Below are 72,089 nucleotides of genomic sequence, written 5' to 3' on the forward strand. Positions count from 1 at the left end.
AACGTGATGGCGCACGCCGACCACCTGAGAGGGCGTGTGGCTTCGAGCTTGGGGAGGACTGCATTCACTTCGCGGGCGAACTGCTTGAAGATGCGTTGAGAGGCTGGGGCTTGAGCCCCGCCCAAGATGCAGGCGATCGTGCGCGGCTCCTAGAAGCCCCCAGCCCCCTCGTCTTGATGGCAGTCCTCGTTTCTCCTTGGCTGCGGCGGCAGCGGAGGGAGGCCTGCGTTGCCTTGCGGGCGATCCTCGCGAGGCTGATCCCTCCAGTCTCCCTCGCGAGGCGGGTCTTGCCAGCGATCCTCGCGAGGTCGATCGCGCCACCCTTGGCACGGGCAGCGGTCTTCCCAGCGTCCTGCATTCCTTCCTCCTCCTCGACCGTAGCCCCGGTCACCGTGGTCGGGGCGACGGCTGATCCTTCCTTCTCGCACGGCTCGGAGCTCTTGACATTCGTTGGTGTTGTGGGTGTGGAGGTCGTGGTACACACAGTACCGACTGCCCTTGGAAGATTCGGGCTGATCTCTGCCCCGCTTGGTGTCTGGTTCTGCCGCGAGCACGGCAGCCCCCTTGCGCTTCACATCCTTGGCCTTGGGCTTCTTCTCTTCTGGGTCTGCGGCAGGCATCTCGAGGAGGGAGAGACGCCCTTCCTCAGCCCTGGCGCACTTGGTTTCCAAGTTGAACAACTCCAAGGAAGTGCACAGGTCTTCATGCATCGCCAGCTCCTCCTTCATCTTGACATCGCGCACGCCGTCGGAGAAGGCTGAGATGATGGCCTCCTCGGTCACCTTGGGAATCTTGAGGCGTGCGTTGTTGAAGCGCTGGATGTACTTCTGCAGGGTCTCTCCGGGTTGTTGCTTGATGCGGCGCATGTCGCTCACGGCGGGTGGCCAGTCGCGAGTACCTTGGAAGTTGGCGATGAAGCGGGTGCGCATCTTGTCCCAGGAGGAGATCGTGCCTGGAGCCAGGTTCAGGAGCCAGGTGCAGGCCCCGTCCTTGAGCGCCATGGGAAACCAGTTCGCCATGACCTTCTCGTCTCCGTTGGCAGCTTCGATGCCCAGCTCATAGAGCTGGAGGAACTCCGCAGGGTCGGCCGTGCCGTCGTAACGAGGAGGCAGGTCTGGCTTGAACTTGCCGGGCCACGCGACGCTGCGTAGCTCGGTGGTGAAGGCACGACAGCCTGCTGTGGCCACGGGAGGCCTTGGGTGACGGAGAGCTTGGTCTTGCATGTCCCCACGCGCTGCAGCTGGGAGCAGTGCGGGGTCTTGACGTGCGGGAGCAGGAGCATGGTCGCGACGTGCTGGAGCAGGGAGCGCCCGGGCAGCTTCTTGCGGGCGAGGGACTTCTTGGCAGCTCTGCTCTTGCCGCGCTGGCACCTGACGGAGCGGGTTCCGCCCAGGGGCCACGCGCCTTGGAGCCATGGCGCCTTCTTGAGGAGGAGGCGGCTGGGGCGCCCCCGGAGCTTCGTCGCCCGCGCGGGGCGGGGTGCGGTGCAGCGGAACGGACGGCGCAGGAGAGCCCCCTGCGGCGCGGACGAGCTCGGCGACGCGGTCGAGCCATTCTTCGTAGACATCGTCGACGGGACGGTAGCGCAGGAGCTCGTTTGCCGCGATGAGCGCAGCTCGAGCCTCCATGGGTGCGCGGAGCGCGCAGGGCGAAGAACCAGCTGGGGTGAGCGAGGGAGTAGCGGTGCGGCCGTCTTGCCGCACGGACGGATGCTGAGACGACGCTTGCTGCTCGTTCCCCGCCGGGCCGGTGGCGGTGTTGATGGCAGGTGACGGGGAACAGTGAGGACGCCCGCCGACAGGAGCCGTCTGGGCGACGCGGGAAGCGAGAGCGGCCCGGCACTCGGTGCGGGACCGACGAGCGTCAGACATGGACGCGATGGTCGGAGGAGAACGGGGTGGTGGAAGACGAATTCCGGCGCACCCCTACCTGGCGCGCCAAATGTCGGATTTCGGGTTCCGGCAGACCCTCGAGGTTCGAACACTGGGGTGCGGGCAGAGATTTCTCCTTCTACCTACCTGCACCCCTCCGCCTCGCTAAGATCTAAGCTATGGAAAGAACAGCACAAGAGACACAGGGTTTATACTGGTTCGGGCCACCGTTGTGGTGTAATACCTACTCCAGTGTGTGGTGTGGTGGATTTCCTCTTGGGCTGATGATGATGAGCAATACAAGGAAGAATAGCCTCGCGAGGGTCTGTTCTTGCTGGGGGGATGAACTGCTAGGAGGAGTTCAGTTGCCCTTCTCCCTCTCTCTCTATGTGATGCTACTCGATCCGATCCTAGCTAGTTTCTCTCTTGGCTTCTAGATTCTCCCTTCTTGATTTCCCCTCTACCCTGGGGGTGGCTAGTCCTATTTATAGGCAAAGGCCCTGGGCCTCTTCCCAAATATTGAGCGGGAAGGGCGCCAACAATTGGCCATTTTGAAGGGGAACATCTGGTACACTTATCCTGACTAAAGTTGGTCCTCACCTGCCAAAGGCTCTGGTGGTGATGCTGGCTTGGGCTCCACAATGACTTCCTCCCTGCCGTTGGACTAGTCTTGGTCTTGTTGCACCGAAATGGGTGCCTTTGCTTGATGCTCTCGCCTGCGCTTGCTCCCTTTGCACCAAAGAGGAAAGGAGGACACTTCGCGGCTGGCGCCCGCCTGGCGCCTTTGGTCGTCATGGCTTGCGTCACGGGCACCTCGTGAGGTACCCCGCCTTGATCTCTTCACCTCCTCGCGAGCCAACCTGATGAGGCCGTGCCTGAGGAAGCTCTGTGTCGTCCGCCCCGCGAGGCTTGGCCCCTCGCGAGGGTCTTGGGTCTATGTTGATGAAGATGGGCCGCGCTGGGCCCCCTTTTGAGCCACGCCGCAGGCCGCAGGCAGGCAAGTCTGGGGACCCCCATTCCCAGAACGCCGACAAAAAATAAAGTTGGGTTGCCTCCCAACAAGCGCTATCGTTTAACGCCCCTAACTAGGCATGATGATTTCAATGATGCTCACATAAAAGATAAGAATTGTAACATAAAGAGAGCATTATGAAGAATATGACTAGGACATTTAAGTCTAACCCACATCCGATGCATAGGGATTTTGTGATCAAACAACTTATGGGAACAAGAATCAACTTGCATAGGAAGGTAAAACACGCACAGCTTCAAGATTTTAAGCACAAAGAGATGAAACTTGATATTATTGCAATTCCTACAAGCATATATTCCTCCCTCATAATAATTTTAAGTAGAATCATAAATGAATTCAACAATATAATTATCACATAAAGCATTCTTTTCATGATCTACAAGCATAGGATTTTTATTACTCTCCACATAAGCAAACTTCTTCTCATGAATAGTAGTGGGAGCAAACTCAACAAAATAACTATCATGTGAGGCATAATCCAATTGAAACCTAAAATATGACAAGTTTCATGGATATCATTATTCTTTATAGCATACAAGTCATCACAATAGTCATCATAGATAGCAACTTTGTTCTCATAATCAATTGGAACCTCTTCTAGAATAGTGGAATCATTACTAAATAAAGTCATGACCTCTCTGAAACCACTTTCATCAACATAATCATCATAAATAGGAGGCATGCTCTCATCATAATAAATTTGCACATCAAAATTCGGGGGACTAAAAATATCATATTCATCAAACATAGCATCCCCAAGCTTGTGGCTTTGCATATCATTAGCATCATAGATATTCAAGGAATTCATACTAACAAAATTGCAATCATGCTCATCATTCAAAGATTTAGTGCCAAACATTTTAATGCATTCTTCTTCTAACACTTTGGCACAATTTTCCTTTCCATCATACTCAAGAAAGATATTAAAAAGATGAAGTGTATGAGGCAAACTCAATTCCATTTTTTTGTAGTTTTCTTTTATAAACTAAACTAGTGATAAAACAAGAAACTAAAAGACTCGATTGCAAAATCTGAAGATATACCTTCAAGCGCTAACCTCCCCGGCAACGTCGCCAGAAAAGAGCATGATGTCTACTACACAACCTTCTTCTTGTAGACGTTGTTGGGCCTCCAAGTGTAGAGGTTTGTAGGACAGTAGCAAATTTCCCTCAAGTGGATGACCTAAGTGAGGGAGTCCTAGATTAGGGGGTCTCCGGACAGCCGGATTATATCCTTTGGTCGGACTGTTGGACTATGAAGATACAAGATTGAAGACTTCGTCTCGTGTCCGGATGGGACTCTACTTGGCGTGGAAGGCAAGCTAGGCAATACGGATATGAATATCTCCTCCTTTGTAACCGACCTTGTGTAACCCTAACCCTCTCTGGTGTCTATATAAACCGAAGGGTTTTAGTCCGTAGGACACAACAACTACAACATACAATCATACCATAGGCTAGCTTCTAGGGTTTAGCCTCTCAGATCTCGTGGTAGATCTACTCTTGTACTACCCATATCATCAATATTAATCAAGCAGGACGTAGGGTTTTACCTCCATCAAGAGGGCCCGAACCTGGGTAAAACATTGTGTCCCATGCCTCCTATTACCATCCGGCCTAGACGCATAGTTCGGGACCCCCTACCCGAGATCCGCCGGTTTTGACACCGACATTGGTGCATTCATGAGAGTCCCTCTGTGTTGTCGCCGTTAGGCTTGATGGCTCCTACTATCATCGATGGCGATGCAGTCCAGGGTGAGACTTTTCTCCCTGGATAGATCTTCGTCTTCGGCGGCTTTGCACTACGGGCCAATTCGCTTGGCCATCTGGAGCAGATTGAAAGTTACGCCCCTGGCCACCAGGTCAGGTTTGGAAGCTTAAACTACACGGCCGATATCCGTGGAGACTTGATCTTCAACAGATTTGAGCCTCTGCCTCGTGCGTCACGCGGTCACGATGAGTATGATTTAGCTCTACCATCGGACAGTGTCCAGGAGATCGCACAGGCAGCTGCTCCGACCCTCAATTCGGAGCCAGTTGCGCCATCCATGGACGGGTGGATAGACCCCGCCATGGAGGCCTTACCCTCAGCGGCGATCGAGCCAAACATCGACCTTACCTTGCACGAGAGCCGTGCTATTAAACTGCCTGATCCTTCCCCGGCCACGGACTCCGAACCGCCTGCGCCTATTCTTGTTGAATCCGATTGGGCGCCGATCATGGAGTTCACCTCCGCGGATATTTTTCAGCACTCGCCCTTTGGCGACGTACTGAACTCATTAAGGTCTCTCTCCTTGTCAGGAGGATCCTGGCCGAACTATATCTGGCAGGACTGGGATGCGGACGACGAAGAAATTCGAGGCCCACCCACCACCCACTTAGTAGCCACTGTCGATGACTTAACTGACATGCTCGACTTAGACTCCGAAGACATCAACGGTATGGACAACGATGCGGGAGGCGAAGAGGAACCACTGCCCACAGGGCACTGGACAGCCACCTCATCATACGATATATACATGGTGGATACACCCAAAGAAGGCAATGGCGACGAGATAGCGGCGGATGGCCCCTCCAAGAAGCAACCCAAGCGCCGACGTCAACGGCGCCGGTCTAAGTCCAGCCAAAGCAAAAGTGGTGATACTGGCACAGGAGATAATAATACTCCGGATAGTGCCGAAGACAACGACAACCCCCTCCAGAAAGATTTAGAGCAGGAGGATGGAGGAGCCAGCCCTCCTGAGAGAGCGGCAGATGGAGAAGAGGAGGATGATAATTACATGCCCCCTCCGAAGACGAGGCAAGCCTCGGCAACGACGAATTCACTGTGCCAGAGGATCCCGTCGAATAAGAGCGCTTCAAACGCCGGCTTATAGCCACGCCAAATAGCCTTAAGAAAAAGCAGCAGCAGCTTCAAGCTGATCAGGATCTGCTAGCTGACAGATGGACTGAAGTCCTCACGGTTGAGGAATATAAACTCGAGCGCCCTCCAAGAGTTACCCAAAGTGCAGGTTGCTACCCCGACTGGAGGAAGAAGCGTATGATATGGCTGATCGGCCACCTCGTGGCCGCGATAGAGAGGCATTCCAGCCAAAAACTCAGCCTCCACCCTGACGCCATTCAAATAAAAAGGCATGGGGAGATACGCCAGACCTGCGAGACATATTGGAGGACAAAGCAAAGCATGCAGGATCGATCTACGGATCACGAGGGCGCGCCACTCTGCGAGATGATAAATGTCACGCCGGATACAGTAAAAGCAAATCCGACCAGGCCGAACACAGCGGGCAAGACCCATTCGAGCTGCTCGCGATATAGCCCAATACAGAGGCGCCGCTCACCCCTTATGCTTCACAGACGAAGTAATGGATCATCAAATGCCAGAAGGTTTCAAACCTGTAAATATTGAATCATACGACGGCACAACAGACCCCGTAGTATGGATCGAGGATTTCCTCCTCCACATCCACATGGCCCGCGGTGATGACTTACATGCCATCAAATACCTCCCACTAAAGCTCAAGGGACCAGCGCGGCATTGGTTTAACAGCTTGCCAGCCGAGTCCATCAGCTGTTGGGAAGATCTGGAGGCCGCATTCCTCGACAACTTTCAGAGCACTTATGTGCGGCCACCAGATGCCGATGACTTGAGCCACATAATTCAGCAGCCAAAAGAATCGGCTAGGAAATTCTGGACTCGGTTCCTAACAAAGAAAAATCAAATTGTCGACTGTCCGGATGCAGAGGCCCTAGCGGCTTTCAAACACAACATCTGTGACGAATGGCTAGCCCGGCACCTTGCCCAGGAAAAGCCGAAATCTATGGCAGCCCTCACGACACTCATGACCCGTTTTTGTGCGGGAGAAGACAACTGGCTGGCTCACAGTAATAACATATCAAAGAACCATGGTACTTCAGATACCAAGGACGGCAATAAAAGGTCACGTCGCAACAAACATAAGCGCCGCATTAACAGCGATAATACCGAGGATACGACAGTCAATGCCGGATTCAAAGGCTCTAAACCCAGTCAGCGGAAAAAGCCATTCAAACAAAGTACGCCGGGACCATCCATCTTGGACCGTATACTCAATCGCTCGTGTCAAATACACGGCACCCCAGAAAAGCCAGCCAATCACACCAACAAGAATTGTTGGGTGTTCAAGCAGGCCGGCAAGTTAATTGCCGAAAACAAGGACAAGGGGCCACATAGCGATGACGAGGAGGAGCCCCGGCAGCCACACATCGGAGGACAGAAGACGTTTCCCCCACAAGTGCGGACGGTGAACATGATATACGCAACCCACATCCCCAAAAGGGAGCGGAAGCGTGCACTCAGGGACGCATACGCGTTGGAGCCAGTCGCCCCAAAGTTCAACCCATGGTCCTCCTGCCCGATCACTTTTGATCAAAGGGACCACCCCACTAGCATCCGCCAAGGCGGATTCACCGCATTGGTTCTAGACCCAATCATTGACGGATTTCACCTCACTAGAGTCCTTATGGACGGCGACAGCAGCCTGAACCTGCTTTATCGGGATACAGTGCGGAAAATGGGCATAGGTCCCTCAAGGATTAAACCCACAAAAACAACCTTTAAAGGCATCATACCAGGTGTAGAGGCCAACTAAACAGGCTCAATTACACTGGAAGTGGTCTTCGGATCCCTGGATAACTTCCGAAGCGAAGAGTTAATCTTCGATATAGTCCCGTTCTGCAGTGGTTATCATGCACTGCTCGGGCGAACTGAATTTGCGAGATTCAATGCGGTACCGCATTATGCATACCTCAAGCTCAAGATGCCAGGACCTCGTGGGGTTATTACAGTCAATGGAAACACGGAGCGCTCTCTCCGAACCGAGGAGCAAACTGCGGCCCTTGCAGCAGAAGCGCAAAACAGCCTCCCAAGGCAATCCACTAGTTCGGAGTTTCAAAACCCGGACACCTTCAAGCGCGCTCGGAGCAATCGGCAAATAGACCGCCTGGCGCGATCTGAGCTCGCGTAGCAATGCGGCCCCCACCCCAGTCCCAGCCAAACGGCGAAGCTCGTGCCACGCATACATAATTACGCATTAAAAATACCATGGGCATAGGTGGGGACGGGGGCACACTGCGGCACGCCCCAAGACGCGGCTTAAACCACACTAGGGGCTTCCCGTTTGGTTATTTTTCTCTTTTTTTCAAGACCTTAATCCCTGGAAACCCTGTCCGGTAGCACTATTGCCGAACACATGATGCATCAACCAAGGAGGCAGAAGCTACGTCACACCTACGGAATGGAATCCCAGGTGGATACGATACACGGACGCGTAAATGATTTGCCTTAATGACTAGTTGCTTCATCTTGGCCCTTGGAGGGGAACATAGTCCCACTCTTTGCTTATCGCAACTCCTGTTTCATTCTGCTTTAACGGCATCGCTTTTTGAATTAAACAAGTGCATAACATCACGACTATTATGCATTCTTCTTTCTATATATATGTTCATAACGACACCTTGCAACCGTACACTTTGGTACGGCCAATACACCAGGGGCTTACGTACCCCACAATATGGTGTGAAAAGTCCGAACACTTTCACAAGTGCGGCACCCCAAACTTATAGCATTATATGCATCAGCTCCGAATCATGTCTTTGGTCAAATGTTGGGTTTGCCCGGCTCCTATGTTTTGGTACCTTACGTTTCCGCTCTATCGGCTAAGGTAGCGCTAGGAGAACTACTGCGATTGTGCCCCGGTTCTGCCGGGCTTAGCACCTCAGTAGAGAAAGCTAAAACTGACTATCATGATAAGGCGAGAGACTGGTCGCTGTTCGGCGAGGTTTTCGAGCCCCTAAAGACTTATGCTGCTTAGGGCGAGGGGCCGGCCCTGTCCGGCTTAAAGGCGTGTATCGCGCCCCGAATTCAGCGTTCCAAATACCAGGGGCTTCACCGAAATTTAAAATTATAGAATTCTATGGCTAAGTGAGAGTGATAAAGCATTATTAGTCTGGTTGCCTTGTTTGTTGTGCTGAGCACCTCCCTCGAAGGACCCAAACATGGGAACAAGAGTGCTCAGGTTTATCCCGAACACCCCAGCACTCATGGCATGGGGGCAGAAGCCGAGGACTAGCCATCTCTCAGATTGGATAAACAGCCAAACAAAAGGTAATATTTTAAATTCACACAAGCGTTGCATAGCGCATATGAAACAAGTTTTCATCATACAGGATCACACAAGCAAGTTTACTCAAATATTGCATCCTTTGAACATTCGTCCGCCACAAGACGGGCACCCTTCAGGACACCCTCATAATAAATTTCGGGGGTGCGATGCTCCTTGCCCCGCGGCGGCCCTTCCTTGATCAGCTTCACGGCGTCTAGCTTGGCCCACTGCACACCTTCACACGGGCGAAACCCCGGCGTGCACCTTCGATGAAGACGGACCGCTTGACGACCTCATGCCGTGGGTAGGCATCTACAAGCCGCCTCACCAGGCCGAAGTAGCTGTTCGGAAGGGCGTCGGCAGGCCATAGCCGGACTATAAGGCCCTTCATGGCCTGTTCGGCCGCCTTGTGCAGCTCGACCAGCTGCTTTAGCTGGTCGCTCAGAGGCATCGGGTGTTCGGTCCCAGTATACTGAGACCAGAACAACTTCTCCGTTGAGCTTCCCTCCTCGGCCTGGTAAAACTGTGCGGCATCCGACATGCTGCGGGGCAAATCTGCGAATGCTCCTGGAGAGCTCCGAATTCGGGTAAGTAATCGGTAATTTACTTTTACATGCTTGCTCTGCATATAGAATGCCTTACCCGCCACTATCTTCTTCATTGCATCGATCTCCTGGAGGGCCTTTTGGGCTTCGGCCTTGGCACTCTTCCCGCTCTCGAGGGTCGTGGCAAGCTCAGACTCTCGCGTCTTCGAGTCAAGCTCCAACGGCTCGTGCTTCGTCACAAGAGCCTGGAGCTCTTGCTGCACCTCGCCCACCCGAGCCTCTTGTTTTTCCCACTCGGTGCACTCCTTGGCCGCTTTATCTTCGGCCTTGGTTAGTGCTTGCTTCAGGGTCGCCACCTCGGTCCTGGCCCCTGGCAAATATACGATGATCCTGTCATTTTGCAATCGCATCTTCTTTTGTATATACATACCTATCGACAGGGTATTTCTTACCCTTGTTCTCCTCGAGCTGCCTCTTGGCAAGGCCGAGCTCTTTCTTGGACCCCTCGAGGTCCTGCTTCAGTACGGGGACCTCCGCAGTCAGTGCGGCGGACGCCAGTAGTGAGGCCTGCATACGCATATTGACATACTTATATTAGACTCCTGCGATATTATTTGATCCTCTGTTCGGCTTTTCTTTGTGAACACCGAACAAAGCATCAGGGGCTACTGTCTATGCGGTAATATTTTTACTACATTCTAAAACACTTACCTCAAAGCCTGTTAGAAGGCTGGCACAGGCTTCAGTCAATCCGCTCTTGGCGGACTGAACCTTCTGGACCACCGCACTCATAATAGTACGGTGCTCCTCGTCGATGGAAGCGCTGCGAAGTGCTTCCAGCAGATTGTCCGGCGCCTCTGGATGGACAGAGGTCACCGGCACAGGCGTCTTGCCCCTCTTAGAAGGAGGCCGCCTGCCCGACACCGGAACCACTGGAGGTTCCGGCGCGGTGTTCGGCTGAGGTCCAAACTCGGAGCTCTCAGGGGCCCCGTCCCCTCGGCTCTTGGAGTCCGGAAGGTCGCCTTGAGGCGCCTCTGGGACTGTCTCCCCTTGACCCGGTGCCTCTTGAGACAACACCTCGGGGTCGTCAGCAGGATGAGGGGAGGTGGCGGTCGGGACTGTATCGCTATCCATGTCCAACGAGCCCAGGGAGCCGTCCGATGATACATCGATACTGGCTCATGGCGGCCTGCATAATTATGTTCGGTGTTAGGGAAAGCAGTGCGACAAAGGAATGATATGAGTTACTCTGATATCCGAATAATTACGATCTCCCCAGGGGCTTGGCCCTGGGCAACCACTCGTCTTCGCCTTCGGCGGCGGCGGTGGAATTGTCCGGAAGGAGAGTCCTTCCCTTCTTGGACCCTTCGGCCCCCCCAGTTGGGACGGCCTTCCTTTTCTTATCTCCCCCATTTGGAGGGGGAGCATCTTCTTCTTCCTCCTCGTCTTCGGGGGAGGAGTGTGCCGCAGAGTTATCGGACGATGAGTCCGATAACACCTGGCTCCGGGAACTCTTTCGGGTTCCCTTGGCCTTCTTGGTCTTCTCCGGCACCTTTTAAGGAGCCGGAGTCAGCATCTCTGTCAGGAGAGCGCCCGCAGTGTCTTCGGGCAAAGGGGCCGGACAATTAATCTGCCCCGACGTCTCCACCCAATCATGTCAAAGGAATGGAGATTAGACCCCGCATAGAATTAAGCCAGGGGAAATAAATGTCCTACGGGACGTACTGAACTCACCGAACGCGCTAGGCACTTTGCGCTTAGTCCGCGGTCCTCGGCGAGAGAAGGAGGGACCTCAGCACCCTTGAATAGCACCTTCCAGACGTCCTTGTGCGTCGTATCAAAGAGCTCGCTCAGAGTCTGGTGTCGGGCCGGTCGAACTCCCACAAGTTAAAATCCCGTTGTTGACATGGGAGGATCTGACGGATGAGCATAACCTGGACTATGTTGACAAGCTTGAGCTTCTTACTAGCCATACTCCGGATACATTTCTGGAGTCCATCTAGCTCCACCGATGAACCCCACGACAAACCCTTCTCTTTCCAGGAAGTGAGCCATGTAGGGAATCCGGATCGAAACTCGGGGGCTGCCGCCCATTTGGCGTCGTGCGGCTCGGTGATGTAGAACCACGCCGATTGCCATCCCTTTATTGTCTCCACGAAGGAGCCTTCAAGCCATATAACGTTGGGCATCTTGCCCACCATGGCTCTGCCGCATTCTGCTTGTTGGCCTCGTACCACCTTCGGCTTGATATTGAAGGTCTTTAACCACAGGCCGAAGTGGGGTCGGATGCGGAGGAAAGCTCACACACAACGATGAATGCCGAAATGTTGAGGACGAAGTTCGGGGCTAGATCATGAAAGTCCAGCCCGTAGTAGAACATGAGACCACGGACGAATGGATGAGGGGGGGGGGAAACCCCAGTCCGCGGAGGAAGTGGTGGAGGAAAACTACCCTCTCGTGAGGTTCCAGGGTAGGGACGATCTGCCCCGCGGCGGGCAGCCGATGCGCGATATTCGCGGCTAAGTATCCGGCTCCGCGCAGCTTCTTGATGTCTCCCTCCGTGACGGAGGAGACAATCCATCTGCCTCCCGCTCCGGACATGGTTGGAGAAGGTTGAGGTGGGAAGTGCGGACTTGGGCGCTAGAGCTCGAGTGTGCGAAAACGGATGAGCAAAGGAGGAAGAAGGCGTGGATGGAAAGGTGAATCCTTATCCCTTTATATGGGCGGACGAAACTAAGCATCCCCACTAGCCTGGTAAAACTCGCTTATCCCCCAAGCACCGTAATCGATGGCGCGGTTGGGTTACCCACACCCGTATTGATGAGAATCCCGTGATAAGGGGACACGATCTCTGCTTTGACAAGATGTGTCAAAAAACAGCCTCGCGTTATGTCCGGGGCTAGTTAAGGGAAACGGTTCGAATAATCACCGGGCCGTGACATAACGTCATGCTGCCAAAACATGTCAGCAAATTAGATCTGTGAAAATATTATTCTCTCTACGGTGGTATGTGGAACTTATTTTGCAGGGTCGGACACTATCCTTGTATTCAAATTCTCCTGTGATGTATTCGAAGAAGGAACCCGCCTTGCAATGCCGAAGACAATACTGCGCGCCGGACTCATCGTCATTGAAGCCTGGTTCAGGGGCTACTGAGGGAGTCCTGGATTAGGGGGTCTCCGGACAGCCGGATTATATCCTTTGACCGGACTGTTAGACTATGAAGATACAAGATTGAAGACTTCGTCTCGTGTCCGGATGGGACTCTACTTGGCGTGGAAGGCAAGCTAGGCAATATGGATATGAATATCTCCTCCTTTGTAACCGACCTTGTGTAACCCTAACCCTCTCCAGTGTCTATATAAACCGAAGGGTTTTAGTTCGTAGGACACAACAACTACAACATACAATCATACCATAGGCTAGCTTCTAGGGTTTAGCCTCTCAGATCTCGTGGTAGATCTACTCTTGTACTACCCATATCATCAATATTAATCAAGCAGGACGCAGGGTTTTACCTCCATCAAGAGGGCCCGAAGCTGGGTAAAACATTGTGTCCCCTGCCTCTTGTTACCATCCGGCCTAGACGCACAGTTCGGGACCCCCTACCCGAGATCCGCCGGTTTTGACACTGACACTAAGGTTTATCAATCCGTAGGAGGCATAGGATGAAGATGGTCTCTCTCAAGCAACCCTGCAATCAAATAAAAAAGAGTCTCTTGTGTCCTCAACACACCCAATACAATGGTAAATTGTATAGGTGCACTAGTTCGGCGAAGAGATGGTGATACAAGTGGTATATGGATAGTAGATATAGGTTATTGTAATCTGAAAATATAAAAACAGCAAGGTAACTAATGATAAAAGTGGGCATAATCGGTATTGCAATGCGTTGAAACAAGGCCTAGGATTCATACTTTCACTAGTGCAAGTTCCCTCAACAATAATAACATAATTGGATCATATAACTATCCCTCAACATGCAACAAAGAGTCACTCCAAAGTCACTAATAGCGGAGAACAAATGAAGATATTATGGTAGGGTAAGAAACCACCTCAAAGTTATTCTTTCCAATCAATCCGTTGGGCTATTCCTATAAGTGTCACAAACAGCCCTAGAGTTCGTACTAGAATAACACCTTAAGACACAAATCAACCAAAACCCTAATGTCACCTAGATACTCCAATGTCACCTCAAGTATCCGTGGGTATGATTATACGATATGCATCACACAATCTCAGATTCATCTATTCAACCAACACATAGAACCTCAAAGAGTGCCCCAAAGTTTCTACCGGAGAGTCAAGACGAAAACGTGTGCCAACCCCTATGCATAGATTCCCAAGGTCACGGAACCTGCAAGTTGATCACCAAAACGTACATCAAGTGGATCATAGAATACCTCATTTTCACCACAGGTATCCCACGCAAGACATACATCAAGTGTTCTCAAATCCTTAAAGACTCAATCCGATAAGATAACTTCAAAGGGAAAACTCAATCCATTATAAGAGAGTAGAGTGGGAGAAACATCATAAGATCCAACTATAATAGCAAAGCTCGCGATACATCAAGATCGTACCATCTCAAGAACACGAGAGAGAGAGAGAGAGATCAAACACATAGCTACTGGTACATACCCTCAGCCCCGAGGGAGAACTACTCCCTCCTCATCATGGAGAGCACCGGGATGATGAAGATGGCCACCGGTGAAGGGTTTCCCCCTCCAACAGGGTGCCGGAACAGGTCTAGATTTGTTTTCGGTAGCTACGGAGGCTTTTGGAGGTGGAACTCCCGATCTATTGTGCTCCCCGATGGTTTTAGGGTACCTTGGTATATATAGGAGGAAGAAATATGTCGGTGGACCTCCGGGCTGTCCACGAGGCAGGGGGCGCGCCCAGGGGGGTGGGCGCGCCCCCCACCCTCGTGGGCAGCCCGGGACTCTCCTGGTCCATCTTCGATACTCCGTGGGCTTCTTCTAGTCCAAAAATAAGTTCCGTGAAGTTTCAGGTCAATTGGACTCCGTTTGATTTTCCTTTTCCGCGATACTCTAAAACAAGGAAAAAACAGAAACTGGCACTGGGCTCTGGGTTAATAGGTTAGTACCAAAAATCATATAAAATAGCATATAAATGCATATAAAACATCCAAGGTTGATAATATAATAGCATGGAACAATAAAAAAATTATAGATACGTTGGAGATGTATCATATAGCAATACATAATCACCTACATTAAACTCACGCTTTTGTATTCTTTTGTCATGCCATCTTTAACTTTTTTTTAAAATAATTTGGCATTCTCATAGGCTTGGGTTCTCCATTCATCAAGTGAGCTAATGTCAAATAACCTCTTCTCACCGGCAAGTTTGAAATCATAATTGAGTTCTTTAATAGCCCAATAAGCCTTATGTTCTAGTTCGAGAGGTAAGTGACATGCTTTTCCATAAACCATTTTATATGGAGACATACCCATTGGATTTTTATATGCAGTTCTATAGGCCCATAATGCATCATCAAGTTTCTTGGACCAATTCTTTCTAGATCTATTAACAGTATTTTGCAAAATTAATTTGAGTTCTCTATTGCTCAATTCTACTTGACCACTCGACTGTGGGTGATAAGGAGATGCAATTCTATGATTAACATCATACTTAGCAAGCATTTTATGGAAAGCACCATGAATAAAATGTGAACCACCATCAGTCATTAAATATCTAGGGACTCCAAACCTCGGAAAAATAACTTCTTTAAGCATCTTAATAGAGGTGTTATGATCAGCACTACTAGTTGGAATAGCTTCTACCCACTTAGTAACATAATCAACATCAACTAAAATATGTGTATACCCATTAGAGGCAGGAAAAGGTCCCATATAAACAAAGCCCCAAACATCAAATGATTCAATAACAAGTGAATAATTCATAGGCATTTCTTGACATCTACTAATATTACCAATTCTTTGACATTCATCACAAGATACAACAAACTTACGGGCATCCTTGAAGAGAGTAGGCCAATAAAAACCAGATTGCAATACCTTATGTGCAGTTCTATCTCCAGCGTGGTGTCCTCCATAAGCTTCAGAGTGACACTTGCATAGGATCCATTCCTGTTCATGCTCAGGTACATAATGTCTAATAACACCATCTACTCCTTCTTTATAAAGATGTGGGTCATCCCAAAAGTAATGTCTCAAATCATAGAAGAACTTTTTATTTTGCTGGTATGTAAAGCTAGGTGGTATAAATTGATCATCAGCTGATACAGGTATTTGAGAGAAACCAGAGTAACCATCTAGAAAGCAAAAATGTGTATGTTTGGATAATATTTCTAGCATTTGATCAATAAAAGGTAAGGGGTAATGATCTTTTTTAGTAGCCTTATTTAATTTGCGGAAATCAATTACCATCCTATAACCTCTAATAATTCTTTGCGGAATCAATTCATCTTTATCATTAGGAATGACAGTAATACCTCCCTTTTTAGGGACTCAATGGACAGGGCTTACCCACTGACTATCAGCAATAGGATAAATTATACCTGCCTCAAGGAACTTTAGTATTTCCTTTCTTACCACTTCTTTCATCTTAGGATTCAGCCGTCGTTGGTGATCACAAACTGGTTTGGCATCTTTCTCCAAACTTAGTTTGTGTTGACATAGTGTGGGAGTAATGCCCTTAAGATCATCGAGAGTATATCCAATAGCAACACGGTGCTTCTTCAGAGTTTTTAATAATCTCTCTTCTTCATTCTCTGAAAGGTTAGCACAAAAATAACAGGATATATCTTTTTCTCATCAAGATAAGCATATTTAAGAGTATCAGGTAACGGTTTTAGCTCAAACACGAGATCACCCTTGGGTGGAGGAGGATCCCCTAGGATTTCGATAGGAAAATTGTGTTTCAGGATGGGTTCCTGTTTAAAGAATACTTCATCTATTTCCCTTCTTTCATTCATAAACATATCATTTTCATGGTCTAGCAAATACTGTTCTAAAGGATCACAAGGAGGCACGACAATAGAAGCAAGACCAATAATTTCATCTTTACTAGGCAATTCCTCTTCACGGTGTTGTCTACGAAATTTAGAGAAATTAAATTAATGAGACATATCACCTAAACCAATAGTAACAACATCCTTTTCACAATCTATCCTAGCATTAACTGTGTTCAAGAAAGGTCTACCAAATATAATGGGATAAAAGCTATCTTGTGAGGAACCAAGAACAAGAAAATCAGCGGGGATATTTAGTTTTCCCACACAATACTTCAACATCTCTAACAATTCCCATTGGTGAAATAGTATCTCTATTGGCAAGTTTAATTGTGACATCAATATCTTCTAACTCAGCAGGTGCAATATCATGCATAATTTCTCTGTATAAGTCAATAGGTATTGCACTAGCACTAGCACCCATATCACATAAGCCATGATAACAATGATCTCCTATTTGAACAGAAATAACAGACATGCCTACCACGGGTCTATGTTTACCTTTAGCACAAGGTTTAGCAATTCTAGCAGTCTCATCACAGAAATGAATAACATGCCCATCAATATTATCAGACAAGAGATCTTTAACAATAGCAATATTAGGTTCAACTTTAATTTTCTCAGGAGGTGTATAGGTTCTAATATTGCTTTTACGAACCATAGTTGAAGCTTTAGCATGATCTTTTATCCTAATAGGAAAATGTGGTTTCTCAACATAAGCAGTAGGAACAATAGGATCATTATAAGTGACAGTCTTTTCTTCAACTTTAATAGGTGCAACTACTTTTACTTCTATGGGAGGATGATATTTAAACCACTTCTCCCTAGGGAGATCAACATGAGTAGCAAAAGATTCATAGAAAGAAGCTACTATTTCAGAGTCAAGTCCATATTTAGTGCTAAATTTACGGAAAACATCGGTATCCATATAAGATTTAACACAATCAAACTTAGGTGTCATACCTGACTTCTTACCTTCGCCGAGGTCCCAATCTTCAGAGTTGCGTTTAATTCTTTCCAATAAATCCCATTTGAATTCAATAGTCTTCATCATAAAAGAGCCAGCACAAGAAGTATCGAGCATGGTGCGATTGTTATTAGAAAGCCGAGCATATAAGTTTTGAATAATTATTTCTCTTGGAAGCTCATGATTGGGGCATGAATATAACATTGATTTAAGCCTCCCCAAGCTTGAGCGATGCTTTCTCCTTCGTGAGGCCAAAAATTATATATATAATTGCGATCACGATGAACAAGATGCATAGGATAAAACTCCTAATGAAATTCCAATTTCAATCGTTTGTAGTTCCATGATCCCATATCATCACATAGCCTATACCATGTCAATGTGTCTCCCTCCAAAAATAAAGGGAAGACCTTCTTCTTGATAACATCATCGGGCATACCTGCAAGCTTAAACAATCCACAAACTTCATCCACATATATTAGGTGCTCATCGGGATGTAATGTTCCATCTCCTGCAAAAGGTTTAGCTAGCGGTTTTTCTATCATACCCGAAGGAATCTCAAAGTGGACATTTTCATTTTCAGTAGGTTCAGTAGGTTGAGGAGCAACTCTTTGCTCTACTGGTCGGGGTGAAGATACTTTCCATAGTAGCAAGTGACAGTATGTTTTAGCACACTATATAAATTTTTCCTTACCAAATTCCACCTACCAAAGGCGCTTCACACCCCGGCAACGGTGCCAGAAAAGAGTCTTCATGACCCACAAGTACAGGGGATCTATCGTAGTCTTTTTGATAAGTAAGAGTGTCAAACCCAACGAGGAGCAGAAGGAAATGATAAGCGGTTTTCAGCAAGGTATTCTCTGCAAGCACTGAAATTACAGGTGACTGGTAGTTTTGTGATAAGATAATTTGTAACAAGCAACAAGCAACAAAAGTAAATAAAGTGCAGCAAGGTGGCCCAATCCTTTTTGTAGCAAAGGACAAGCCTGGACAAATTCTTATATAGAGAAAAGCGCTCCCAAGGACACATGGGAATTATCATCAAGCTAGGTTTCATCACGATCATATGATTCACGTTCGGTACTTTGATAATTTGGTATGTGGGTGGACCGGTGCTTGGGTACTGTCCTTACTTGGACAAGCATCCCACTTATGATTAACCTCTATTGCAAGCATCCACAACTACAACAAAAGTATTAAGGTAAACCTAACCATAGCATGAAACATATGGATCCAAATCAGCCCCTTACGAAGCAACGCATAAACTAGGGTTTAAGCTTCTGTCACTCTAGAAACCCATCATCTACTTATTACTTCCCAATGCCTTCCTCTAGGCCCAAATAATGGTGAAGTGTCATGTAGTCGATGTTCACATAACACCACTAGAGGAGAGACAACATACATCTCATCAAAATATCGAATGAATACCAAATTCACATGACTACTAATAGCAAGACTTCTCCCATGTCCTCAGGAACAAACGTAACTACTCACAAAGCATATTCATGTTCATAATCAGAGGGGTATTAATACGCATATAGGATCTGAACATATGATCTTCCACCAAATAAACCAACTAGCATCAACTACAAGGAGTAATTAACACTACTAGCAACCCACAGGTACCAATCCCGGACTTAGAGACAAGAATTGGATACAAGAGATGAACTAGGGTTTGAGAGGAGATGGTGCTGATGAAGATGTTGATGGAGATTGACCCCCTCCCAATGAGAGGATCGTTGGTGATAACGATGGCGATGATTTCCCCCTCCCGGAGGGAAGTTTCCCCGGCAGAACAGCTCCGCCAGAGCCCTAGATTGGTTCCGCCAAGGTTCCGCCTCGTGGCGGCGGAGTCTCGTCCCGAAAGCTGGCTTATGATTTTTTCCTCATCGAAAGACTCCATATAGCAGAAGATGGGCATCGGAGGGCCACCAGGGGCCCCCGAGGCAGGGGGCGCACCCAGGGGGTAGGGCGCGCCCCCCACCCTCGTGGGAAGGGTGTGGCCCCCCTCCGGAACTTCTTGCGCTTAGTATTTTTTATATATTCTGAAAATGACTTCCGTGAAGTTTTGGGACTTTTGGAGCTGTGCAGAATAGGTCTCTAATATTTTCTCCTTTTCCAGCCCAGAATCCCAGCTACCGGCATTCTCCCTCTTTATGTAAACCTTGTAAAATAAGAGAGAATTGGCATAAGTATTGTGACATAATGTGTAATAACAGCCCATAATGCAATAAATATCAATATAAAAGCATGATGCAAAATGGACGTATCAAGCGTCAACATCCACGAGTTCCTCCCCACGCCTGCTCAGTGCACCCATCGCCTCCTAGAAGAACTCGTGGCGGACGGCACCCCGCTTGCGCGCAAGATCGCGCATGGCCGGGCCTGTCCTCCATGCTAGAGGATGTCGAAGGAGTCCGAAGTGGCTCGCTTCCTCCCAGCAGAGGGCTGGAGGCTGGGGCCTTCCCAGTCACCCTTCGGGCCTCTACGGAGGCCCGTAGGGGCAAAGGCTCGTTGCTCGAAGAAGAGGCCAAGACCGAGGTGATCTGGCTGCCATCAATAACCGGGGGAGGAGCCCTTGACACACCTCCTTCCCCCCAAGCAAGGCCACAAAAAAGGGACGACAAGAATGCAGGTTCGAGGCCCCAGACAGGCGCGCTTGCCTCTCTGGCCGACCTCGTGCCAAGTGCGGCGTGCTGGCTTGGGGCGCTTGATAACCCACAAGTATAGGGGATCGCAACAGCTTTCGAGGGTAGAGTATTCAACCCAAATTTATTGATTCGACACAAGGGGAGCCAAAGAATATTCTCAAGTATTAGCAGCTGAGTTGTCAATTCAACCACACCTGGAAACTTAGTATCTGCAGCAAAGTCTTTAGTAGCAAAGTAATATGATAGTGGTGGTAGCAGCAACAAAAGTAAATACAGCAAAAGTAATGTTTTTGGTATTTTGTAGTGATTGTAACAGTAGCAGCGAAAAAGTAAATAAGCGTAAACCAGTATATGGAAAACTCGTAGGCACCGGATCAGTGATGAATAATTATGCCGGATGCGGTTCATCATGTAACAGTCATAACATAGGGTGACACAGAACTAGCTCCAATTCGTCAATGTAATGTAGGCATGTATTCTGTATATATTCATACGTGCTTATGGAAAAGAACTTGCATGACATCTTTTGTCCTACCCTCCCGTGGTAGCTGGGTCCTATTGGAAACTAAGGGATATTAAGGCCTCTTTTTAATAGAGAACCGGAACAAAGCATTAGCACATAGTGAATACATGAACTCCTCAAACTATGGTCATCACCGGGAGTGGTCCCGATTATTGTCACATCGGGGTTGCCGGATCATAACGCATAGTAGGTGACTATAGACTTGCAAGATAGGATCAAGAACTCACATATATTCATGAAAACATAATAGGTTCAGATCTGAAATCATGGCACTCGGGCACTAGTGACAAGCATTAAGCATAGCAAAGTCATAGAAACATCAATCTCAAAACATGATGGATACTAGGGATCAAACCCTAACAAAACTAACTCGATTACATGATAAATCTCATCCAACCCATCACCATCCAGCAAGCCGATGATGCAATTACTCATGCACGGCGGTCAGCATCATGAAATTGGTGATGGAGGATGGTTGATGATGACGACGACGACGAATCCCCCTCTCCGGAGCCCCAAAGGGACTCCAGATCAGCCCTCCCGAGAGGTTTTAGGGCTTGGCGGCAGCTCCGTATCGTAAAACGTGATGATTTCTTCTCTCTGATTTTTTTCTCTCTGAAAGCAAATATATAGAGTTGGAGTTGGTGTCGGAGGGTCAACAGGGGGCCCATGAGGTAGTGGGCGCGCCCTAGGGGGGGCGCCCCCCACCCTCATGAGAAGGGTGTGGGCCCCCTGGTCTTCATATTTGGCGAGGATTTTTTATTATTTTTTCTAAGACCTCCCATGGAGTTTCAGGTCATTCCAAGAATATTTGTTTTCTGCACATAAAACAACACCATGGCAATTCTGCTGAAAACAACATCAGTCCGGGTTAGTTCCTTTCAAATCATACAAGATAGAGTCCAAAACAAGGGCAAAAGTGTTTGGAAAAGTAGATACGACGGAGACGTATCAACTCCCCCAAGCTTAAACCCTTGCTTGTCCTCAAGAAATTCAGTTGACAAACTGAAAGAAAGAAAGAAAAACTTTTACAAACTTTGTTTGCTCTTGTTGTTGTAACTATGTCAAGCGAGCATTCAAGTTTTCAGCATAGATCATAACTAACCACATTTGCAGTAATTCTCAGGTCTCACAATTACTCATATCAATAACATAATCAACTAGCAAGTCATAATAATAAATCTTGGATGACAACACTTTCTCAAAACAATCATAATATGATATAACAAGATGGTATCTCGCTAGCCCTTTCTGAGACCGCAAAACATAAATGCAGAGCACCTTTAAAAAACAAGGACTGACTAGACATTCTAATTCATGGTAAAAGAGATCCAATCATAGTCATACCCAATATAAATTAACAGTGATGAATGCAAATGACGGCTATGCTCTCCAGCTAGTGCTTTTTAATAAGAGGGTGATGACTCAACATAAAAGTAAATGGATAGGCCCTTCGCAGAGGGAAGCTGGGATTTGTAGAGGTGCCAGAGCTCGGTTTTGAAATAGAGATAAATTGTATTTTGAGTGGTATACTTTCATTGTCAACGTAACAACTAAGAGATGGCGATATCTTCCATGCTACACACATTATAGGTGGTTCCCAAACAGAATGGTAAAGTTTATACTCCCCCTCCACCAACAGGCATCAATCCATGGCTTGCTCGAAACAACGAGTGCCTCCAACATACATCAGGTCCCAGGGGGAGTTTTGTTTGCAATTAATTTTGATTTAATTTGCATAAAGCATGGGACTCGGCATCCCGGTGACCAGCCATTTTCTCGTGAGTGAGGAGCGGAGTCCACTCCTCTTGAGAATAACCCGCCTAACACGGAAGATAAGGACAACCTTTGTTGATACATGAGCTATTCAAGCATACAAAACAAAATGTTTATTTGAAGGTTTAGAGTTTGGCACATACAAATTTACTTGGAATGGCAGGTAGATACCGTATATAGGAAGGTATAGTGGACTCATCTGGAATAACTTTGGGGTTTAAGGGATTGGATGCACAAGCAGTATTCCTGCTTAGTACAAGTGAAGGCTAGCAAAAGACTGGCAAGCGACCAACTAGAGAGCGACAACAGCCATGTACATGCATTAAAATTAATAAACATTGGACGCAAGCATGAGTAGGATATAATTCACCATGAACATAAATATCGTGAAGGCTATGTTGATTTTGTTTCAACTACATGCGTGAACATGTGCCAAGTCAAGTCACTTAAATCATTCAAAGGAGGATACCACCCCATCATACCACATCATAATCATCTCAATAGCATGTTGGCATACAAGGTAAATCATTATAACTCATAGCTAATAAAGCATGGCACAAGCAACTCTGATCTCTAATTGTCATTGCAAACATGTTTATTCATAATACGCTGAATCAAGAACGACGGGCTCATCATATTTACAAAAACAAAAGAGGTCGAGTTCATACCAGCTTTTCTCATCTCAGTCAGTCCATCATATATCATCATAATTGCCTTTCACTTGCACGACCGAACGGTGTGAATAATAATAAGAGTGCACGTGCATTGGACTAAGCTGGAATCTGCGAGCATTGAATAAACAGGAGAAGACAAGGCAATATGGCTCTTGGTTAAATCAACAATAATGCATATAAGAGCCACTTCAACAATTTAATTATGGTCTTCTCCTACTGACCCCTTGTCGGTGTCAAAACCGGCGGATCTCGGGTAGGGGGTCCCGAACTGTGCGTCTAGGCCGGATGGTAACAGGAAACAAGGGACACAATGTTTTACCCAGGTTCGGGCCCTCTTGATGGAGGTAAAACCCTACGTCCTGCTTGATTAATATTGATGATATGGGTAGTACAAGAGTAGATCTACCACGAGATCAAGGAGGTTAAACCCTAGAAGCTAGCCTATGGTATGACTGTTGTATGATGAAGTTGTCCTACGGACTAAAACCCTCCGGTTTATATAGACACCGAAGAGGGTTAGGGTTACACAAAGTCGGTTACAATGGTAGGAGATCTTGAATATTCGCGTCGCCAAGCTTGCCTTCCACACCAAGGAAAGTCCCATCCGGACATGGGACGGAGTCTTGAATCTTGTATCTTCATAGTCCTGGAGTCCGGCTGAAGGTATAGTCCGGCTACCCGAACACCCCCTAATCCAGGACTCCCTCAGTAGCCCCTGAACCAGGCTTCAATGACGACGAGTCCGACGTGCAGATTGTCTTCGGCATTGCAAGGCGGGTTCCTCCTCCAAATTCTTCATAAAAGTTTGTAAACACCAAGAGTAGTGTCCGGCTCTGCAAAATAAGCTTCCACGTATTTCCATAGAGAGAATAATATTAACACAAATCTAATCTGCTGACGTATTCTGCAGCGTGACATCACACTACGGCAAAGCCTTTATTCGAATCGTTTTCACTTCTCCACCTCAGCGTGTTTTGCGAGGCGGTTTCCTTGGCACGTCTTGTCAAAGCAGAGATCGTGTCCCCTTTGTTTATGGGATTCTCATTAATACGGACGTGGGTAACCCAACCGCGCCACTTATCACGACGCTTGGGAGGCAAGCGAGTTTTACTAGGTTGGTGGGGACGCATAGTCTCATCCGCCCATATAAGGGGATAAGGATCCACCTTTTTACCTACGCCTTCTTCCTCCTTTGCCTACCCATCTTCTGCGCACCCGAGCTCCAGCGCCCGAGCCCGCACTTCCTACCTCCACCCTCTCCAACAATGTCTGGAGCGGGAGGCAAGTGGATGGTCTCCTCCGTCATGAAGGGCCATGTCAAAAGGTTAAGGAAGGCCAGATACTTGTCCAAAGACATCATGCACCGGCTTCCTGAGGAGGGGCAGCTTCTCCCCACCCCAAGGCCCCATGAGAGGGTAGTATTTCTTCCCCACTTCCTCCGCGGACTGGGTTTTCCTCTCCACCCATTTGTCCGCGGGCTCATGTTCTCTATGGCCTAGATTTCCACGATCTGGATCCGAACTTCATCCTCAATATCTCGGCGTTTATCATCGTGTGCGAGGCTTTCCTCCATTTCGGCCTCTGGCTCAAGACCTTTAACGTCAAGCCAAAGGTGGTGCGCGGCAACCAGGCGGAGTGCGGCGGTGCCATGGCGGGCAAAATTGCCAACGTCCTACGGCTCGAGGGCTCCTTTGTGGAGACCTTGAAGGGGTGGCAGTCAGGGTGGTTTTACATCACCGAGCCACGCGATCCGAAGTGGATCGCAGCCCCTGAATTCCGATCCGGACCCCCTACGCGGCTCACGTCCTGGAAGGAGACGAGCTTGTCGTGGGGCGACGAAGAAGAGTTGACCGGACTGCAAAAATGCATCCAGTCCCTGGTGAACAAGCAGCTCAAACTTGTCAACGTAATCCAGGTCATGCTCGTCCGCTGGATCCTTCCGTGTCAAGAATGGGACTACAATTTGTGGGTGTTCAACCTGGCGCAGCACCGAACTCTAAGCAGGCTCTTCGACACGATGTACGAAGATGTCTGGAGGGGGCTAACCAAAGGCGCCGAGGCTCCCACCTCCGCCTCCGAAGACGGTGGATTCAGCTCGCAGCGTCCTACTGGCGAGGTAAGATATTTCCATCTTTTATAGGATGTTAAATTTTTTCATAGTTTGACTCTATGCGGGATCTAAACTCCCTCACCTTTGACAGGATTAGCGGGAGAAGTTCGGACAGATTAACTGTCCGGCTCCCTTGCCCGAAGACCCAGCCCCTGCTCTCCTAGAGAAGCTGCTGGTTCCGGCACCTTATGTGGTGCCGGAGAAGAAGGCCAAGAAGAAGAAGGCCGCGGGGACTCGAAAGAGTTCCCGGCATATGTTGGTGTCGGACTCGTCGTCCGACGAGTCCGAGACGCACTCCTCCCGTGAAGGCGAGGAGGAGGAAGAAGAAACCTCTCCCCCTCCAGCGGGGGAGGAAAGAAGAGGGAGGCCGCCCCAGTAGGGGAGGCCGAGGGGTACAAGAAGAGGAAAACCCCTCTGCCGGACTACGTCCCCGACGCCGACGAGGACGAAGAGGAGTGGCCGGACAGGGCCAAGTGTCCCGCGAGATCATAAGTGTTCGGGTACCAGAGTAACTCGTGATATTCCTTTTGTTGCACAGCTTTCCCTAATGTCAGATATAATCATGCAGTCCACCCAAGTACGGGCTCGACGAGTCGTCGAGCGGCTCCCTGGATTCATCGGACGTGAATTCAGTTCCGGCCGCTGCTTCCCCCTGTGCTGTGGATGACGCCGAAGTGGCGTCGCGACAAGCTCCGGGGCGTGAGGAGGTGGTCCAGGAGTAGCCGCGAGGCGACCTCCCGGACTCCAGGAGTGAAGGGGACAAGACCCCCCTAGGCTCCAAGTCCGGCTTTAAGCCGAACACTGCGCCGGAATCATCAACGGTTCCGCATCGCGGTAGGCGAACTCCTGCCAAGAGGAGCAAGCCTACTGATCCGGCGTCCTCCGTCCAGCCGGAGGCACCGGACAATCTGCTGGAGGAGCTTAAGGGCGCCTCCATCAACGAGGAGCACCGTGCCATCATGAGTACGGTGATCCAGAAGGTTTGGTCCGCCAAAAGCGGACTGACTGAAGCTTGTGCTAGCCTTCTAACAAGCTTCGAGGTAAGTAAAAATATGTAAAAATATTACCGTATAGACAGTAGCCCCTGATGCTCTGTTTGGCGTTCGGAAAGAAAAGCCAAATAGAGGATCTATTAAATATCACAGGAGTCTAACTAAAAAGGAGTCAATATACGTATGTAGGTCTCACTGCTGGCCACCGCCGCACTGACTGCGGAGGTGGGTGCCCTGAAGCAGGGCCTCGAGCGGACCGAGCAAGAGCTCGGCCTTGCCAAACGGCAGCTCAAGGAGAAAGAAGGTAAGAGATACCTTATAGAAAAAATGCCTATAGGGAGGCGCAATTGCAAAAAATGACAGGAGGATACTGCTTATTGTAGGGGCCACAACTGAGGTGGCGACCCTCAAGCAGGCGTTGTCCGAGGCCGAGAAGAAAGCGGCTACGGAGCGGGCCGAGCGGGAGAAATTTGAGGCGCAGGTCGGCGAGGCACGGCAAGAGCTTCAGGTTCTCATGCAAAAACATGAGAGTTTGGAGCTCGACTCGAAGATGCGAGCGTCCGAGCTTGCTGCGGCCCTTAAAACTACCAAATCTGCCAAGGCCGAAGCCCAGAAGGCCCTCCAGGAATTGGATGCGGTGAAAAAGATAGCGGCGGGTAAGGCATTCTATATGCAAAGCAGACATATAAAAGTAAACTACTTGTTACTTACCCGAATCCGGAGCTCTCCAGGGGCATTCGCAGATCTTCCCCACTGCGTATCCGATGCCGCCGCATTCTACCGAGCCAAGGAAGGCAGCTCGACGGAGAAGGTGTTCTGGTCTCAGTACGCTGAGGCCGGACACCCTGTGCCCTTGAGCGACCAGCTGAAGCAGCTGGTCGAGCTCCACAAGGCGGCCGAACAGGCCCTGAAGGGCTTCATAGTTCGGCTATGGCCTAGAGAGGCCCTGCCTGGGAGCTACTTCGGACTGGTGCGGCGGCTGGTGGAGGCTTGTCCAAGGCTCGAGGTCATCAAGCGCTCCGTCTGCATCGAAGGTGCCCATAGGGCCCTTGCCCGTGCAAAGGTGCACTGGGGTAAGCTGGACGGTGAGAAGCTTCTGAAGGACGGGCCGCCGCCGGGGAAGGAGCATCGCAAGCCCGAGAACTGTTACAAGGATGTTCTTGCTGGTGCCCGCCTTGTGGCGGATGAATGTACCAAGGATGTAATTTTTGAATGAACTCGCTCGTGTTATCCTGTGCGCTGAAAACTTGTTCATATGCGCTAAGCAATGCTTGAATTTAAAATATTACTTTCTGTGCGGCCGTTTATCAAAAAATTGAGAGATGGCCAGTCGTCGGCTTCTGCCCCCATGCCACTAGTGCTGGGGTGTTCGGGATAAACCTGAGCGCTCTTTTTCCCATGATTGGGTCCATCGAGGGAGGCGGTCAGCACAACGAACAAGGCAATCAGACTATAATGCTTGAACACTCTCACTTAGCCATAGAACTCTATAATTTTAAATTCCGGCGAAGCCCCTAGTATTCGGAAGACCGAGTTCGGGGCGCTATCCACGCCTTGGCTGGAAAAAGCCGGTTCCTCGCTCGAAGCGGCATAAGCCTTTAAGGACTCGAAAAACCTCTTGAACAGCGACCGGTCTCTCGCCTCATCATGACAGTCAGTTTTAGCTTTCTCCACTGAGGTGCTCGGCCCAGCTCAACTGGGGCACAATCGCAGTGGTTCTCCTAGTGCTACCTTAGCCGATATAGCGGAACGTAAGGCACCAAAACATAGGAGCCGGGCAAACCCAACTATTGACCCAAATCATGATTCAGAGCCGATGCATATAGTGCTACAAGTTCGGGGTGTCGCACTTGTGAAAGTGGACGGACTTCTCACGCCATATTGATGGGTACTGAAGCCCCTGGCGTATTTTGCCGTACCACAGTGTACGGGTGCAGCATGTTATTAATAAACATATATAAAAAAAGAGGGTAATGCAAAAAATAGACAAAAGCTATGCATTGTTTATAGAAAGGCTGCTATGAAAGCGGAACGATACAAATAGTGCGATAAGCAAAATAAATTGGACTATTTAACATGTCCTGGCCAGGGGCATGCCGCGGAATTGTATTAAAAAACAGGCATACTGCTTGCAATAGAGACCACCTGGGAGTTCCATAATGCGGCGTGGCTTGTTTGCTTCCCTGGATCTTGCATCGTTTGTGCGGCAGTTGAATTTCCGAACGGGTCGTCCGAAGTATGGAGTCCTGAGAGTAAGAGAAAAAAAAAGAAGGAATCCGGCAGCCCCTGGTGCAGTTTAAGCCGTATTTCGGGTGTGCTGTGATAGTGCCCTTTCCCCTGTGCCCATGGTATTTCAAGAGCGTAGTTATGTACGCGAAGCACTGGTTTCGCTATATCGCGAGGGCTAGGGTTGGGGCCGCATTGCTACGCTAGCTCGGAACGTGCCAGGCGGTCTAGTTGTAGGGTACTCCAGGCGCGCTTGACAGTGTCCGGCTTTTTGAAGGGCGAACTGGAGAACTGCCTAGAGAGGTTGCTTTGTACTTCTGCTGCGAGCGCTGCCGTGTGCTCCTCCATTCGGAGGGAGCGTTCAGTGTTCCCATTGACCGTGATTACTCCTCTAGGGCCTGGCATCTTGAGCTTGAGGTATGCATAGTGCGGTACCGCGTTGAATTTTGCGAATGCGGTTCGCCCGAGCAGTGCGTTATAGCCACTACGGAACAGGACTATGTCGAAGATTAACTCCTCACTTCGGAAGTTATCCAAAGATCCGAAGACCACTTCCAGTGTAACTGAGCCTGTACAGTTGGCTTCTACACCTGGTATGACACCCTTAAAGGTCGTTTTGGTGGGCTTGATCCTCGAGGGATCTATGCCCATCTTTCGCACTGTATCCTGGTAAAGCAGGTTCCGGCTGCTGCCGCCGTCCATGAGGATTCTTGTGAGATGAAATCCGTCAATGATTGGGTCTAGAACCAATGCGGCGAAGCCGCCGTGACGGATACTAGTGGGGTGGTCCCTTCGATCAAAGGTGATCGGGCAGGAGGACCATGGGTTGAACTTTGGGGCGACCGGCTCCATCGCATATACGTCCCGTAACTCACGCTTCCGCTCCCTCTTGGGGATGTGGGTTGCGTATATCATGTTCACCGTCCGCACTTGCGGGGGAAATCCCTTCTGTCCACTATTGTTCGGCGGCCTCGGCTCCTCCTCGTCGTCGCTATGCAGCCCCTTATCTTTGTTTTCGGCTCTTAACTTGCCTACCTGCTTGAACACCCAACAATCCCTGTTGGTGTGATTGGCTGGCTTTTCGGGGGTGCCATGTATCTGGCACAAGCGCTCGAGTATTCGGTCCAAACTGGATGGGCCCTGAGTTTTTCTTTTGAATGGCTGTTTCCGTTGACCGGATTTGTAGCCTCGGAATCCGGCATTAACTGCCGTATCCTTGTTGCTGTCGCTGTTAACGCGGTGCTTTTGTTTGTTCCGACGCGACCTGTCACTTTTGTCCTTGGTATTCGAATTACCAGTGTTCTTGGTTAAGTTGTTACTGCGAGCTAGCCAGCTGTCTTCTCCCGCGCAAAAGCGGGTCATGAGTGTCGTGAGGGCTGCCATAGATTTCGGCTTTTCCTGTCCCAGGTGCCGGGCTAGCCACTCGTCACGGATATTATGCTTGAAGGCCGCTAAGGCCTCTGCGTCCGGATAGTCGACTATCTGGTTTTTCTTTGTTAGGAACCGTGTCCAGAATTGCCTGGCCGATTCTTCTAGCTGCTGAATTATGTGGCTTAGGTCATCGGCGTCCGGTGGTCGCACGTAAGTGCCCTGGAAGTTGTCGAGCAATGCGGCTTCCAAGTCCTCCCAAGAACCGATTGAGTTTGCTGGCAAGCTGTTAAGCCAATGTCGGGCCGGTCCCTTAAGTTTGAGTGGGAGGTATTTGATGGCGTGTAGATCATCGCCGCGGGCCATGTGGATATGAAGGAGATAATCCTCGATCCATACCGCAGGATCTGTTGTGCCATCGTACGATTCGATGTTTACAGGTTTGAAGCCCTCAAGGATTTTATGATCCATTACTTCATCTGTGAAGCATAGTGGGTGTGCGGCGCCTCTGTATTGGGCTATATCACGACGCAGCTCGAAGGAGCTTTGTCTGTTGAGTTCGGCCCGACCGGATTCATTGCGTCCAGAGTGACGATCACCGTCATGTGTCGTGGGGCGCCTGCGCGATTCGTAGATCGATATTGTTTGCCTTGTCTTGCCCTCCAGGATGTCGCCCAGGTCGGGCGCATTTTCCCGTGCCTTAGTATGCTTGACGCGGTGCCGGGGCATGGCTTGAGTGGATGGCCAAGAGGCCTCTCTGTCGCGGCCACGAGGTGGCCGGTCGGCCATGTCATGCGCTGGTGATGTAGGTGCTTCCTCCTCTAGTCGGGGTAGCAGCCTGCACTTTGGGTAACTCTTGGAGGGGCGTTCGAGTTCATACTCTTCGGCCACAAGGACTTCAGTCCATCTGTCAGCTAGCAAATCCTGATCAGCTCTAAGCTGTTGCCGCTTTTTCTTGAGGCTGCTTGCCATGGCCATGAGCCTGCGTTTAAAACGCTCTTGTTCGGCAAGATCCTCTGGCACGACGAACTCGTCGTCGTCGAGGCTTGCCTCGTCTTCGGAGGGAGGCATATAATTATCGTCCTCAACCTCTTGGTCCGCCGCCCTCTCGTGAGGGCTGGCTTCTCTGTCCTCCTGTGCCGAATTTTGCTGGAGGGGGTGTTCTTCGGCGCTATCCGGAGTAGTATTATATCCCGTGCCAGAATCACCATTTTTGCTTTGGCGGGATTTAGAGCGGTGCCGCTGACGCTGGCGCTTGGGCGGTTTCTCAGAGGTATCGTCCACCGCTGTTCCATCGCCATCTCCATCCTTTGGAGTGTCCACCATATATATGTCATATGACGAGGTGGCCTTCCAACGCCCTACATGTGCTGGTTCTTGTTCGTCTCCTGCATCGTCGTCCATGCCGTTGATGTCTTCGGAGTCGAAGTTAAGCATGTCGGTTAAGTCATCGACAGTGGCTACGAAGTGGGTGGTGGGTGGGTTTTGAATTTCTTCATCGTCCGTATCCCAACCTTGCTGACCGTAGTCCGACCAGAGCTCTCCTGATAAAGAGAGAGACTTTAGAGAATTCAGGATGTCGCCGAAGGGCGAGTGCTGAAAGATGTCCGCGGAAGTGAACTCCATTATCGGCGCCCAATCGGATTCGATCGGCGGGGGCACGGGGGGCTCGGAGTTCGGAGAGGAATCCGGCTCCTCGGAGTCACGGGCCATGCGGAGTGCGGGGCTGGAGTTCGGTTCGATCGCCTCTGAGATCACAGCCCCTGAGGCAGCATCCAACCGCTGATCCTCGATTGGCGCAGTGGGCTCCGAATCAATGGTCGGAACCAATGCGTGTGTGGCCTCCAAGGCACTATTCGGCGGCAGAGCTATATCATGCCCATCAAGACAGTGCGGCACGCTTGGCTGTGGCTCGAATCCGTCGAAGATCAAGTCCCCAGGGATGTCAGCTATGTAGTTTAGGCTTCCAAACCTGACCTGATGGCCAGGGGCGTAACTTTTGATCTGCTCAAGGTGACCAAGCGAGTTGGCCCGCAGTGCGAAGCCGCCGAAGACGAAGATCTGTTCGGGTAGAAAAGTCTCACCCTGGACTGCATCGTGGTTGATGATCGAAGAAGCCATCGGGCCTGAAAGCGACGACACAGAGGAACTCTCAATGAAAGCACCAATGTCGGTGTCAAAACCGGCGGATCTCGGGTAGGGGGTCCCGAACTGTGCGTCTAGGCCGGATGGTAACAGGAGACAAGGGGCACAATGTTTTACCCAGGTTCGGGCCCTCTTGATGGAGGTAAAACCCTACATCCTGCTTGATTAATATTGATGATATGGGTAGTACAAGAGTAGATCTACCACGAGATCAAGGAGGCTAAACCCTAGAAGCTAGCCTATGGTATGACTGTTGTATGATGAAGTTGTCCTACGGACTAAAACCCTCCGGTTTATATAGACACCGAAGAGGGTTAGGGTTACACAAAGTCGGTTACAATGGTAGGAGATCTTGAATATCCGCGTCGCCAAGCTTGCCTTCCATGCCAAGGAAAGTCCCATCCGGACACGGGACGGAGTCTTCGATCTTGTATCTTCATAGTCCTGGAGTCCGGCTGAAGGTATAGTCCGGCTACCCGAACACCCCCTAATCCAGGACTCCCTCACCCCCAAATAAAAGAAAAGAAATAAAACTATTTACACGGGAAAGCTCCCAACAAGCAAAAGAAGAACAGGAAATATTTTTGGGTTTTCTTTTTAATTATTACTACTACAACAAAAAAATAAACTACTACTATTTTTTTGTTTTTCTTAAGGTTTAACAAACACACAAGAAGAAAGCAAGAAAAAGAAAATAAACTAGCATGGATATTACAGTGAAAAAGTATGAGCACCGACATCTAGCAATGAGTGTGTGTGAACATAAATGTAATGTCGGTGAGAAATACGTACTCCCCCAAGCTTAGGCTTTTGGCCTAAGTTGGTCTATGGCCACGACTGGCCTGGCGGATATCCATAATAATAGTTGTTGGGGTCGTACTGGGATGAGGAGGAATAGTTGGGATCATACTGATGTGCCGCGGTTATCGCCTGCTGAGCTGCAGCGTGGAGTCGGGCTGCCTTCGCTCTCCTCTGGTACTCTTCTGCCTCCTCTCTGGTAATAACATATCTTCCTTTTGTCTGTGAATCGAAGAAGGCAGGAGCAGGGAGAGTAATACGGAAAACACGTTGTTTATCAAAAATTAAACGATATAAGAGAGGTGATTCGGACCTCTCGACAAACTGGTGTGAAGCCATAGAGTCATAATCTAAATATGCAGGGGGCAACTCCATATCACCCTCACGAATATCTATCTCAAGAAAATGAGCCAAGCGGGTCACGTCTATTCCTCCAAAGAAATCTCCATTATGTCTATTATGATGCAACCTACGAGCTACAATGGCTCCCAAATGGTAAGATTGGTCTCCTAACACAGCACTCCTAAGAATGCTAAGATCAGGGACACACATGTGACATGCTTCATCCTTAGCATTTATGCATCTACCAATGAAAAGAGCAAAATAATGTATAGCGGGAAAGTGAATGCTCCCTATGGTAGCCTGCGTTTTATCTCTGGATTCCCCCATAGTTATACTAGCAAGAAAATTTCTAAATTCAGATTTAGGGGGATCCCTAATACTGCCCCATGATGGAAGTTCGCAAGCAGAAGTGAAATCCTCTAGGTCCATGGTATAAGATTTGTCATAAAGATCAAACATGACTGAAGGAGAATTATGCGAAGATGAATACTCAAACCTCCTCACAAATGAACTTGTGAGATCATGATACTGGGGGCATTTGTTAGCCTCAAAATCCTCAAGACCGGCATTGCGCAAATATGGTTTGAATTCTTCTTTAATTCCCGCACGGTCCATAAAATTTTCCGATGGCCATTCGCAAGGCCGTACTGGAGCGTCTCTTGGTGGATCCTCGTCAGCATCGCGCATAGCAATTCTGGGTCCTTGCTTCTTAGACGAACCACCTTGGAACATCTTCCTAAACATATTGTTTTTCTTTGAAAAATTCTGAACTTTTTAGTAACTTCAAAATAAGAGTTACCCAAATTCAATAATATTGATAGCAACTACTCCTACAAGTGCCTAGAGCCTATATCAAGCATTAGAACTACTTGGGACCATATAAATTTGACATGCAAGCTCAAGAACATGGTCGCCTATGCAGCACAAATTTGCAAAGAATAAAGCACTAGAACAAAACTAATTGGACCAATGGAGGAGTCACATACCAAGGAACAATCTCCCCAAGCAGTTTTGAGAGAGGTGCTTTGAGAAAGGAGATCGAAAATCGCAGCAAAAATGGCTGGAACTCGTGCTTGAGTTGGTTTTTCGGGTTTGTGTGAGATAGAGGAAGAAGATGGGTGCTGGAATAAGTGGAGGAGGGCCACCGTGGGCCCACGAGGCAGAGGGCGTGCCCTATAGGGGGGCGCCCACCACCCTCGTGACCAGGTGGCAGCTCCTCCCGCGGTAATTTTTGCATAGTAAATCCTCAAATATTCCCAAAAAAATCATATTAAATTGGCATGGCATTCTGAGGACTTTTATTTTCAGGATATTTTTATATTGCACGGATAAGTCAGGAAACAGACAGAAAATTACTATGTTTACTTTATTTAATATAAATAACAGAAAGTATAAAGAAGGTGCAGAAGTTTGTGCTTCTAGTTTCATCCATCTCATGCTCATCAAAAAGAATCCACTAACAAGGTTGATCAAGTCTTGTTAACAAACTCATTCCGGTAATCATGAAACCGGAGAAATTTCGAATAACACTAAGTTACCTCAACGGGGATATGAACATTCCCAAATAATAAGTATATCATATTTCTTCTTGACAGTAGGGAGAGGAAATTCAAAATCTCCAAATATAATCGATGGAAATTTTCCAATAGAGTTGATACTATGAACTTGAGGTTGTTTCCTCGGAAAGTGTACCGTATGCTCATTACCATTAACATGAAAAGTGACATTGCCTTTGTTGCAGTCAATAAAAGCCCCTGCAGTATTAAGAAAAGGTCTTCCAAGAATAATAGACATACTATCATCCTCGGGAATATCAAGTATAACAAAGTCCGTTAAAATAGTAACGTTTGCAACCACAACAGGCACATCCTCACAGATACCGACAGGTATAGCAGTTGATTTATCAGCCATTTGCAAAGATATTTCAGTAGGTGTCAACTTATTCAAGTCAAGTCTACGATATAAAGAGAGAAGCATAACACTAACACCGGCTCCGAGATCAAATAAAGCAGTTTTAATATAATTTCTTTTAATGGAGCAAGGTATATTAGGTACTCCGGGGTCTCCAAGTTTCTTTGGTATTCCACCCTTAAAAGTATAATTAGCAAGCATGGTGGAAATTTCAGCTTCCGGTATCTTTCTTTTATTAGTAATGATATCTTTCATATATATAGCATAATGATTTGTTTTGAGCACATCAGTTAATCGCATACGCAAAAAGATAGGCCCAATCATTTCAGCAAAGCACTCAAAATCCTCGTCATCCTTTTTCTTGGATGGTTTTGGAGGAAAAGGCATGGGTTTCTAAACCCAAGGTTCCCTTTCTTTACCATGTTTCCTAGCAACAAAGTCTCTTTTATCATAACGTTGATTCTTTGATTGTGGGTTATCAAAATCAACAGTCGGTTCAATTTCTACATCATTGTCATTGCTAGGTTGAGCATCATCATGAACATCATCATTAATATTTTTACTAGGTTCATGTTCATTACCAGATTGTTTTTCAGCATCAGACATAGACATATCATTTGGATTATCAGGTGGTTCAGCAATAGGTTCACTAGAAGTTTGCACAGTTCTATCATTTTTTTTTCTTCTTTTTAGAAGAACTAGGAACATCAATATCATTTCTTTGAGAATCTTGTTCGATTCTCTTAGGGTGGCCTTCAGGATACAAAGGTTCCTGAGTCATTCTACCAGTTCTAGTAGCCACTCTAACAGCATAATCATTTTTCTTACTATTCATTTCATCAAGCACTTCTTTTTGAGCCTTAAGTACTCGTTCTACTTGAGTGGTAACCATAGAAGCATGTTTGCTAATAAGTTTAAGTTCACCTTTAATATCAGCCATATAATCACCCAAGCGTCTAATCATATAAGCATCTTCTTTTAATTGTCTACCAAAATAAGCATTGAAGTCATCTTGCTTATACATAAAGTTATCGAACTCATCCAAGCATTGACGAGCAATTTTAGTAGGAGGGACTTCAGCTTTATCATATCTATAGAGAGAATTTACCTTTACTACCTGTGTTGGGATATCGGGATCAGGAGGTTCTTCAGTAAATAAATTATTGAGGTCATAAGTCTCCTCAACAGGCGGTGAATTAAGGCCATGTATTTCTTCAATAGGAGGTAAATTCTTAACGTCTTCAGCTTTAATACCTTTTTCTTTCATAGATTTCTTTGCCTCTTGCATGTCTTAGGGACTGAGAAATAGAACACCTCTCTTCTTTGGAGTTGGTTTAGGAATAGGCTCAGTAATTGGAGCAGGAGTTGGCTCATGAGCTGGCTCAGGAGGTGCCCAATTATTTTCATTTGCCAACATATTATTCAAAAGAATTTCAGCTTCATCCGGTGTTCTTTCCTTGAAAGAAGAACCAACACAACTATCCAGGTAATCTCTGGAAGCATCGGTTAGTCCATTATAAAAGATATCAAGTATTTCAGGTTTCTTAAGAGGATGATCAGGCAAAGCATTAGGTAGCTTGAGAAGCTTCCCCCAAGCTTGTGGGAGACTCTCTTCTTTAATTTGCACAAAGTTTTATATTTCCCTCAAAGCAGCTTGTTTCTTATGAGTAGGGAAATATTTAGCAGAGAAGTAATAAATCATATCCTGGGACTACGCACACAACCAAGATCAAGAGAATTAAACCATATCTTAGCATCACCCTTTAATGAGAACGGAAATATTTTGAGTATATAGAAGTAACGCGATCTCTCATCATTAGTAAACAAGGCAGCTATATCATTTAACTTAGTAAGATGTGCCACAACAGTTTCAGATTCATAGCCATAAAACGGATCAGATTCAACCAAAGTAATTATATCAGGATCAACATAGAATTCATAATCTTTATCAGGAACACATATAGGTGAAGTAGCAAAAGCAGGGTCGGGTCTCATTCTATCTCTTAGTGATTCTTTGTTCCATTTAATTAATAACCTCTTAAGCTCATATCTATCTCTACAAGCTAAAATAGCTAAAGAAGCATCTTGATCAAATAAATAACCCTCGGGCATAACATGCATGTTTTCATCATCACTATCATCATCTTATTCAGATTCAATAATTTCTTTTTCTCTAGCCCTAGCAATTTGTTCATCAAGAAATTCACCAAGGGGCACAGTAGTATCAGACATAGAAGTAGTTTCATCATAAGTATCATGCATAGCAGAAGTAGCATCATCAATAACATGCGACATATCAGAACGAATAGCAGAAGCAGGTGTAGGTGTCGCAAACTTACTCATAACAGAAGGTGAATCAAGTGGAGAGCTAGAAGGCAGTTCCTTACCTCCCCTCGTAGTTGAGGGATAGATCTTGGTTTTTGGATCTCTCAAGTTCTTCATAGTGTCCAGCAGATATAAATCCCAAGTGACTCAAAGAATAGAGCTATGCTCCCCGGCAACGGCGCCAGAAATTAGTATTGCTAACCCACAAGTATAGGGGATCGCAACAGCTTTCGAGGGTAGAGTATTCAACCTAAATTTATTGATTCGACACAAGGGGAGCCAAAGAATATTCTCAAGTATTAGCAGCTGAGTTGTCAATTCAACCACACCTGGAAACTTAGTATCTGCAGCAAAGTGTTTAGTAGCAAAGTAATATGATACTGGTGGTAGCAGCAACAAAAGTAAAGACAGCAAAAGTAATGTTTTTGGTATTTTGTAGTGATTGTAATAGTAGCAGCGAAAAAGTAAATAAGCGTAAACCAGTATATTGAAAACTCGTAGGCACCGGATCAGTGATGGATAATTATGCCGGGTGCGGTTCATCATGTAACAGTCATAACATAGGATGACACAGAACTAGCTCCAATTCGTCAATGTAATGTAGGCATATATTCCGTATATAGTCATACGTGCTTATGGAAAAGAACTTGCATGACATCTTTTGTCCTACCCTCCCGTGGTAGCGGGGTCCTATTGGAAACTAAGGGATATTAAGGCCTCCTTTTAATAGAGAACCGGAACAAAGCATTAGCACATAGTGAATACATGAACTCCTCAAACTATGGTCATCACCGGGAGTGGCCCCGATTAGTGTCACTTCGGGGTTGCCGGATCATAACACATAGTAGGTGACTATAGACTTGCAAGATAGGATCAAGAACTCACATATATTCATGAAAACATAACAGGTTCAGATCTGAAATCATGGCACTCGGGCCCTAGTGACAAGCATTAAGCATAGCAAAGTCATAGCAACATCAATCTCGGAACATGATGGATACTAGGGATCAAACCCTAACAAAACTAACTCGATTACATGATAAATCTCATCCAACCCATCACCGTCCAGCAAGCCTACGATGCAATTACTCACGCACGGCGGTGAGCATCATGAAATTGGTGATGGAGGATGGTTGATGATGTCGACGGTGACGAATCCCCCTCTCCGGAGCCCCGAACGGACTCCAGATCAGCCCTCCCGAGAGGTTTTAGGTCTTGGCGGCGGCTCCGTATCGTAAAACGCGATGATTTCTTCTCTCTGATTTTTTTTCTCTCCGAAAGCAAATATATAGAGTTGGAGTTGGCGTCGGAGGGTCAACAGGGGGCCCACGAGGTAGGGGGCGCGCCCTAGGGGGGGCGCCCCCCACCCTCGTGAGAAGGGTGTGGGCCCCCTGGTCTTCATATTTGGCGAGGATTTTTTATTATTTTTTCTAAGACCTCCCGTGGAGTTTCAGGTCATTCCGCGAATATTTGTTTTCTGCACATAAAACAACACCATGGCAATTCTGCTGAAAACAGCGTCAGTCCGGGTTAGTTCCATTCAAATCATACAAGATAGAGTCCAAAACAAGGGCAAAAGTGTTTGGAGAAGTAGATACGACGGAGACGTATCAACACTCAAGACCGGCGGGGGACTCGAAGCAGGGGGAAGTGGCTTCTCGGGAGATTTCGCCGCACTAGCAGAAGGGACCCTGAGGAGCCATAGTCAGGAGGGGAAGCAGCACTCGAGAAACTACAAAGATAAGGTACTCACTCGTCCATGGCGATATACTTCCTCTGTTTCAATGGCCGGAAGGCATTGCTACCTCTTGAGCTTGCGTTGGATTTCCCCGAAGATGAAGGGATGATGCATCAGAGTAGCGTAAGTATTTCCCTCAGTTTTTGAGAACCAAGGTATCAATCTAGTAGGAGGCCACGCTCAAGTCCCTCGTACCTGCACAAAACGATAGCTACTCGCAACCAACGCGATTAGGGGTTGTCAATCCCTTCACGGTCACTTACGAGAGTGAGATCTGATAGATATAATATTTTTGGTATTTTTGGTATAGAGATGCAAAGTGAAAAGTAAAAGGCAAAGTAAAAAAGCAAAGCAAGATTGAAGTGATGATGATTGATATGACGAGAATAGACCCGGGGGCCATAGGTTTCAATAGTGGCTTCTCTCAAGAGCATAAGTATTCTATGGTGGGTGAACAAATTACTGTTAAGCAATTGACAGAATTGAGCATAGTTATGAGAATATGTAGGCATGATCATGTACATAGGCATCACGTCCGTGACAAGTAGACCGAAATGATTCTGCATCTACTACTATTACTCCACTCATCGACCGCTATCCAGCATGCATCTAGAGTACTAAGTTAAAAATAGATTAACGCTTTAAGCAAGATGACATGATGTAGAGAGATAAATTCATGCAATATGAAATAAACCCATCTTGTTATCCTCGATGGGAACAATGCAATATGTTCCTTGCTGCCCCTTCTGTCACTCGGAAAGGACACCGCAAGATCGAACCCAAAGCTAAGCACTTCTCCCATGGCAAGAACTACCAATCTAGTTGGCCAAACCAAATGGATAATTCGAAGAGACTTGCAACTATAACCAATCATACATAAAAGAATTCAGAGAAGATTCAAATATTATTCATAGATAGACTTGATCATAAACCCACAATTCATCGGTCTCAACAAACACACCGCAAAAGGAAGATTACATCGAATAGATCTCCACAAGAGAGGGGCGGACTTTGTATTGAGATCCAAAAAGAGAGAAGATGCCATCTAGTTACTAACTATGGCCCCAAAGGTCTGAGGTAAACTACTCACACTTCATCGGAGAGGCTATGATGATGTAGAAGCCCTCCGTGATGACGGCCCTCTCCGGCGGAGCTCCGGAACAGGCCCCAAGATGGGATCTCGTGGATACAGAAAGTTGCAGCGATGGAATTAGGTTTTTGGCTCCTCTTTTGATCGTTTGGGGGTATGTAGGTATATATAGGAGGAAGAAGTACGTCGGTGGAGCTCCGAGGGGCCCACAAGGCAGGGGGCACGCCCCTCACCCTCGTGACCGCCTCTCTGATGCCTTGGCGTAGGGTCCAAGTCTCCTGGATCACGTTCGGTGAGAAAATCACGTTCCCGAAGGTTTCATTCCATTTGGACTCCGTTTGATATTCCGTTTCTTCGAAACACTGAAATAGGCAAAAAACAGCAATTTTGGGGTGGGCCTCCGGTTAATAGGTTAGTCCCAAAAATAATATAAAAGTGGAAAATAAAGCCCAATATAGTCCAAAACAATAGATAATATAGCATGGAGCAATCAAAAATTATAGATATGTTGGAGACGTATCAGGCATCCCCAAGCTTAATTCATGCTCGTCCTCGAGTAGGTAAATGATAAAAAGAGAATTTTTGATGCGGAGTGCTACTTGGCATAATTTCAATGCAAATCTTCTTAATTGTGATATGAATATTCAGATTCGAAAGATTCAAGACAAAAGTTTATATTGACATAAAAATAATAATACTTCAATCATACTAACAAAGTAATTATGTCTTCTCAAAATAACATGGCCAAAGAAAGTTATCCCTACAAAATCATATAGTCTGGCTATGCTCTATCTTCACCGCACAAAGTATTTAAATCATGCACAACCCCGATGACAAGCCAAGCAATTGTTTCATACTCTAACTTTTTCAAAACTTTTTCAATCTTCACGCAATACATGAGCGTGAGCCATGGATATAGCACTATAGGTGGAATAGAATTGTGGTTGTGGAGAAGACAAAAAGGAGGGGAAGATAGTCTCACATCAACTAGGCGTATCAACGGGCTATGGAGATGCCCATCAATAAATATCAATGTGAGTGAGTAGGGATTGCCATGCAACGGATGCACTAGAGCTATAAGTATATGAAAGCTCATCAAAAGAAACTAAGTGGGTGTGCATCCAACTTGCTTGCTCACGAAGACCTAGGGCATTTTGAGGAAGCCCATCATTGGAATATACAAGCCAAGTTCTATAATGTAAAATTCCCACTAGTATATGAAAGTGACATAACGAGAGACTCTCTATCATTAAGCTCATGGTGCTACTTTGAAGCACAAGTGTGGTAAAAGGATAGTAACATTGTCCCTTCTCTCTTTTTCTCTCATTTTTTTATTTGGGCATTTTCTCCTTTTTTATGGCCTCTTTTATTTCTCTTTTTATTTGGGCTTCTTTGGCCTCTTTTATTTATTTTTCGTCCGGAGTCTCATCCCGACTTGTGGGGGAATCATAGTCTCCATCATCCTTTCCTCACTGGGACAATGCTCTAATAATGATGATCATCACACTTTTATTTTTCTTACAACTCAACAATTACAACTCGATACTTAGAACAAAATATGACTATGTGAATGCCTCCGGCGGTGTACCGGGATATGCAATATGACAATGATGAATGTGTCATAATAAACGGAACGGTGGAAAGTTTCATGGCAATATATCTCAGAATGGCTATGGAAATGCCATAGTAGGTAGGTATGGTGGCTATTCTGAGGAAGGTATATGGTAGGTGTATGATACCGGTGAAAGGTGTGCGGTATTAGAGAGGCTAGCAAAGGTGGAAGGGTGAGAGTGTGTATAATACATGGACTCAACATTAGTCATAAAGAACTCATATACTTATTTCAAAAATCTAGAAGTTATCAAAGCAAAGTATTGCACGCATGCTCCTAGGGGGATAGATTGGTAGGAAAAGACCATCGCTCGTCCCCGACCGCCACTCATAAGGAAGACAATCAATAAATAAATCATGCTTCGAATTCATCACATAATGGTTCACCATATGTGCATGGGGATCACAAACTTTAACACAAGTATTCTTTAAATTCACAACTACTCAACTAGCATGACTTTAATATTATCACCTCCATATCTCAAAACAATTATCATGCTTCAATCTTTTCTTAGTATTCAACACACTCAAAAGAAAGTTTCACAAATCTTGAATACCAAGCATATTATTATTAAGCAAATTACCATGCTATTAAGACTCTCGAAATGATTTAAGTGAAGCATGAGAGATCAATAGTTTGTTTAAAACAAATCCACCACCGTGCTCTAAAAGATCTAAGTGAAGCACATAGAGCAAAATTATAGCGCTCAAAAGATATAAGTGAAGCACATAGAGCAAAACTACTTAGCTCAAAAAGATATAAGTGAAGCACATAGAGCAAAACTACATAGCTCAAAAGATATAAGTGAAGCACATAGAGTATTCTATCAAATTCTAATTCATGTATGGCTCTCTCAAAAGGTGTGTACAGCAAGGATGATTGTGGCATACTAAAACACAAAGACACAATTAATACAAGACGCTCCAAGCAAAACACATATCATGTTGGTGAATAAAAATATAGCTCCAAGTAAATTACCGATGGAAGTGGACGAAAGAGGGGATGCCTTCCGGGGCATCCCCAAGCTTTGACTTTTTGGTGTCCTTGGATTATCTTGGGGGTGCCATGGGAATCCCCAAGCTTAGGCTCTTGCCACTCCTTGTTCCATAATCCATCACAAGAATTCACCCAAAACTTGAAAACTTCACAACACAAAACTAAAAGTAGAAAACTCGTGAGCTCCGTTAGCAAAAGAAAACAAAAGACCACTTCAAGGTACTGTAATGAACTCATTATTTATTTATATTGTTGTTAAACCTACTGTATTACAACTTATCTATGGATTATAAACTATTTTACTAACCATAGATTCATCAAAATAAGCAAACAACACACGAAAAACAGAATCTGTCAAAAACAGAACAGTCTGTAGTAATCTGTAGCTAGCGCAAGATCTGGAACCCCAAAAATTCTAAAATAAATTGCTGGACGTGAGGAATTTATCTATTAATCATCTTCAAAAATAATTAACTAAATATCACTCTTCAAATAAAAATTACAGCAGTTCTCGTGAGCGCTAAAGTTTCTGTTTTTTACAGCAAGTTCAACAAGACTTTCCCCAAGTCTTCCCAACGGTTCTACTTGGCACAAACACTAATTAAACACACAAAAAACACAACCAAAACAGTGGCTAAATAATTTATTTATTACTAAACAGGATAAAAAAGCAAGGAATAAAAATAAAATTGGGTTGCCTCCCAACAAGCGCTATCGTTTAACGCCCCTAGCTAGGCATAAAAGCGAGGATAGATCTAGGTTGTGCCGTAGTAATAAGATAGATCGGTGAAACTCATTTCATATTCTCTACGTTCGGCAGCAAGTTTTCTTTGAGCAAGCAAAAGTAATCAAAAGGGCTAAATTTAATAGGACAGAAGTCCCCAAGATCAATTTTAGGAGGTATAGGTTCCTCTTTCGGCCCTTCGTATTGTACAACCAATTCATCATTATAAGCGTTCTTTTGACAGAACCTTGTGAGCCTAAACTCAAGAGAGCATCCTAGCTCATTATTTCGAATAGCCAAATCATCATTAAGTTTAGAGATTCTATCAATGAAAATATTGATTGGCGCCTTTTTTCTAAGGTTTTCATTAAAAGCAACATAGTCAAGAGATTGAAAGCGCATAATTTCTTCTTGATCGAAGAGGATAGATTCTATGGGAGGACGACCAGCATCCACCCTATAGTGCGCAAAGATTTCTTTGGCTTCTTTTATTATAAATCTGAATTCATGAACCAAAAAGATAGTAGCGGCACGCTTAACAGAGGAATGCTCGATATTAGAAAATTCTGGGGAAACTCTTTGTATAGATGGGTGCATATGCATAAATTGCCTTTCAAGTTCAACGTAAGCATGGCAATAGCGTCTGCAAGACTACTAGTTCTATGGAGAATAGAACCGCCCATAGAGGGCAAAGCACCGGCACAAATAAAGAAATTTTGAATAACTCCTTTTCCAATAATATTACCACTACCAATTCGAAATTATTTTGTATGGTAGGTAGGGGGTTCTTCAGCAGGAGCATCAGAGTTTTCCATGATATTGTTATCGCCTATATCGGCGATAACTTCCCCAATTTCCGACATAACGACAAGCAAGCAAGCTAGCACACAAGCAAACAAGAGCAAATGGGCAAAAAGAGGCAAATAGAGAGAGGGAGGATGGAGAGAGAGAGGGCAAATAAAACGGCAAGGGTGAAGTGGGGGAGAGGAAAACGAGAGGCAAATGGCAAATAATGTAATGCGAGAGATAGGGTGGTATGTTGACTTTTTGTGTAGACTCCCCGGCAACGGCGCCAGAAATCCTTCTTGCTACCTCTTGAGCTTGCGTTGGATTTGCCCGAAGAGGAAGGGATGATGCAGCAGAGTAGCGTAAGTATTTCCCTCAGTTTTTGAGAACCAAGGTATCAATCTAGTAGGAGGCCACGCTCAAGTCCCTCGTACCTGCACAACACGATAGCTACTCGTAACCAACGCGATTAGGGGTTGTCAATCCCTTCACGGTCACTTACGAGAGTGAGATCTGATAGATATAATATTTTTGGTATTTTTGGTATAGAGATGCAAAGTGAAAAGTAAAAGGCAAAGTAAAAAAGCAAAGCAAGATTAAAGTGATGGAGATTGATATGATGAGAATAGACCCGGGGGCCATAGGTTTCAATAGTGGCTTCTCTCAAGAGCATAAGTATTCTACGGTGGGTGAACAAATTACTGTTGAGCAATTGACAGAATTGAGCATAGTTATGAGAATATCTAGGCATGATCATGTATATAGGCATCACGTCCGTGACAAGTAGACCGAAACGATTCTGCATCTACTACTATTACTCCACTCATCGACCGCTATCCAGCATGCATCTAGAGTATTAAGTTAAAAACAGAGTAACGCTTTAAGCAAGATGACATGATGTATGATACGTCGCCAATGTATCTATAATTTTTGATTGCTCCATGCTATATTATCTACTATTTTGGGCAATATTGGGCTTTATTATCCACTTTTATATTACTTTTGGGACTAACCTATTAACCGGAGGCCCAGCCCAGATTTTCTTTTTATGCCTATTTCAATGTTTCGAAGAAAAGGAATATCAGACGGAGTCGAAACGGAACGAAATCAACTGGAGAAGTTATTTTTGGAAGGAAACTCACCTCATGAACTTGGACCCCACGTCAGGGGAGACACGAGGTGCTCACGAGGGTGGGGGGCGCCCCCCCCTAGGGCGCGCCCCCCTGTCTCATGGGACCCCGTGGCTCCTCTGACGTCCTCCCTGCACCCATATATACCCACGTGACCTAAAACTTCCAGAACGAACATAGATCGGGAGTTCCGCCGCCAGAAGCCTCCGTAGCCACCGAAAACCAATCTAGACCCGTTCCGGCACCCTGCCGGAGGGGGCAATCCTTCTCCAGTGGCCATATTCATCATCTCGGTGCTCTCCATGACGAGGAGGGAGTAGTTCTCCCTCGGGGCTGAGGGTATGTACCAGTAGCTATGTGTTTGATCTCTCTCTCTCTCTCGTGTTCTTGATTTGGCATGATCTTGATGTATCGCGAGCTTTGCTATTATAGTTGGATCTTATGTTTCTCCTCCCCCTCTTCTCTCTTGTAATGAATTGAGTTTCCACTTTGGAGTTATCTTATCGGATTGAGTCTTTAAAGACTTGAGAACACTTGATGTATGTCTTGCCATGGATATCTGTGGTGACAATGGGATACCACGTGCCACTTGATGTATGTTAAGGTGACCAACTTGCGGGTTTCGTGACATTGGGAACCTATGCATAGGGGTTGGCACATGTTTTCATCGTGATTCTCCGGTAGAACTTTGGGGCACTCTTTGAGGTCCTTTGTGTTGGTTGAATAGATGAATCTGAGATTGTGTGACGCATATCGTATAATCATACCCACGGATACTTGAGGTGACATTGGAGTATCTAGTTGACATTAGGGTTTTGGTTGATTTGTGTCTTAAGGTGATATTCTAGTACAAACTCTAGGGCTGTTTGTGACGCTTATAGGAATAGCCCAATGGATTGATTGTAAAGACTAACTTTGAGGTGGTTTCGTACCCTACCATAATCTCTTCATTTGTTCTCTGCTATTAGTGACTTTGTAGTGACTCTTTGTTGCAAGTTAAGGGATAGTTGTGTGATCCAATTATGTTAGTATTGTTGAGAGGACTTACACTAGTGAAAGTATGAACCCTAGGCCTTGTTTCCATACATTGCAATACCGTTTACGCTCACTTTTATCACTTGTTACCTTGCTGTTTTTATAATTTCAGATTACAAATACTATTATCTACTATCCATATTGCACTTTTATCACCATCTCTTCGCCGAACTAGTGCACCTATACAATTTACCATTGTATTGGGTATGTTGGGGACACAAGAGACTCTTTGTTATTTGGTTGCAGGGTTGCTTGAGAGAGACCATCTTCATCCTACGCCTCCTACGGATTGATAAACCTTAGGTCATCCACTTGAGGGAAATTTGCTACTGTCCTACAAACCTCTGCACTTGGAGGCCCAACAATGTCTACAAGAAGAAGGTTGTGTAGTAGACATCAATGTAGAGAGATAAATTCATGCAATATGAAATAAACCCCATCTTGTTATCCTCGATGGCAATGATGCAATACGTGCCTTGCTGCCCCTTCTGTCACTGGGAAAGGACACCGCAAGATCGAACCCAAAGCTAAGCACTTCTCCCATGGCAAGAACTACCAATCTAGTTGGCCAAACCAAACGGATAATTCGAAGAGACTTGCAAAGATAACCAATCATACATAAAAGAATTCAGAGAAGATCCAAATATTATTCATAGATAGACTTGATCATAAACCCACAATTCACCGGTCTCAACAAACACACCGCAAAAAGAAGATTACATCAAATATATCTCCACAAGAGAGGGGGAGAACTTTGTATTGAGATCCAAAAAGAGAGAAGAAGCCATCTAGCTACTAACAATGGACCCGAAGGTCTGAGGTAAACTACTCACACTTCATCGGAGAGGCTATGATGATGTAGAAGCCCTTCGTGATGACGGCCCTCTCCGACGGAGCTCCGGAACAGGCCCCAAGATGGGATCTCATGGATACAGAAAGTTGCGGCGGTGGAATTAGGTTTTTGGCTCCTCTTCTGATCGTTTGGGGGTACGTAGGTATATATAGGAGGAAGAAGTATGTTAGTGGAGCTCCGAGGGACCCACAAGGTAGGGGGCGCGCCCTAGGGGGGGGCGCGCCCCCCACCCTCGTGACCGCCTCTCTGATGCATTGGCATAGGGTCCAAGTCTCCTGGATCACGTTCGGTGAGAAAATCATGTTCCCGAAGGTTTTTCATTCCGTTTGGACTCCGTTTGATATTCCGTTTCTTCGAAACACTGATATAGGCAAAAAACAGCAATTCTGGGCTGGGCCTCCAGTTAATAGGTTAGTCCCAAAAATAATATAAAAGTGGAAAATAAAGCCCAATATAGTCCAAAACAGTAGATAATATAGCATGGAGCAATCAAAAATTATAGATACGTTGGAGACGTATCAGACATCATCGCCGCAGCTTGGAGACCCCTTCCTCTTGCGGAGCGCATCGAAGTTTAGGACGCCCGGATAATTTAGCTACAGTAACCTCCTTCTAATGATGCCAGGTCACCCCTCTTACTGTTGCTAATCCTCACTTGATCCAAGTCACTGTTCAATTTCAAGTTCAAATCTAAAGTCAAAAATTCAAATTTGTCAAACATCAAAACTAAAATGTTCAAAGTGTGGCAAATAATCTCTGGTTATTTGTCATGTTGAAACCAACCTCATTTGACTTCCCAAAATGCCTCTGGGACTTTATTTTGTGGTCCAACAATCGTCACATTGGCCTTTTCAATTTCTAAAGTTGGTTAGACAACTCCTTTGACCCCCAAACTTTTTATTCCATCTCAAGGTGTTGAGTTGTATTTATGTGCCATGTTTTGTCAAAGCAAAACTCATTTGGTACTAACAGAAAATGCAAAACATAAACAAAAGGAGAAAAGGCCTCCCCCAGGCCTCACAGCCCACTTGGCCACTAGGTGGGCCCACCTACCCCACCCTCCGGCTTCTTCCTGTTCATGAGAGGTGGTGGCGTGCATCCGACCACCATGGCCGCGGCTGTGAGTGCGTGGCGGCCATCCCGCGGTTCCCCGTCGTGTATAAGGAGGCCCCGACGCCCTCCTCCCTCCCTTGATGAACCCTAGCCGTTTCCCCCACTCGATCGCTCCACTCCTCTCGCTCCCCACTCTCTCCCGAACACAGCCACCACCGTGCGTCGCTCGACCCCGCGGCCACCAGCGCCCGGGAGCCTTATCTGCGAGGTGCGCCGGCCACCGCTTCTTCTTCATCGACCATTGGTTGAAGCCAGGGCGATCTGCAGTGAAGGAATCGAGCCCGTCTTCATCCACGGCCGCCGGCACTCTTCCAGTGAATGTCACCGTTCTGCTGCTCCTAAGCTACCACCGGGCCCCCCTGTGCCTCCCCGGTGAGCTCCACCTCATCTCCCCTCTGTTCCCCTCCTCGATCTGCTGTTGGTGCAGCTAGTTTCGCCAGGGCCAAAGCTCACCGCCGCCGCTAGCTTCGTCGTCACGTGCAATGCTGCTGCCGCTCGTCCTCAAGCACGGCCTCGTGTTACTGGACTTCCTACGAGTCCAACATGGCCGCCCACGCGCCTCCCCGTGCCCGCGCAAACCCGTCCTGCCGCTGCTTCTTGCTGCTGCGGATGCCGCCCGCTACCCTCGCTTCTCTGCCTGCTACTTCTGCTACTTGCGGCTACGTGCTACCCCGCTGCCCCCGCACCTGCCTTCTCCAACGGTCACCGCTGGCCATCGCTCCTCGCCCACGCCGCTCGGTGCCCCCCCCCCCCCGTGTCGCACGTCGGCCAAGCCACGCCACTGCTCCGCCTGCGCGCTGCCCGCACCTGCCTCGACCTCTCCTACACCGCGGCTTGCTGCCCGAGCCCCGCTCCGCTCTGCTCGTCCCCTCGCCGCTGCACGTCGCCTTTGCTGCCGCTCTGGCCCGCTCCAACCCCGCCTCTGCAGTCCCGTCCATGCTCGCCCGCGAGCCCTCCCTGGCCGTGCCCGCGCCCCGCCTTCCACTCCTGCTACGGCCCCCAGTGCCCCCTAGCTGCCTTCCTGTGCGCCACCGCCACTCGCCACCTGGCCGTGCGCCCACCGGCGCCTCGCCGCCCCCGGCGGCCTCCGCCACGCCGGCGCACGCACTCTCAAGCCTGTTTGGGCGGGCACCCGCCCCGTTTTTGCCCAGCGGCCATGGCCTTGTGCCCCAGCCTCTGGGGCCCGCCCCCTTAATTAGTGGCTAACCCTTAATTAGCACTAACCCGGCCCCTAACTTGCACCGACAGTCGGGCCCCCACATGGGTTAAATTTACTAATAAAATAGTTTTATTTAAATGACTCACTAACACCTGAGGCCCACTGGCCAGTTTGACCAGTCAAAGTCAACATTTGACTGCTGACTGGGCAGTCAAATGGGCCCCACTGTCAGCCTCATGCACACTCTGGCTGGGTACACTTTTGGGTACCCATAGCCATTTTGCTATTTTATTCATTTTATTAATTAAATCCAGGAATTTCCATAATTTTGATAAAACTTTGAAAAATCATTTAAAATAATCTATAAGTCGGATGAAAAAATTTTATATATGAAAGTTGCTCAGAAAAATCCAACGGATCCGAATACTTGATCTGTTTGCCCGCCGCACATCCCTAGCATAGAGAACATGCAACATTCCCCCCTCTGGTCATCTGTCTGACACATGTCCGGAACCAGGAGAACATTCCCGGTTGACTTCCCCTTTCACCGGTATCGTGTAGCACCGCGTTAGAACACGTCTAGCTCTGCATGTTGTCCTGTTATGCACTTGCTTGCTATGTATTTACCGTTTCTCCCCCCTCTTCTCTTTGGTAGACCCCGTGACTATGCTGATGCCCCTATGAACGACGAACCCTCCTTCTCGTCTGAGCGACCAGGCAAGAAAACCCTCCTTGAGCATTCCGATATCGCCCTTTTATTTCCCTCTCATGCTTGCATTAGAACTGCTACTGTTTTCTGTATGACCCTACTCTGATGCATAGCCTGTTTTTGTTACCTACTTATTGTTACCTTAGCTGCTTAGTATAGGTTGGTTAGTGATCCATTAGTGACCCCACCTTGTCCCAGTTGCCCCGCTTTATGTTTGATGACTCGATCAACGTGATCGATGTACAGGCCCCGAGACCGCACATCACCCCCCCTAGTTGTACGACTCTGCAGAGTTACCATCGAGTGTCGAGGGTGGAAACTCTTACATCACTCCTGATGAGATCTCTGTAGTGTAGCTATACGGTCAAGGTCATCGAGGGTGATTTCCTCCTTAACCACTTCCGTTACGGCTCTGTCATGCAACCCCTTAAGTGTGAACCACGAGGGTGGATCCTCTTACGTTCACCTTGATGATAACATCGAGTGGAATTCACCGGGGGTGATTCCTCGGGTTTTCCCCTTGGTGTTAGACACACAGTTACTATGGTTACTATGACTTTACACTGAACGATGTTATTAAAGACGGGTCAGCCCTGAGGGGCACCCGCGCGAGCTTAATAGCGAGTGATGTGGAGTCGGGTTGACCTAGAAGGTGCCCGCGAGATACTTACGAGGCGTGGCCGGGCATTCTTAGCCCTTGCCGCAAGTACTCGAGACGGGGAAACGGGGTCACATCTTTTGTGAGTCTCTGCTTGTTACCGCGTGCTCCTAATCCACTACGATTTGGATATTTGATCCGAGGGCCCTCTGGCCTGATAGCACTAACCATCACGTGGGCATAGTATGGGCGTTCTGCATCGTATGCATCACCTGAAGCTTAATAGACGTCAGCGATTGAGCGGCGCGCGCCGGGTTGGACTGCGTAAGCTCCTGCCTTGTTGAAGGAGGTAGCTAGGTCTGCTCACCGGCCGCGTACGCAATGTGCAGGAGTTCCCGAGGAGATGGCCCATGACCCCTGGGTCATAGGCTTAGTCCGGCGTGCTGACCTCTCTATTAAGCCTAGGTCAGGTTGGGCGTATTGTTTGGCCGAGGCCGGGCATGAGCCAGGAAAGTGTGTCCGGCCGGAGTTAATCAAGCATGGTGGGTAAGTTGGTGCACCCCTGCATGGAAGAAAACATCTATCGATAGCCTGTCCTACGGTAACGGACACTTGGAGTTGTATCCCGATCGATACAACTAGAACTGGATACTTGTGATGAGAACTGGATGGTGATGAGAATTGGAATGTGTTGACACTTGGATAGTATGGCTCTGGGATTGCTTTCTCGCAGGGAGTCGAGAAAGGATCTCTGGCCGAGGTTGATAACACTACTACTTTACATTATGTTGATCTATACTCTTCTATATGCTGCAAGATGCTTGAAGATGCTAGTCTTCGATGGGCTAGGCTTTCCCCTTCTTTCTGGCATTCTGCAGTTTAGTCCACAGATACAACCCATTTCCTTTGATACAGGTGCGTACTTAGTTTAGATCTGATGTAAGTCTTGCGAGTACTTTGGATGACTACTCACAGTTGCTTTGCTACCTCTTTTACCCCATATGATACGTCTCCAACGTATCTATAATTTTTGATTGCTCCATGCTATGTTATCTACTGTTTTGGGCAATATTGGGCTTTATTATCCACTTTTATATTATTTTTGGGACTAACCTATTAATCGGAGGCCCAGCCCAGAATTGTTGTTTTTTGCCTATTTCAGTGTTTCGAAGAAAAGGAATATCAAACGGAGTCAAAACGGAACGAAATAAACTGGAGAAGTTATTTTTGGAAGGAAAGCTACCGGATGGACTTGGACCCCAGGTCAGGAGCCAAGGGAGGTGCTCACGAGGGTGGGGGCTCCCCCCCCTAGGGCGCGCCCCCCTGCCTCGTGGGGCCCCCAAAGCTCCACCGACGTAGTTCCTGCACCCATATATACTCACGTACCCTAAAGCTTCCAGAATAGACAATAGATCGGGAGTTCCGCCACCAGAAGCCTCTGTAGCCACCGAAAGCCAATCTAGACCCGTTCCGGCACCCTGCCGAAGGGGGCAATCCCTCTCCGGTGGCTATCTTCATCATCCCGGTTCTCTCAATGACGAGGAGGGAGTAGTTCTCCCTCGAGGCTGAGGGTATGTACCAGTAGCTATGTGTTTGATCTCTCTCTCTCTCTTGTGTTCTTGAGGTGATACGATTTTGATGTATCACGAGCTTTGCTATCATATTTGGATCCTATGATGTTTCTTTCCCCCTCTACTCTCTTGTAATGGATTGAGTTTCCCCTTTGAAGTTATCTTATCGGATTGAGTCTTTAAAGATTTGAGAACACATGATGTATGTCTTGCCTTGCGTATCTATGGTGACAATGGGATACCACGTGATTCACTTGATGTATGTTTTGGTGATCAACTTGCGGGTTCCGCCCATGAACCTTTGCATAGGGTTTGGCACACGTTTTCGTCATGATTCTCCGGTAGGAACTTTGGGGCACTCTTTGAGGTTCTATGTGTTGGTTGAGTAGATGAATCTGAGATTGTGTGATGCATATCGTATAATCATACCCACGGATACTTGAGGTGACATTGGAGTATCTAGGTGACATTAGGGTTTTGATTGATTTGTGTCTTAAGGTGTTATTCTAGTACGAACTCTAGGGCTGTTTGTGACACTTATAGGAATAGCCCAACGGATTGATTGGAAAGAATAACTTTGAGGTGGTTCCGTACCCTACCATAATCTCTTCGTTTGTTCTCCACTATTAGTGACTTTGGAGTGACTCTTTGTTGCATGTTGAGGGATAGTTATGTGATCCAATTATGTTAGTATTGTTGAGGGAACTTGCACTAGCGAAAGTATGAACCCTAGGCCTTGTTTCAACGCATTGGAATACCGTTTACGCTCACTTTTATCATTAGTTACCTTGCTGTTTTTATATTTTCAGATTGCAAAAACCTTTATCTACCATCCATATACCACTTGTATCACCATCTGTTTGCCGAACTAGTGCACCTATACAATTTACCATTGTGTTGGGTGTGTTGGGGACACAAGAGACTCTTTGTTATTTGGTTGTAGGGTTGCTTGAGAGAGACCATCTTCATCCTACGCCTCCTACGGATTGATAAACCTTAGGTCATCCACTTGAGGGAAATTTTCTACTGTCCTACAAACCTCTGCACTTGGAGGCCCAACAACATCTACAAGAAGAAGGTTGTGTAGTAGACATCAAGCTCTTTTCTGGCGCCGTTGCCGGGGAGGTGAGTGCTTGAAGGTATATCTTTAGATCTTGCAATCGAGTCTTTTAGTTTCTTGTTTTATCACTAGTTTAGTCTATAAAAGAAAACTATAAAAAATGGAATTGAGTTTGTCTCATGCGCTTCACCTTTTTAATATCTTTTGTGAGTATGATGGAAAGGATAATTGTGCTCAAGTTCTAGAAGAAGAAATCTATAAAATGTTTGGCACTAAATATGTGAATAATGAGCATGATTGCAATGTTGTTAGTATGAATTCCTTGAATATCCATGATGCTAATGATATGCAAAGCCACAAGCTTGGGGAAGCTATGTTTGATGAAGATGATATTTTTTGTCCCCCAAGTTTTGATGAGCAAACTTATTATGATGAAAGCATGCCTACTATATATGATGATTATTGTGATGACACGTATGCTTTAAAGAATAATGATAACAATGAAACTTGTCATCTTGATTTCAATTTTCAATCACATGATAGTTATTTTTGTTGAGTTTGCTCCCACTATTATTCATGAGAAGAATTTTGCTTATGTGGAGAGTAGTAAATTTTCTATTATTGTAGATCATGAAAAGAATGATTTAGGTGCTGGTTATATTGTTGAATTCATTCATGATTCTACTGAAAATTATTATGAGGGAGGAACATATGCTTGTAGCAATAGTATCAAGTTTCCTCTCTATGTGCTTAAAATTTTGAAGTTTTGCTTGCTTTACCTTCCTATGCTAGTTGATTACTGCTCCCATAAGTTGTTTGATCACAAAATCCCTAGGCATAGGAAGTGGGTTAGACTTAAATGTACTAGTCAAATTATTCATGATGCTCTCTTTATGTTACAATTCTTATCTTTTATGTGAGCATCATTGAAATCATCATGCCTAGCTAGGGGCGTTAAACGATAGCGCTTGTTGGGAGGCAACCCAATTTTATTTTTGTTCCTTGCTTTTTGCTCCTGTTTATCAATAAATAATTCATATAGCCTCTTTTTAGATGTGTTTTTATGCTTTTAATTAGTGTTTGTGCCAAGTGGAACCTTTGGGAAGACTTGGGGAAAGTCTTGTTGATCATGCTGTAAAAAACAGAAACTTTAGCGCTCACGAGAATTGCTGCCATTTTTTGTTGGTGAGTGATATTTAGTTAATTATTTTTGCAGATGCTTAATATATAAATTCCTCACGTCCAGAAATTTATTTGAGAATTTCATGAGTTCCAGAAGTATACGTTTGATCCAGATTACTACAGACTGTTCTGTTTTTGACAGATTCTGTTTTTCGTGTGTTGTTTTCTTATTTTAATGAATCTATGGCTAGTAAAATAGTTTATAAACCATAGAGAAGTTGGAATAAAGTAGGTTTAACACCAATATAAATAAAGAATGAGTTCATTACAGTACCTTGAAATGGTCTTTTGTTTTCTTTCGCTAACGGAGCTTACGAGTTTTCTGTTAAGTTTTGTGTTGTGAAGTTTTCAAGTTTTGGGTAAGGATTCGATGGACTATGGAATAAGGAGTGGCAAGAGCCTAAGCTTGGGGATTCCAAAGGCACCCCAAGGTAATATTCAAGGATATCCAAGAGCCTAAGCTTGGGGAAGCCCCGGAAGGCATCCCCTCTTTCGTCTTCGTTCATCGGTAACTTTACTTGGAGCTATATTTTTATTCGCCACATGATATGTGTTTTGCTTGGAGCGTCATTTTATTTTATTTAGTTTTGCTTGCTATTTGAATAAAATACCAACATCTTAAATTATTAAATTTTAGAGAGTCTTCACATAGTTGCATCATTATTCGACTACTCATTGATCTTCACTTATATCTTTCAGAGTAGTTTGTCATTCGCTCTAGAGCTTCACTTATATCTTTTAGAGCATGGTGGTAGTTTTATTTTGAAGAAATAGATGAAATCTCACTTAGATTATTTTGAGAGTCTTAAATAGCATGGTAATTTCCTTAAAATCCTAATATGCTAGGTATTCAAGATTAGTAAAATTTTCTTATGAGTATTTTGAATACTAAGAGAAGTTTGATGCTTGATGATTGTTTTGAGATATGGAGGTAATAATATCAAAGTCGTGCTAGTTGATTAGTTGTGAAATTGAGAAATGCTTGTGTTGAAGTTTGCAAGTCCCGTAGCATGCACGTATGGTAAACATTATGTAACAAATTTGAAACATGAGGTGTTATTTGATTGTCTTCATTATGAGTGGCGGTCGGGGACGAGCGATGGTCTTTTCCTACCAATCTATCCCCCTAGGAGCATGCGCGTAGTGACAAGGTTTTTGATGACATGTAGATTTTTGCAATAAGTATGTGAGTTCTTTATGACTAATGTTGAGTCCATGGATTATACGCACTCTCACCCTTCCATCATCGCTAGCCTCTTCGGTACCGTGCATTGCCCTTTCTCACATTGAGAGTTGGCGCAAACTTCGCCGGTGCATCCAAACCCTGTGATATGATACGCTCTATCACACATAAACCTCCTTATATCTTCCTCAAAATAGCATACCTATTATGGCATTTCCATAGCCATTCCGAGATATATTGCCATGCAACTTTCCACCATTCCGTTTATTATGACATGCATCATCATTGTCATATTGCTTTCCATGATCATGTAGTTGACATCGTATTTGTGGCAAAGCCACCGTCCATAATTTTTCATACATGTCGCACTTGATTCATCGCAATCCCGGTACACCACCGGAGGCATTCATATAGAGTCATCTTTGTTCTAGTATCGAGCTGTAAATAAATAGAAGTGTGATGATCATCATTTTGTAGAGCATTGTCCCAAGTGAGGAATAAAAAATAAAAAAGAGAAAGGCCATAAAAAAAGAGAAGGCCCAAAAAAAGAGAGAGAAAGGCCATAAAAAAAGAGAAGGCCCAAAAAATGAAAATGAGAGAAAAAGAGAGAAGGAACAATGCTACTATCCTTTGCCACACTTGTGCTTCAAAGTAGCACCATGATCTTCATGATAGAGAGTCTCTTGTTTTGTCACTTTCATATACTAGTGGGAATTTTTCATTATAGAACTTGGCTTGTATATTCCAACAATGGGCCTCCTCAAGTGCCCTAGGTCTTCGTGAGCAAGCAAGTTGGATGCACACCCACTTAGTTTATTTTGTTGAGCTTTCATACATTTATAGCTCTAGTGCATCCGTTGCATGGCAATCCCTACTCCTTGCATTAACATCAATCTGTGGGCATCTCCATAGCCCATTGATTAGCCTCATTGATGTGAGACTTTCTCCATTTTGTCTTCTCCACATAACCCCCCTCATTATATTCTATTCCACCCATAGTGTTATATCCATGGCTCGCGCTCATGTATTGCGTGAAAGTTTATGAGTTTGAGATTACTAAAGTATGAAACAATTGCTTGGCTTATCATCGGGGTGGTGCATGATGAGAGCATTCTTGTGTGATGAAAATGAAAGATGACTAAACTATATGATTTTGTAGCGATGAACTTTGTTTGGCCATGTTATTTTGAGAAGACATAATTGCTTAGTTAGTATGCTTGAAGTATTATCATTTTTATGTCAATATGAACTATTGTCTTGAATCTTTCAGATCTGAATATTCATACCACAATTAAGAAAAATTGCATTGAAATTATGCCAACTAGCATTCCACATCAAAAATTCTTTCTTTTATCATTTACCTACTCGAGGACGAGCAGGAATTAAGCTTGGGGATGCTTGATACGTCTCCAATGTATCTATAATTTTTGATTGCTCCATGCTATGTTATCTACTGTTTTGGGCAATATTGGGCTTTATTATCCACTTTTATATTATTTTTGGGACTAACTTATTAATCGGAGGCCCAGCCCAGAATTGCTGTTTTTTTGCCTGTTTCAATGTTTCGAAGAAAAGGAATATCAAACGGAGTCAAAACGGAACGAAATCAACTGGAGGAGTTATTTTTGGAAGGAAAGCTACCGGATGGACTTGGACACCACATCAGGAGCCAAGGGAGGTGCTCACGAGGGTGGGGGGCGCGCCCCCTGCCTCGTGGGGCCCCCGAAGCTCCACCGTCGTACTTCCTGCACCCATATATACTCACGTACCCTAAAGCTTCCAGAACAGACAATAGATCGGGATTTCCGCCGCCAGAAGCCTCCGTAGCCACCAAAAGCCAATCTAGACCCGTTCCGGCACCCTGCCGGAGGGGGCAATCCCTCTCCGGTGGCCATCTTCATCATCCCGGTGCTCTCCATGACGAGGAGGGAGTAGTTCTCCCTCGGGGCTGAGGGTATGTACCAGTAGCTATGTGTTTTATCTCTCTCTCTCTCTCGTGTTCTTGAGGTGATATGATTTTGATGTATCGCGAGCTTTTCTATTATATTTGGATCCTATGATGTTTCTTTCCCCCTCTACTCTCTTGTAATGGATTGACTTTCCCCTTTGAAGTCATCTTATCGGATTGAGTCTTTGAAGATTTGGGAACACTTGATGTATGTCTTGTCGTGCGTATCTGTGGTGACAATGGGATACCACGTGATTCACTTGATGTATGTTTTGGTGATTAACTTGCGGGTTCCGCCCATGAACCTATGCATAGGGGTTGGCACACGTTTTCGTCGTGATTCTCCGGTAGGAACTTTGGGGCACTCTTTGAGGTTCTATGTGTTGGTTGAGTAGATGAATCTAAGATTGTGTGATGCATATCGTATAATCATACCCACGGATACTTGAGGTGACATTGGAGTATTTAGGTGACATTAGGGTTTTGATTGATTTGTGTCTTAAGGTGTTATTCTAGTACGAACTCTAGGGCTGTTTGTGACACTTATAGGAATAGCCCAACGGATTGATTGGAAAGAATAACTTTGAGGTGGTTTCATACCCTACCATAATCTCTTCGTTTGTTCTCCGCTATTAGTGACTTTGGAGTGACTCTTTGTTGCATGTTGAGGGATAGTTATGTGATCCAATTATGTTAGTATTGTTGAGGGAACTTGCACTAGCGAAAGTATGAACCCTAGGCCTTGTTTCAACGCATTGCAATACCGTTTACGCTCACTTTTATCATTAGTTACCTTGCTGTTTTTATATTTTCAGATTACAAAAACCTTTATCTACCATCCATATACCACTTGTATCACCATCTCTTCGCCGAACTAGTGCACCTATACAATTTACCATTGTATTGGGTGTGTTGGGGACACAAGAAACTCTTTGTTATTTGGTTGTAGGGTTGCTTGAGATAGACAATCTTCATCCTACGCCTCCTACGGATTGATAAACCTTAGGTCATCTACTTGAGGGAAATTTGCTACTGTCCTACAAACCTCTGCACTTGGAGGCCCAACAACGTCTACAAGAAGAAGGTTTGTATAGTAGACATCACCATACCCGATTGTTGCGACCAGATGACGGATCCTAGGAGCCAGACGACACCACTGATGACTACTGCTACCCCGAGGATGCCTACTACTACGTGTCGGCCGCTGACGACTTGGAGTAGTTAGGAGGCTCCCAGGAAGGAGGCCTTGCCTTTTCGATCATTGTTGCTTTTGTGCTAGCCTTCTTAAGGCGGACTTGTTTAACCTATGTTTGTACTCAGATATTGTTGCTTCCGCTGAATCTTGTGTCATCGAGCTTATGTATTCGAGCCCTCGAGGCCCCTGGCTTGTAATATAAAGCTTGTATTATTTTAAATTGTGTCTAGAGTTGTGTTGTGATATCTTCCCGTGAGTCCTTGATCTTGATCGTACACATTTGCGTGTATGATTAGTGTACGATTGAATCGGGGGCGTCACAAGTTGGTATCAGAGCCGACTGCCTGTAGGATCCCCCCTTTCCAACTGCTTGGCCGAAGTTGAGTCTAGGCTATGAAAAACTGTTTTACTAACATGGTTGTGTGGCTCATGGGCCCACGTCGCCATTGGGTGGTGTTCGGATCTTTTACTCCTCGTCTATACTCTAGGACTCTGTTCTCTCCTCTATTCGGGTTAAATGATTTTACTAACTCTACTTCTAGGTTCTCGTAACGACTTCCTTCCGGAGAGCCCCTTATTACAGATGATCGCCTGCTGCACCAGAAGATTTAGAAGATACTCTCTGATGTTATCCTGAGAACTTGTGATCATTGCGTTTGCAATTCCCCTCCACTGCCAACCCCTATACATAACTACATGCACTTGACATTCTTACCCTAGTCCCCAGTTGCTCTTGTTATTACAAGATACCCCGAAACACTCGTTGTTGTTCCGAGAATCCTTGTGCCTACTACCTTGAAGTTCCTTGTCCCCTGAATACACCTATAAATTAATCCACACACACCGAGAATTTATTTCTCCCTCATTGTGCATGTGTTTCACCAAAGTCTTCGTAATACTATTTGATCTTCCGAAAATCCTCAGCAGCTTATTGCTCTTGATATTTTTGCTTGGTTGCATTATGGTTAATCCCATAAGTATAGTAATCTTTTTGGCATCCTTTGCCACTACCATTTTGAGCCCATTGATTCAATAAGTGTGAGAGCTCGCAATCCTCAACCAGATCCTTTGTTGGGTTTTATCCGACAACGCCCTTCATATTCAGTAACCTTGTAGCCTTTTCCTCGGATACATAATGCCTTTGGTAAATTGTATCCCCTTCTTTTGTCAACCATGCTCCGCTACCGAGCTTGTGTTATTTATGCTTGAAATTTATGATATATGTTCCTAAGATGCCCCGATGGGTTGAACCTATGCTTTCCCTAATCTGTGTGAACTCGAAAGTTATGCGGATTATACTCTACTGGCTTTTCATCAGATAAAATTTCAATACTACAACTTCATCAAGAGCGAGAAGTAAAATGAAAGGTTATGCATTGTAGAAGTGGGAGTCGACCCTGAACCTGGTGTTCATGCCCACGAACATGGTGTGGGACTTATCATGAAAGCTTCTTGCAAGGATATTTAATCATTTGAATATTCTTCCGGTATCGTAAATTGGATCCCTTGCAGTTATGGTCTCGACCATATTTCCTCCTTGGTCTCATTCACTGGGTAAGTTAAAATTACCTATCCTCTGCAAATCATTTCCCCCGTCCAACCTCTACTCCGATTTACCTTCTGGCATTACACCTAGTAATTGATACTGGGAAGCTTTATACCCCATCACATCATTCCTAGCCTAATCGGCTATATTTTATCATGACAACTTTTTAACCGTGCTACCTGGTCCTTATGCCCGAAGCAACTTCCGATGATGAGCTAAACTTACGTCGATCTTCCTCATCTTATCATTTCACCTCGAACAACAAGCTTGACTTTGAGCTTGTGTCGAATCCGTGGTTCTCATAGCCTTTCACTTCATCCTCCCTTTTCTGCTCGAGGGCATCTTCATAGAGTCTCTCAACAAACTTTGTCTTGATCACCGTCACACTTTGGCTTCTTCAGATATGTCAATTGAATTCATGGCTAGAAATACCATCTTTGCCTCTCGATGATTTGTGTCAGCATCAACAGCATTCTTGTCTTCCCCCCAACACAAACTTGATCATATTAATTTTGGGAATACATCCTTTTTGACATGTCGATGGATTGCTACTGAGCCCGTTGACCACACCCTCATCTTTTCCCTGCTAAAATTGTATGACTTGTTTTCTAAGTTGTTTCCAATGGATCCTTGGTGTACCCAAAGTCTGACCTTTGCTTGAAACCATTTCAATGCTATCTCGAAGCATGTCTGTGCTAATCCGATCTCCAATAAGAACATTTGAAGCACGATACTAAATTTTCTTTATCAGTTATCCAAACACCGTTGTATGGGTAATGTCATGAAATTTCTTTCCCCTTACCTAAATGGTTTTATACTTCTATCCTGTCATGGATATCATGCTCTGCTTGTCCTTGGGAAGAATATACCCCTGAAATATGTGTTTAAACACATTTTCCTTTCCATTGCTCTCTTTAATCTGACAATTACTTTTTCCTTTCCATTGGTTTGTTTAAACCTTATTGTGATCAATATTATATAAGCAGTAATATTTCCCTGCTTATGTAAACACCTTGCTGTATCACTTTGTCAGTAAGACCCTGTTACTTTTGTTGATGACATTCCGGAAGCCACCGACGGACGAGAACTTTGCCTAATGGCCTGCCTTGTTCAACGAGCAGGAAAATGGTTCTCTTCGTCCCTCGCCCTTGGTACCGACGTTGTTGCCGACAAAACTGATAGGCTACTCTCTGACTTGCCATGTTATCATGACCGTGCAAGATGCCATCGCTCCTTCTATTTTTAACCCACATGGTGGGCCCATAACTCATAGTTCCACAGGATCGGAACCCGACTCTCCCCTATATCCTTTATTCTGAAGTATCATTTGCTCTTGGCTTTGTGTGGTGTCACGAGCCACCGTCCGAGAGATGATCTATTCCTGATGCTCTGAACCCCCTTCTCACACTCTGTTCAGGTATCGATCGTCTGTCCATTCGCTTGAAACTTCCTATTGTACCTTCATATTTTGCTCTCGATGACTTTCTTAAATTTCAACTCGAGAGATGCCTCTATGCCAGTTCACTTGGATAGCCCCTAGGTACCTATCTTGTGTTGAGCTCTGTCCTTCTCAAGTGTTTCCCCCTTACTTCACCCCTTAAACCTCGGAACGAGATTTCTTGTAGTGGAGGAGAATTGTGACGCCCGGATAATTAAGCTACAATAACCTCCTTCTAATGATGCCAGTTCATCCCTCTTACTGTTGCTAATCCTCACTTGATCCAAGTCACTGTTCAATTTCAAGTTCAAATCTAAAGTCGAAAATTCAAATTTGTCAAACTTCAAAACTAAAATGTTCAAAGTGTGGCAAATAATCTCTGGTTATTTGTCATGTTGAAACCAGCCTCATTTGACTTCCCAAAATGCCTCTGGGACTTTATTTTGTGGTCCAACAATCGTCACATTGGCCTTTCCAATTTCTAAAATTGGTTAGACAACTCCTTTGACCCCCAAACTTTTTATTCCATCTCAAGGTGTTGAGTTGTATTTATGTGCCAAGTTTTTTCAAAACAAAACTCTTTGGTACTAAAAGAAAATGCAAAACATAAACAAAAGGAGAAAAGGCCTCCCCCAGGCCTCACAGCCCACTTGGCCACTAGGTCGGCTCACCTACCCCACCCTCCGGCTTCTTCCTGTTCACGAGAGGTGGTGGCGCGCATCCGACCACCATGGCCGCGACTGTGAATGCGTGGCGGCCATCCCGCGGTTCCCCGTCATGTATAAGGAGGCCCCGACGCCCTCCTCCCTCCCTTGATGAACCCTAGCCATTTTCCCCACTCGATCGCTCCACTCCTCTCGCTCCCCTCTCTCTCCCGAACACAGCCGCCACCATGCGTCGCTCGATCCCGCGGCCACCGGCACCCTCGCGCCCGGGAGCCTTGTCTGCGAGGTGTGCCAGCCACCACTTCTTCTTCATCAACCATTGGTTGAAGCCAGGGCGATCTGCAGCGAAGGAATCGAGCCCGTCTTCATCCACGGCCGTCGTCACTCTTCCGGTGAATGTCACCGTTCTGCTGCTCCTAAGCTACCACCGGGCCCCCATGTGCCTCCCTGGTGAGCTCCACCTCATCTCCCCTCCGTTCCCCTCCTCGATCTGTTGTTGGTGCTGCTAGTTCCGCTAGGGCCGAAGCTCACCGCCGCTGCTAGCTTCATCGTCGCGCGCAACACTGCTGCCGCTTGTCCTGCGCGCTGCCCGCACCCGCCTCGACCTCTCCTACACCGCGGCTTGCTGCCTGAGCCCCTCGCCGCTGCACGTCGCCTTTGCTGCCGCTCCAGCCCGCTCCAACCCCGCCTCTACGATCCCGTCCATGCTCGCCCGCGAACCCTCCCTGGCCGTGCCCGCGCCCCGCCTTCCGCTCCTGCTACGGCCCCCAGCGCCCCCTAGCCGCCTGCCTATGCGCCGCCGCCACTCGCCGCCTGGCTGCGCGCCCGCCGGCGCCTCGCCGCCCCCGCGGCCTCCGCCACGCCGGCGCCCGCACGCCCGAGCCTGTTCGGGCGGGGCGCCCGCCCCATTTTTGCCCAGCGGCCATGGCCTTGTGCCCCAGCCTTTGGGGCTCGCCCCCTTAATCAATGGCTAACCCTTAATTAGCACTAACCCGGCCCCTAACTCTCACCGAAACTTGGGCCCCCACATGGGTTAAATTTACTAATAAAACAATTTTATTTAAATGTCTCACTAACACCTGGGGCCCACTGGCCAGTTTGACCAGTCAAAGTCAACATTTGACTGCTGACTGGGCATCAACTGGACCCCACTGTCAGCCTCACGCACACTCTGGCTGGCTACACTTTTGGGTACCCATAGCCATTTTGCTATTTTATTCATTTTATTAATTAAATCCAGGAATTTCCAGAATTTTGATAAAACTTTGAAAAATCATTTAAAATAATCTATAAGTCGGATGAAAAAGTTTTATATATGAAAGTTGCTCAGAAAAATCCAACGAATCCGAATACGCGATCCGTTTGCCCGCCACACATCCCTAGCATAGAGAACGTGCAACATTCCCCCCTCCGGTCATCTGTGTGACACATGTCCGGAACCGGGAAAACATTCTCGGTTGACTTCCCCTTTCACCGGTATCGTGTAGCACCGCGTTAGAACACGTCTAGCTCTTCCTGTTGTCCTGTTATGCACTTGCTTGCTATGTATTTACTGTTTCTCCCCCCTCTTCTCTTCTGTAGACCCCGTGAAGATGCTGATGCCCCTATGACTGACAACCCCTCCTTCTCGTTTGAGCGACCAGGCAAGCAAACCCTCCTTGAGCATTCCGATATCGCCCTTTTCTTTCCCTCTCATGCTTGCATTAGAACTGCTACTGTTTTCTGTATGACCGTACTCTGATGCATAGCCTGTTTTTGTTACCTACTTATTGTTACCTTACTTGCTTATCCTAAAATGCTTAGTATAGGTTGGTTAGTGATCCATCAGTGACCCAACCTTGTCCCAGTTGCCCCGCTTTATGTTTGATGACTCGATCAACGTGATCGATGTCCAGGCCCAAACACCGCACATCACCCCCCCCCCCTAGTTGTACGACTCTGCAGAGTTACCATCGAGTGCCGAGGGTGGAACCTCTAACATCACTCCTAGTAAGATCTCTATAGTGTAGCTATACGGTCGAGGTCATCGAGGGTGATTTCCTCCTTAACCACTTTCGTTACGGCTATGTTGTGCAACCCCTCAAGTGTGAACCACGAGGGTGGATCCTCTTACATTCACCTTGATGATAACATTGAGTGGAATTCACCGGGGGTGATTCCTCGGGTTTTTCCCTTGGTGTTAGACACATAGTTACTATGGTTACTATGACTTTACACTGAACCATGTTACTAAAGACGGGTCGGCCCTGAGGGGTACACGCGCGAGCTTAATAGTGAGTGATGTGGAGTCGGGTTGACCTGGAAGGTGCCCGCGAGATACTTACGAGGCGTGGCTGAGCATTCTTAGCCCTTGCCGCAAGTACTCGAGACGGGGCAACGGGGTCACATCTTTCGTGAGTCTCTGCTTGTTACCGCGTGCTCCTAATCCACTACGATTTGGATAGCACTAACCATCACGTGGGCATAGTATGGGCGTTCTGCGTCGTATGCATCAGCCGAAGCTTAATAGACGTCAGCGATTGAGCGGCGCGCGCCGGGTTAGACTGTGTAAGCTCCTGCCTTGTTGAAGGAGGTAGCTAGGTCTGCTCACCGGCCGCGTATGCAACATGCAGGAGTTCCCGGGGAGATGGCCCATGACCCCTGGGGGCATAGGCTTAGTCCGGCGTGCTGACCTCTCTATTAAGCCTAGGTCGGCTTGCGGCGTATTGTTTGGCCGAGGCCGGGCATGACCCAGGAAAGTGTGTCCGGCCGGAGTTAATCGAGCATGGTGGGTAAGTTGGTGCACCCCTGCAGGGAAGAAAACATGTATCGATAGCCTGTCCTATGGTAACGGACACTTGGAGTTGTATCCCGGTTGATACAACTAGAACTGGATACTTGTGATGAGAACTGGATGGTGATGAGAATTGGAATGTGTTGACACTTAGATAGTATGGCTCTGGGATTGCTTTCTCGCAGGGAGTCGAGAAAGGATCTCTGACCAAGGTTGATAACACTACTACTTTACATTATGTTGATCTATACTCTTCTATATGATGCAAGATCTTGAAGATGCTAGTCTTCGATAGGCTAGGCTTTCCCCTTCTTTCTGGCATTCTGCAGTTTAGTCCACATATACAACCCATTTCCTTTGATACAGGTGCATACATAGTTTAGATCTGATGTAAGTCTTGCGAGTACTTTCGATGAGTACTCACGGTTGCTTTGCTACCTCTTTTCCCCCATACCCGATTGTTGCGACCAGATGACGGATCCCAGGAGGCAGACGACACCACTAATGACTACTGCTACCCCGAGGATGCCTACTACTACGTGCCAGTCGCTGACGTCTTGGAGTAGTTAGGAGGCTCCCAGGCAGGAGGCATTGCCTTTTCGATCGTTGTTGCTTTTGTGCTAGCCTTCTTAAGGCAGACTTGTTTAACTTATGTCTGTTCTTAGATATTGTTGCTTCCGCTGACTCTTATGTCATCGAGCTTATGTATTCGAGCCCTCGAGGCCCCTGGCTTGTAATATAAAGCTTGTATTATTTTAAATTCTGTCTAGAGTTGTGTTGTGATATCTTCCCGTGAGTCCTTGATCTTGATCGTACACATTTGCGTGTATGATTAGTGTACGATTGAATCGGAGGTGTCACAGTCGGAGCCGGCCGAAGCCCAGGGCACGGTCACCAGCTCCGGGCGCAGCTGGGGTAGCTCCTGAGGGGGCGACCTCGGGGGTGCCATCCTCCGCCTCGCGGCGACCCACCGGGGCCTCGGGGGCTGTAGCCTCAGGAGTATTGGGCTGTGACGCCCCTCTGGCCGCTTCCTCAAGACGGCTCTCTGGAGGGCCATGGGGCGGCCCTCCGGGAGCCCCGAGCAGCGCCGACTCCTTAGCAGCCGCGCTGGTGGCGGGTAAGGGAGCCACGGGGACCGGGTTCTCGCGAGGCCCTTCAAGACCGACCGGGCGTAGTCCCCACTCATCGAAAGGGGGCATTTACCTCGTGAAATCCACCTTGTTCGAGCAGCAGTACAAGAGACAACCCTCCTCCGGCATCTTAGCTTGCGACGGGTCACCCGTCAAGATCTCAAGCCCAGTTTGTTGCGCCTCGAGGGGAAGCCCGGACTCTTGAAGCCTCATGCGGTCCTTGCTACCGGACAAGGTCCACATTGGTCGAGAATGGCGCTAAAGTGGGTAAACACAACGCCGGATGAACTCCTTCACCACCATGGGTGCAGACACGCCAAGATCCTTCAGCCTCTTCAACCGGAGCCAGACATAGGCAAGACGCGGGTCAGCGAGCCTCCCGTGGCCCCAGCGAGAGCTGAGAGCGGTGGGTGCCGATGGAAGTGGGAGCAGGGGGCTGAGCACGCCGACGTCCACGTATACCCACCGCTTCTGGAACCCGCTTGTTGATGGCGGGAGCTCGAAGTCAATCCCCAAGCCGGTCGTCGCAGCCACGGCCTAGAAGCTCAGGCATCCCAAGCACTGTTGAGGGTCGGTCAGGTGCAGTGAGAAGAAGTGGTGAAGTAGGGCCACGGAAGACAGCAAGGAGGGCGATGGATTGAGGATCTTGGTGTAGCATATGGATCTGGTAATGAGAAAACACGGTGTTGAAGAAGGTGGAGAAAGGGGGGATCAGGCCGGCCCATAGGGCATCAAGGAAAGTATGTGTTACGGCATATCTCTCTCAAGGTAGTTTTGGTGTTTGATGACAACATGTTTGCGGACTAATCATGTGCTTTGAATAGTTCATAGATTCACCCCTGGCACGAGACATTTTCTTCCCTTTGGAGTGTCTTTCAAGACGGTGTAGCTCTTTCATTTGTTTCTCGGTGGACTAGTTGCGTAGAGGGCACCGTACTATCAAGAGGGGGTCCGCTGGGGTATTGCATGGGTGGAATCAACACGTACACATCAGCTTCTCACCCTCCGAGCTTTTCCATTCCATTGTAGAGATCTCTCCACTTTTCTTTGTCCTTGTCTGGGTCCCAGCGGTAGTACCGCGCAACCCAGCTGTAGTACCGCTGAGGAGCCACAAGTGGCAGTACCGCTCCAGAGCGGTAATACCGCCCATGACTCCATAGCAGTAGTACCGTTGGGGTGCCTGGCACCACCGCCTCGTCCTTAGACTCTTTGGAGAGATTCTCTCTCTCTCTTCCGTGTCCCAGCGGTAGTACCGCACTACCAACAGTAGTACGGCCGAAGGGTCACAAGCGGCAGTTCCGCTCCACAGCGGTAGTACCGCCCATGAACTCGCTGCCGTAGTACCGCTGGGTTGTCTGGCTCCTACCGCCTCGACTCAAGGGGTCTTTTTCTTGTGTCAGGTTTGCGGCAGTAGTTGCGGTTGTAGAGGTGGTAGTACCATTTCAAGAGCGGTAGTACCGCCCCTACCACCGCGGTAGTACCGCGTTGGGTCCTATTCCCTACTAGTCTCCTCTGCGCGGCAGTGCCGCTGGCTGGTGCGGTAGTACCGCTGACCTAGCGGTAGTACTGCCCCCTCTTCGTGGTAGTACTGCTCTGTGCAGGGCTGGTTGGTGAGGGGCAACTGTTGGATTGTTGCCCCCACTATAAAAGGGGGGTCCTCTTCTTCCCTTTAACCTACCTCTTCCTCCTCTAGCTCCATTTATTGCTCAAGCTCCATTAAATGCTCCAAGCTCCATTTTCGCCCGATCTATCTCTCTAGCCAATCAAACTTGTTGATTTGCTCAGGAGTGGTTGAGAAGGCCCCGATCTACACTTCCACCAAGGGATTTTCGATTCCCCCACTCATCCCTAGCGGATCTTGTTACTCTTGGGTGTTTGAGCACCCTAGACGGTTGAGGTCACCACGGAGCCATAGTCCATTATGGTGAAGCTACGTGGTTTTGTTGGGAGCCTCCGATTAAGTTGTGGAGATTGCCCCCAACCTTGTTTGTAAAGGTTCGGTCGCCGCCTTCAAGGGCACCAATAGTGGAATCACGGCATCTCGCATTGTGTGAGGGCGTGAGGAGAATATGGTGGCCCTAGTGGCTTCTTGGGGAGCATTGTGCCTCCACACCGCTCTAACAGAGATGTACTTCCCCTCAAAAGGAAGGAACTTCGGTAACACATCCTTGTCTTCACCGGATCCACTCTTGGTTATCTCTTACCTTTACTTGTGCAAGCTCTTTAGTGTTACTTCTCTTGCTTGCTTGTATGCTTGTTGTTATTGCATCATATAGGTTGCTCACCTAGTTGCACATCTAGACAACCTACTTTGATGCAAAGTTTAATTTGGTAAAGAAAAGTAAAAAATTGGTAGTTGCCTATTCACCCCCCCCCCCTCTAGTGAACCATATCGATCCTTTCAGTGTGGACCTCAGTGATTGTCCTATCAATGGAGGCGCAGGATGAGGGCCACGCCACCGTCTTCCCACATTCGTTGAAATCAGCGGCGCGTGCAAGGCGGACCTTGTCCATGGCTTCCTGGTTGACCACCACCAACCGTCCGACGGCTAGCCCGAAGGCCGGAGGTGGTTCGGCTGAGGACTGGGGCTTCTTCTTCCCCTTCCTTGTCCGGCTAGGCACCATGGCGATGGAGAGGATGGAGCCCAGGACAGATTGGAAGAAGAGGTTGTCGTTGCGGGAAGGCAGAAGAGTTGGGGGAGTACGTCGCTAGCAACGAGGGAGTGACTATGTAGGTCATAGTGGCCGCCTAGCCAGGCGGATATCAAGGTTGCGTGCGGAAGCAGGGACGCCCACGTCTCGTCAGTCGCCACGCGTCAATCAGGGCCGCAGGCGGTTGGGGCCCGCGATGCTCCACACTTGCCCCTTGGCTTCGCCTCGAAGCCAAATCCTAGCGCGCCTTAGGCCCGGGGGCTACTGTTGGCGTTCTAAGAACGAGGGTCCCCAGACTTGCCTGCCTGTGGCCCACGGTGTGGCTCCTCTGGCGGCCTGCTACGACCCATCTTCACCAACAAACACTCAAGACCCTCGTGAGGGGCCAAGCCTCGCGAGGCGGATGACACAAGACCTCCTCATGGGCATCCTCGCTAGGCTGGCTCGCGAGGAGTGGAGAGATCAAGGTGAGGGGCACCTTGTGAGGTTCCCGTGACGTGAGCCATGACGACCAAGGCCAGGCGAGTGCCAGGCGGGCGCCAGCGGGCGCAGAGCACCAGTTGCCTCTTTGGTGCTAAAGGAGCAGGCGCAGGCGAGGAGTCCGAGGCATCAGGCAAAGGTTTCCATATCGGTGCAACAAGACCAAGACCAGTAGAACGGCAGGACGGAGGTCATCGCGGAGCCCACGACAGCGTCACCACTAGAGCCTTTGGCAGGCGAAGACCACCTTTTGTCATGATAGCTTGTACTAGCTATCCCCCTGCAAATTGGCCGTTGTGGGATCCCTTCCCGCCTGATATTTGGGAAGAGGACCGGGGCCTCTATAAATAGGACTAGCCACCACCATAGGACGGGGACAGATCATTCAGATCATCCTCAACCACACAAGCTCACTGAGCTCAAGAACACCTCTCCTCAGGAGGTAGTTCTTCCCTTGTACTTTCTCATCCTCAGCCTACAAGGCAATCCACCACACCACACTGGAGTAGGGTATTACACCACATCGGTGGCCCGAACTAGTATAAACTCTTGTGTCCCTTGTTCTTCGAGTTCGACGAGATGAGCTTTGAGATCGTGGTGAGTGAGTGAGCTAGGGGGAGGAGAGACTTTCGTGCGCACCCCAGAGTTCGAACCTTAAGGGTTTTGTCGGAACCCGAAATCCGACAGGCAAGTCTCTTTACTCGTTCCGTAATGCAACATCCCGCAACTAACTCATTAGTCACATTGCTTGCAAGGCTTATAGTGATGTGCATTACCGAGAGGGCCCAGAGATACCTCTCTGACAATCAGAGTGACAAATCCTAATCTCGATCTATGTCAACTCAACAAACACCAACGGAGACACCTGTAGAGCATCTTTATATTCACCCAGTTACTTTGTGACGCTTGATAGCACACTAAGTGTTCCTCCAGTATTCGGGAGTTGCATAATCTCATAGTCATAGGAACATGTATAAGTCATGGAGAAAGCAATAGCAATAAACTAAATGATCATAATGCTAAGCTAACGGATGGGTCAAGTCAATCACATCATTCTCTAATGATGTGATCCCGTTCATCAAATGACAACTCATGTCTATGGTTAGGAAACTTGACCATCTTTTGATTAACGAGCTAGTCAAGTAGTGGCATACTAGTGACACTCTGTTTGTCTATGTATTCACACATGTACTAAGTTTTCAGTCAATACAATTCTAGCATGAATAATAAACATTTATCATGATATAAGGAAATATAAATAACAACTTTATTATTGCCTCTAGGGCATATTTCCTTCAGTCTCCTACTTACACTAGAGTCAATAATCTAGATTACATTGTAATGATTCTAACACCCATGGAGTCCTGGTGTTGATCATATTTTGCTCGTGAGAGAGGCTTAGTCAACGGGTCTGCAATATTCAGATCCGTATGTATTTTGCAAATCTCTATGTCTCCCTCCTTGACTTGATCGCAGATGGAATTGAAGCGTCTCTTGATGTGCTTGGTTCTCTCGTGAAATTTGGATTCCTTTGCCAAGGCAATTGCACCAGTATTGTCACAAAAGATTTTCGTTGGACCCGATGCACTAGGTATGACACCTAGATTGTATATGAACTCCTTCATCCAGACTGCTTCATTTGCTACTTCCGAAGCAGCTATGTACTCCGCTTCACACGTAGATCCCGCCACGACACTCTGCTTGGAACTGCACCAACAGACAGCTCCACCATTCAATAAACATACGTATCCGGTTTGTGACTTAGAGTTATCCGGATCAGTGTCAAAGCTTGCATCGACGTAACCATTTATGACGAGCTCTTTGTCACCTCCATAAACGAGAAACATATCCTTAGTTTTTTCAGGTATTTCAGGATGTTCTTGACCGTTGTCCAGTGATCCACTCCTGGATTATTTTGGTACCTCCCTGCTAAACTAATAGCAAGGCACATATCAGGTCTGGTACACAGCATTGCATACATGATAAAACCTATGGCTGAAGCATAGGTAATGGCTTTCATTTTCTCTCTATCTTCTATAGTGGTCGGGCATTGAGTCTGACTCAACTTCACACCTTGTAAGACAGGCAAAAACCCTTTCTTTGCTTGATCCATTTTGAACTTCTTCAAAACTTTATCAAGTTATGTGCTTTGTGAAAGTCCAATTAAGCGTCTTGATCTATCTCTATAGATCTTGATGCCCAATATATAAGCAGCTTCACCGAGGTCTTTCATTGAAAAATTCTTATTCAAGTATCCTTTTATGCTATTCAGAAATTCAGTATCATTTTCGATCAGCAATATGTCACCCACATATAATATCAGAAAT

This window comes from Triticum aestivum, chromosome 3A, assembly GCF_018294505.1.
Source record: "Triticum aestivum cultivar Chinese Spring chromosome 3A, IWGSC CS RefSeq v2.1, whole genome shotgun sequence".
NCBI classification, from domain to species: Eukaryota; Viridiplantae; Streptophyta; class Magnoliopsida; order Poales; family Poaceae; genus Triticum; species Triticum aestivum.